The sequence below is a fragment of the Camelina sativa genome, chromosome 4 (genome assembly GCF_030686135.1).
Source record: "Camelina sativa cultivar CO46 ecotype springtype chromosome 4, ASM3068613v1".
Classification (NCBI taxonomy): domain Eukaryota; kingdom Viridiplantae; phylum Streptophyta; class Magnoliopsida; order Brassicales; family Brassicaceae; genus Camelina; species Camelina sativa.
The window spans coordinates 18,001,711-18,066,576 of NC_141883.1; the positions used below are offsets into that span (position 1 = coordinate 18,001,711).

A 64,866-nucleotide genomic window follows, 5' to 3' on the forward strand; every position below is an offset into this window, starting at 1 on the left:
AAGTTTGTGGGACTATACATTCATGGGTGAACACACAATCGAGAGAAATTTACTATGGACTCTGATACAATATAGAAATGCATACGGAAGAGTAAAACAGAATAGAGAGAATAGAGAGAAACTGTGTATTATTTAACAGCTAGTTTTTATCTTTTTCATAGAAGCCATATTTGTATGTCTCTTGTATTTTCAGATCTAAGAGAAATAATATACAATTTCTCTCTATTCTCTTTTACTCTTCCGCATATATTTCTACAGTACATATGTTGAATAGATGAAAGATTTCAAATTCAACATTTAAATTGAAAACGATAAAAACAAAATGTAAATAGCTATATATTTGACTACACTTTTTTTTTTTGGGGGATTGAGAGATATTCACGTGACAATTTAGCATCGACAAATTTAAAATTTTAAGTATCATTCCAGGTCGTCATCGACGAAGCTGGTCCATGTTGATGATGATCATCTTGATGAACGACATATGAATCGTTTACGCCAATTAGCTCATCGATATCATACATACCCGGGTCATCATGTCCTGGGTGGCTTGCATCGCTCGCCAATTGCTGTCCAACTAAAGGTGATATCCCTGTCACTTTCCCAGGCCCTTAAGAAATAAGACAACCCCAAAAATATACTTCAGTGATCAAATATAAAAGACGGTATAACATTGTTTGCCCCACCTAAAACGTCGTCATGGAAAGGAGTCAAAATGGTTTTAATTAACAACATTTATATTCAAACTCACTGCAAACGAAGTAAAAGGGATAATATTTAGATTTATGTCTGATTAATAGTGACAGTCTCAATAAATCATCTAGGTAGCGAGATATTGAACCAAATCACCAATCAATTAAAAATAACCATAGAATAAAATTGGAGTATAGTTTGCAAGTACAAACCTCCCACTGCCTTGTTTGTTCGTGTTTCCGTTCCTCCAGAACCTATAACTGTAACCAAATAATAACAAAGTTGTAGTATTTAATAATAAAATTACAGTAAATTTATCATGACTCATTCCATTCCATATATACTATTGTCCGAACCTATACAGTGATCTTCATGTTCAAAGTTTAGTTATTTATTTCAAAAGTAGTCAGAAAGTATACTTACCTTCCGAATTATCATTGCTATCGCCGCTTTGTCCTCCACCACCACTGCCGCTTTCTCCTCCTCCATTATCGCCACCGTCTTGGCCATAACTTATCGATTATAGCTCCAAAGAATTGATAATAGGAGGCAAAGTAGAGTCATCCGTAGACTGAAGGACCACTTGGGAAACTGACGTGGCCACCACATCTCTTACGACAACTTGAGTCACTTTCCCGAACACCGGTACGATGGGGCCTGAACCCACTTCGTTGGTATCTAAGAAAATGTTGAACGACCGTGTTTGAGTCCGACCTAGACTCTGAGGCTCCGAGAAGTATAGAGCCAAGTAAACCGGTAAGCCCGCTAAGGGTAGTGTGTCGTCTGATAGAATTAAGCTGGCTGCTGACAAAGCCTTTGACATTACAATCTCGGGCGGCTTGTTTGACGCGCCAGAATTGTCGATGGATGGGGCTGAGGTCGTTAATTCGCTGATTGTTGGGTCGTTGGAACTTGACTGGAACCATAGCCTACCGTACGGGTCTAAAAGGTAGCTACAATATTTTTGCAAGAAAACTCAATAGTCAAATGAGAATGTAAATGATTTTTTTTTTAATTCATATACTATATTAAATAAACGTAAACTAAATTCAGAAAAACCTCCAAAGTATCACACAAAAAATGTTAGTCCACTTTAAATAAAACAAACAAAATTTTATTTCGGTTTTTTAAAATGTCAATAAACAGATTAACTTAATTTGAATTAGTTAGAGTTAACTGGATTACCCTATAAGCTCTTTGGCACCATACGCATATCTTTGTCGGAGAACGAGACCTTCGTCAGGACCAAGATCGTCATACATCCCAGCGTCCAAACTATAAACTTCAATAGATGATATAAAAGTATCATCCGAAGGCGACGTACGGATTAGGCAAACGCTGATATTCTCACTCGCCGGAGCATATATCACCTCCGAGACAAACAGTGAATCAGTAACAACATTGTCAAGGTGTTTCCCATCGTAAACAACGTTAAACGACGGTGGCGACGACTTCTTGTCGTAGTTCCCGTAGTAAAACAGCGTTCTCACGAGGGTTTTCCCGCCTTTCGTCGCCGGAATGTTTGTGTAGCAGTTGGTTTGACCGGAAGAGAAGTATCTGAGGTTGTTGATCGGCTCTGTAAGGTTACCCGGAATTTGGAACGACTCACCCGTAGTGACGAAGCCTTTGTCTCCGAGCCATGTTACATTGTCAGCGTCCACGTAGGATCTCGAAGCTCCACAGTCGATGCTTATATCTAATGATAATGCAGAGATAAGAAAGAAAAAAACGATTAAAGACCAAAAAATACAATCGAATGAGCTCTTTAGTTTAAGATAACAACGAAGATTAATGCATGGAGAGACTAGTGTTGGTACGTACTCTCTGCGAGAGAAAATGTTATGGTGGTCAGAGAGAGGAGTGTGAGAAGAAGAAGCGTAGCCATGCTATGAAATGAGCTACTTAGCGTAATACACGAATGCATCTATATATATATATATATATCATTTATAATTGCATATTTATATATATGGTTGACTTAACGTATTGACGTATTTTGATATTATTATACACGTTTATTCGCACAATGTGTTTATAGTTGACTACGAGTAAATGGACTATATGATTTCTGAAATTTTGGTTTTATCATGCTATGATTATGAGGTCAGGAAACGAAGAAGGTCATTGACCTTAATAATTACTATCGATTTACGGGTGCTCTAATTAAAATTCACTTTAGTCACTTTCAATTGAAAAACATTTTGATTTATAGGGTATTTCTCTTTAATTATACTGTTTAGCTATTTAAATACATACATTTTCGGAAAGGTGCAAGTGATCACTAATTTGTCGGAGATTTGATTTTGTTTTTTTTAAACAGCAATAAATGGTAAAGAGAAAAAAAAAAAAAAAAAAAAAAAAAAAAAAAAAAAAAAAAAAAGAGAGAGAATATCAAATGAATTCAAACTTGAGTTTGTGAAGAAATAATTCACACTTTATCAGTTTGGTCCAGCTTATCTGATTGAGTGAATTTGGTCTAATATTTTGGGGTTGACTCCGTGTGGAGTGGATATTTTGTGAGTTTGTATATTGTTATGGGCCCATTAATAGAAACTTTGAAAGTAAATATTCATCCAATATTTTGTTCTTGTTGTTGTTTTTTTATATCAGGTTCATCCGATTTATAATTGATATATACGTAAATACGTCTGTACAATATCAATGTAGTTATGATTCATGAATATTCAAATCTGTATGGTTGGAATTTCATGTGTTCAGCCGACTTGCTCGCATATTAGTCGTAATCATAGGTTGAAATTGGTGTAGGGTTTCGAACGTCGACTAAGAAATAAATAGTTATATTAGGAGAATGTCTCAGTTTTGTCTTTTCTTAAGTTGTCCACGGATTTTTTAATTCCTAGAGAGACTGAACATAGAACTCGATAGAGACTCTTAATTTGCCCTGCCTATCCTAATCTATCGGTATAATGGTTCAGTTACTTAAAATTCAAAATTTCATTAATGAGTAACATGCATAATAGTAATCGATAAGGCGATAACTAGTTTAGTGGTCATAAAGGTCTAGAAATTAAACAAACCTCAAAGATCTTTTAATAAGCATAAAATATATGGGAATGTATACATGATAGTTATGGATAACTAGTATTTATAGTGGTCATAAGGGTCTACAAATTAACTAAATGGCGCTACGTAATGTTCCAAATGTGGTCCATGAAAAAAACTTTCAAATGATCCCACACGACATGGTTGACTCTGTAAGTGTGTGTATTTGGGCAAACTCAAGTTGAAGATGAAGTTTAGGAAGCGGTACAAAATATGTCTGCACAAGCTTCTGTCTTGGCACATGCATCTGATGCATGCACAAGCCTCTGTTCGACAAAAGAGCATCAAATGCCTGTTGATTTTGTCTGTATGTCTTGGTTGTGAAGATATATTTAAGGCATGTTTTAGGATATTACTTGGAGGTAAAGTACGAAGAAAAAGGAAGCTTGAATATATTTAGAAGATTTAATGAGATTAGGAAATATTCGTTTAACAAAGAATAAAGTTAAATGGAATATTTCTTCTTGATTTTAGGAAAGTTGTTAGCCTTATGAGAGTCACGAAATCTCTTAAATATAGAGGGTATATGACTTAGAAACTTAACTCTCCAGAACGTAAAAAGAGAGGAAAAACCTTGTAAGTCTTTTGGCATCTTTGGGGAGAAAAGGGTGAGGGTTTTTGTATTTAATTGAGAGTCATGGGTGTAAATCATTGTTGTTGATCTTAGGGATCTCTTAGTGGATTGGAAATAAATTGGGAACAAGCTAAGAGAAGATCTTAGGTTTGTATAAGTCCAATATTGAGCACTAACTGTAATTGTGCTCAAGAAGTATTTGCAACAAAGTTTGAGGACGTAGGCATTTGTTGAACCTCGTTAAAAATTGTGTGTCTCTTGTCTCTTCTACACTACCAGTCTCTTCAACAAAATATCTGGTGGTCGATAGGCTTTGATTCAAGAGAAATACCCTAAAATAGCACTAAAACAAGTTTTATTGACAATTATAGCACACACATTCCATAAATTTCTAAAATAACACTATTTAACACATTAAAATATTTAAAATTAATTTTTAGAATTTTTTTTTTAGGTTTGGGTTCTCAATTTCACATCTTGGATATAGTTTTGAGGGGTAGGGTTTAATATTTTGAATATAGGATTTAATTTTGAAAGATTAATTGGTGTTATTTTTGGAATTTTAAAGATGTTGTGATAAGTTTGGAAAAAAACTTATTTTGGTGCTATTTTTGAGAATATCTGTTGATTTAATGGTATACTATTCATGATTCATGCCACAGTAATGGATACGACCTAGCTAGCTCCCACTGTTCAATCTCAACGACAAGGCATTCCGCACATACGAATTCGTCTAGTTTTCATAATTTTCGCCTTTTAGTTGCACACCATCGTCATTATGATGCTTCATATTCCAGAAATGCATGCGCGTAACCGAGAAACGATGAAAGTGACAGATTTTATCAACATTACTATCGGTTATGTCATGTTCGTAAAAGTGCCAGATTTTTATCCCTGAACTCATTTTTAGTCTTTGCGTCTGTAACGTAGTTCTAATGCCAATATGCCAACATGCCAACAAGGTTATGAGTATACAACAGCTTTACCCGTTACATTCCACTCAACCAAGTCACCAAGATAAGTATGATATAGACTTAGCCCTAATTGTATCGCGCTATACAACCATAAGATAGAAACAGATACACTATATGACATTTATAACGTTATTTGAATTTTTTTAATACATCAATATATATATATATATATAAAGTGTTAGTGTTTCTTGAACAGAACGGCTCTCCACGAGCTTGTAACAGGGTGGCGGATCAAATAGGCCGCCCAACTTGTGGTTTGGAGTCTTTTGACCCTTAGATGAATACTACTCTATAATTTGTATACCAAATTGGCCAGTCTGTTGAAACCGATAAATGGAAAATATAATTAATTTTACTCTATCTTAAGATAAAAAGGAGAAAACAGTCAAAGCTGCCGACAAACCCAACCTATAAAAAAGCTATATAAAGTAGAAACCTTTCATTTTTAACATTCATGCTTTAGTTAGATGTGAGGAAGACTAAGATAAAACCATGTACATAGTAGACGTGGTCTAAGAAGTACTATGCTATGGGCTTCCACCAATCTTGGTTTACTTATTTAATCCAAAAAAAATGAAATCATTTCTCAAACTTCACTATTGCATCTATCAATTTTTGCCAGCCACTAAAAACAATATTAATATATTTGGTTGCGGTGTCTTGTTGGGTAATAATTCTATTTAAGAATAATGTCACAAGGTGCATTAGTGGGATCTTGTTATTTTCCTATTAATTAATTGATAACATGTGTCATGTCCCATATGGTTTATATATAATGGAGTGGTTAAACTAAAATGTTGTCATTCCCTCAAAATCTTACAAACCCAAAAAGATATGCATAAATACAAAAAGAACAAGATTTCTAAAGATTAAAGACGTAATTAGTAATATTGTTATATTCTAGTAATAAGTAAGGTAAGCAAATACTATAGAGTATAGATCGACAAGAATTTAATTCACTATGCAAAAGTTAATACAACCCAAAAAGGTTTAAAATATCTTCAAAATTCACAAAAAAAAAAATCCCAAACAAAGACTTTGTTGTAAACCACCACCATAGCCAAAGCACCTGAAATAAGATAAAAAACAAATATCTAACCATTTTCAATTAATTTTTTTTTTGTATTTTACTATTTTCGACCACAAATAAAAAACAGCTTTATGCATTTGACATATTAAATGCGACGAATAATTTTACGTTTCTAATCATTTTCTCAAAATTCCTTATTTTCTCTTCCTTCCTTAGCCATTAAAAAGAACAAAAAAAAGTCAAAAAAAAGGGGAAAAAAATACAAACCAGAAAAATTCGATTTTTTTTTTCTTTCATCTTCTTTGTTCTCCTTCTCTGTTCTTCTCATAGTCCTAAGTTCATATTTTGCAGAGTAGACAAAGATTCAAAAACATCCTGTAACCAGTCTGGTCTTTGCTGTAAACTATTCTCTTTTTATGAGTACAGCTTTGGCTATATTTTATTCAAACCAAACCCAAACCCCAACACTCAAAATCTGAAAAAAAAAAATTCAGTTTCTTGATCTATTCATTACCTTGATCAGTCTTTCATGGGACCGTTACTTCTACTAGATTTCTTGTCTTAAAAGGTAAATAAATTTTATTGTTTCTCTCTCACTTTTTCTGTAGTTTGGTCTTTTCTTGATCTTGGAAAGTTTCCATCTTTACTTTGTTTCCAACTTCATATAACAAATACAAAACCCTAATTTCTTGATTTCTTTCTTCCGGATCTGTCCCATTCTCAGGTTTTGTTTTTTCTCTGTTGAATCAAAATGGGTATTGAAAAGTTCGGAGCTTTCATCTTGATTCCAACGATTTCGATCTTGATTTGCATCTGCCATGGATTCAAACCTCAAGACAATTACCTAATCAACTGTGGCTCACCAAGCAATGGAACCTTAATGAGTCGAGTCTTCATGTCTGATAAGCTCTCTTCGAACTTGCTTACTTCTCCCAAAGAGATCCTCGCTGGCGAAGGCTCAGACGTTTACCAGACGGCAAGAGTCTTCACCGGAGTCTCTACCTACAAATTCTCTGTTTCTCCTGGTCGTCATTGGGTTCGTCTCCATTTCAATCCTTTTGACTACCAAAGCTTCAAAATGAGTTCAGCTAAATTCGCAGTTTCGTCTCAGTCTCATGTGCTTTTGAGTGATTTCAGTGTTAGTAGTACTAGACTTGTGAAAGAGTACTCTTTGAATGTTGATAAGGATGATTTAGTCCTCACGTTTACTCCCTCCGGTGGTTCGTTTGCGTTTGTGAATGCTATCGAAGTTATCTCAGTTCCTGATACATTGATCACTGGTACACCAAAGTTTATAGGCAACCCTGCGCAGAGTCAGGACATATCTTTACAAGCTCTTGAAACGATTCATAGAGTGAACATGGGAGGTCCGCTTGTATCGGCTAACAACGATACACTTACGAGAACTTGGGTGCCTGACTCAAGTTTTCTCCTTGAGAAGAACTTAGCTAAGACTGTCTCTAAAGTTGCAACTGTTAACTATGTTAACGGTTATGCTACAGAGGACTCTGCTCCAAGAGTTGTTTACGGTAGTTGCACTGAGATGAACTCCGCGGATAACCCCAATAGCAACTTCAATGTCACATGGGAGTTCGATGTTGAGCCAGGCTTTCAGTACTACTTCCGCTTCCACTTCTGCGATATCGTTAGTTTGGCTCTAAACCAGCTTTACTTCAATCTTTATGTTGACTCAATGACTGCTGCTACTGATATTGATCTTAGCACTCTTGTGGATAACACATTGGCTGGTGCGTACTCGATGGATTTTGTCACGCAGTCGCCTAAGAGTACTAATAAAATCCGTGTGAGCATCGGTCCATCGACTGTTCACACGGATTATCCAAACGCGATTGTGAATGGTTTGGAGATCATGAAGATGAATAACTCTAAAGGTCAGCTAAGTACAGGGGATTTTGTGCCCGGTAGTAGTAGTTCAAGCACTAAGCAGAATCATGTTGGGATGATTATAGGTTCAACCATTGGTTCGTTGATTGCGTTAGTCTTCTTGGGAGGTTGCTTTGTGTTGTATAAGAAGCGGAAACGTGGCCAAGATGGTCATTCGAAGACTTGGATGCCGTTTTCAATAAATGGAACTTCAGCTACAATGGGAAGCAAATACTCTAATGGTACTACGCTTACAAGTATAACTACCAATGCCAACTACCGTATTCCCTTTGCTGCTGTGAAAGACGCTACGAATAACTTCGACGAGAGTCGTAACATTGGGGTGGGAGGTTTTGGTAAAGTTTACAAAGGAGAGCTTAATGATGGCACAAAGGTAGCTGTGAAAAGAGGGAATCCAAAATCTCAGCAAGGGCTTGCGGAGTTCAGGACAGAGATCGAGATGTTATCGCAGTTTCGTCATCGTCATTTGGTTTCTCTGATTGGTTATTGTGATGAGAACAATGAGATGATACTGATATATGAGTATATGGAGAATGGAACAGTAAAGGGTCATCTTTACGGGTCAGGTAACCCTAGCTTAACGTGGAAGCAACGGCTTGAGATCTGCATTGGCGCGGCTAGAGGGTTGCATTACCTTCACACTGGTGACTCGAAACCTGTCATTCACAGAGATGTGAAGTCTGCAAACATATTGCTAGACGAGAACTTCATGGCTAAAGTTGCAGACTTTGGACTGTCCAAGACTGGACCTGAGCTTGATCAGACTCATGTAAGTACTGCTGTGAAAGGAAGTTTCGGGTATCTTGATCCTGAGTACTTCAGAAGGCAACAGCTCACTGAGAAATCCGATGTTTACTCCTTCGGGGTTGTTCTCTTTGAGGTTCTCTGTGCTAGACCTGTTATAGACCCAACACTTCCAAGAGAGATGGTGAATCTTGCTGAATGGGCAATGAAATGGCAGAAGAAAGGGCAGCTGGATCAGATCATTGATCAGTCGCTTCGCGGTAACATCAGACCGGATTCGTTAAGGAAATTTGCGGAAACAGGTGAGAAATGTTTGGCGGATTACGGAGTAGATAGACCATCTATGGGAGATGTGTTGTGGAATCTTGAATACGCTTTGCAGCTTCAAGAAGCAGTCATAGATGGTGAACCAGAAGATAACAGCACGAATATGATTGGTGAATTGCCTCCACAGATCAACAACTTCAGTCGTGGAGACACGAGTGTTAACGTTCCAGGGACAACGGGACAGTTCGAGGAATCGAGCATTGATGATCTCTCTGGTGTTTCCATGAGTAAAGTGTTCTCTCAACTGGTGAAATCTGAGGGAAGATAGTGAGGGGATTTTGGCAAATGTAGTGTGTGATTCTTACATACAGAAGCAGAAGTAAGCAAATTATGTAAACCAGGAAAAGCATCAGGTTTTTTCTCAGATAGGATCTTTGTTCTCTGCTCGACCTGTTCTGTTCTGTTCTTCATCAGTGAAAAAAAGTTTCCTCTGTTTCATTTTTATTCCTCTCTCTCCCTTTATCCTGAGTTTGTATTTTATTGATGTTCATTTGAAATTGTCTGAGATTTGTTTGTTCTTTTTATTATATGGATGTTTTTAACACTCTTTGTTGTTTCAATTGTATTGTAATTTTAGAGAAGTCAGAATATAGTTCTTTCTTGTTCTTGTTTGGTTTGAGAAAACTGGTTCTTTCATCTTTAATCGATATTGGGTTTTGTCTTGGAACAGCATAGGTCCGGTTCCGTTGGTTTGTTTGTTTCATTCACCACGACCACGTCTTGAACTACGGTTTCTTCTCCAGTTTAAGAGTTCAGCTAGTAACAAACTCTGTTCATCCGGGAAATCAATGGGTTACCAAACCGACTTGGGTCAACGGCGGGTCAATGAATTCTAATTTTAACAAGTTTAGCAAAAGCAAAGATAGTTTCCGATTACGTTAAACACAATTCACTACAAAAAAATTATGAATTAATTCAAAATTCTAGATGTTTTGAAGCAAATTTTCATGAATTATAACATTTGTGAAACATAATAATGATTATTTGGTTTTCTTGGGTTTACTTGGTTTAAGCGGGTAGTAAAATATAACCAGACCGGATTAATTGACAATGTTATTCTCATCTCTAATGGATAGTTTTGCATCAATCGTCGATATTGGCAACCTTAGTAGTGGACGCACAAGACAAACATTTCCATACTAGTCTGAAAACAAACCCCCTACACGACGACCTTTGGTTCTTCTTCATAGCTTTCTTCGCCGCCTTCTTTCTCCCTCCTCCTAAACAACTCCGATTGTTTCTCCGGTCGACGGCTTCGCCACCACCTTCACCACCGGCCTCTTCGGTCTCTTTTGTGGTAAAAGTGTAGCTTCTAAGGTACATTTGTCTACAAGATATGCTGTCAGCCACCGTGGAGCGACGCTTGCTACCGCCGTGGGTGATTGACCGTAGGAACTCCGCCTCCGCCATTGGCCACTTGTAAACATTGCCGTAAGTCATAAGTGGCCGGACACCAATGGTGTCGCTTGTGATAGTTACATAATCATCTATGCATTTGGAGGCCATGGTTGCTTTTTTGGAGGGTACTTCTAACTTATAGTGTGCACTCCTTATTTTTGTTGTGTTCGTTGGGTTTATGTAGCTTTTATATATATTCATAAATCCTTATCCGTATCAAAATATATTCCTTTTATTTTCTTTGGTAGAAAATACCAAGTCAGAGAAAAAACTTGAGAAGTTTTCTCAACTTGATTCTTGTATACTTGTCAACTATATAAGAAGAAGCATTACCCAAAAAAGAGAAGGTCTCTAACATCCCTAAAATATCTCCCCATATCCCTCTTGCATTCTCAAATCCGTTCACTCTTCCGACTTAAAATCTCTATCTCTCTCTCTCTCTTAATCTTTCTATATCAAGTATTGTATTTATGAGTCAGTTCACAAGCATCAATAGTAGACTACAAATTGTATTTTTAAATCACTTCAGAAGCATCTTTCTATATCAAGTATATATAGTAGTTTAGAATTGGCAAAAAATTAAAACCAAAGATAAAAAGGACTATTATTGGTGAAAAAATTGAGATATGTTGGGATGACCAAAATTTGGTGAAATCAGATGTTCAGCTTATTCCATGAGATCCACAACAAATAACACCTTACTGTGTGTACCATCAAAAGTTTGGCGTTTTCCTTGATACTTGGGTTCAGAAGAGTAACTATGCTAAACTCTTCATTCGTTGGATTCCCACTAGAAAGGCTAGCTAGTTCCATGATTCCATCTCTCTTTCTCATAATTTATTCACGTATTGAAAAGTTCTTTAAAATAAAGAAGCCAAGTTGAATATTTTTCTGACCAAAAAAAAAAGACTAACAAATAAAAAGTGTTACCCACTATAGGACTAGGAGACGTATAACGTATTGACTCATTCGTCACCTGAACAAAGACATGTTTTCACGTTTTCCGAAGCGTTACATGGTAAGCTCTCTTGAGATGTCCTCCCATTGTTTATAATCTTTTCTGTTATCGTTTCTCTTCGGAGAGAATATGGAGAGTTCCCATAGGTTTTTGTTGATGGCACTAATAGTAGCCTCCTCTTTTGTTCACCATGTTCAAGCACAAACAGGTAAACCCACATTTTAATTCAAACGTTTAGGATAATTTTCGTATACCTTTTGAAATAAAGAAATATGTTATTAGACCCGTAAAATTATTTGCATGAGCATGGTCTGTCGTATTAATTGCTATTTGGTAATGCTTGTAAACTATCTAAACAAAGAATCTGATACGTAAACTAATGCAGAGTTCATCAGTTTGGATTGCGGATTATCCCCAAGTGAACAGTCTCCTTATATTGAGGTGGAAACTGGATTAAATTTCTCATCAGATTCAAGCTTCATCCAAAGTGGGAAAATTGGTAGAATTGATGCAAGCTTAGAGTGGAAGTACCCAAAATCACAGACAACGTTGAGATACTTTCCAGACGGTCTACGAAACTGCTACAATCTGAGTGTGCACAAGGGAAGAAATTATTTGATCAGAGCTACAAGTAACTATGGAAATTACGATGGTCAAAACGTTTCTCCTAGATTTGATTTGTACATAGGCCCTAATTTTTGGGTAACAATAGATTTGGAGAAGCATGTAAATGGTGACACATGGGAGGAGATCATTCACATACCAAAGTCAAACTCGTTGGATGTGTGTCTCATTAAGACAGGCACATCAACGCCAATCATGTCGGCCTTGGAACTAAGGGCTCTACCAAATGATACTTACAACACAGGATCAAGTTCTTTGAAGTCGATACTGAGGTCCTACCTAAGTGAATCAACAAAAGTTACAAGGTAAATCAGCTTTAAATATTGATACTAAGATTTTTTCTCATTCGGTTGTTGATGGTTACTAATGCAAGATTATATGAACCGCAGGTTCCCAGATGATATACACGATCGAATATGGGTTCCACATTTTGAGTCAGAATGGAAGCAGATTTCCACAGCTCTCAACGTCGATAACTCCCTTAATAGCTATTTTGTGCCGAAAGAATTGCTCATGACCGCCGCAATACCTGCTAATGCCAGTGCACCGTTGAGTTTTTCTAAGGATCTTGAGTTCCCTAATGATAAATTAATCATATATTTCCACTTCACTGAGGTACAAGCTTTACAGGCCAACCAGACTAGAGAGTTCAGCATTGTGTGGAATGGAGAAGAAATTTATCCCACTATGAGGCCTCAATATCTAGGGGTCACCACTGTTTACACCCGGGTACCATCTCTTTGTGAAGTAGGAAAATGCTTGTTACAGCTTAAAAGAACTCATAATTCAACTCTCCCTCCTCTGCTTAATGCCATTGAAGTTTTGACAGTTATGAAGTTACCACAGTCTGAAACAAACGCAGATGATGGTACATTTTTTAAAATTTAATTACTCAAAACATAGTGTATGCTAAAATTTAACATGTGCGTAAAACTTTATGACAGTGATTGCTATAAAAAACATCAAAAACGCCAACAGATTGAGTAGAATCTCATGGCAAGGAGACCCATGCGTACCACGGCAGTTTCTATGGGAGGGTCTAAGTTGCCACGACACGAATGTGACTACGCCACCAAGAATCATTTCCTTGTGAGACCTTTATTACACAATCCATTTTAGACTGGTTAGAAAACATTATCTAACTTCCTCACACTTGTTCTTTTTACTTGGACTTTTAAACAGAAACTTGTCTTCAAGTGGTTTAACGGGAAATATAGCAACTGGAATTCAAAATCTTACCCATCTGCAAAAGCTGTAAGTATGTTTATTAGTTACCGAAAGGAAAACTAATTAGACATGCCAGTGACATTTTTACCGATTTATTACAAACTTCAGGGACTTGTCAAATAACAATTTGACCGGACTGGTGCCGGAGTTTCTAGCTGACATGAAATCGTTGCTGCTCATGTAAGTTTCCAGTATGCTATAGGGTATTCTCATGGATCATGTTCACCTGAGTACTAAGATTTTTCTTGTTTTAACAGAGACTTAAGGAAGAACAAACTGAATGGTTCAATACCAAAGACCCTACGTGATAGAGAAAAGAAAGGACTACAGCTATTGTAAAAGCATATCAGTCCATACATTTTCATTGAAGATCCCTTGACTTGTGGCACAAGGCTTGTGCATATAGAATACTTAAAGATCAGTATATTATTTTGCAGTGTTGATGGAGATGACAAGAAGGGCGATGGCAATAAATGTTTATCCAATTCATGTGTCCCAAAAAAGAAATTTCCAGTGATGATGGTTGCATTGGCTATTTCCGCAGTTGTGGTCATCGGAGTGGTACTGATTCTCATTATTGTGTTCAGAAAGAAGAAGCATTCGAGTCCAGGTTTTTGCAGAGACTCATCAATCAATCAACAACTATAAACTATAAGGTGTCAATGATATGGTTGTTTTACTAAAGTTTTCTCTATACATCTTTGTTCCCATTGCTAGTTGCTATATCGGAACAGTTGATTGAGACAAAAAGGAGAAGGTTTACTTATTCAGAAGTTGTGGAAATGACAAAAAACTTCCAAATAGCTCTAGGGGAAGGAGGGTTTGGCGTCGTCTATCATGGTTATCTGAATGATTCAGATCAAGTAGCAGTTAAAGTACTCTCACAATCATCATCACAAGGCTATAAACACTTCAAGGCCGAGGTATGATATGCCATAGATCTTCTAACAATATATGAAGTATAATCTATATATACCGTAAAACCTCATAAGTTAATAATATTGAGACCACAATATTTTTCTTATTTTATACACTAATAATTATTAATTTAAGAGATTAACCTGGGTGACAAAAAAAAAAGAGATTAACCTAATTTTTGTATATATTTTAAAAAAAATTCTAATCTAAATAAGAAACTTTGATAAAATTTGTATTTTTCTAAAATTTCTTAATTTATGGATGTAATTCGAAATAAAAACACCAAAAGTTTATGATGATTAAATATGAGTTACAACAAAAATGCAAATTTAAAAATAAATAAAAACAACACTAGAGTCATGTTTACTTAATTGTCTTAGTTATATCTGAATAATTTATATAATAATTAATTCATGTTAATAATGAAACCATATACTTACATATGATTTTCAAAAAAAAAATTATCTTATTATTTTAATGAAATTTGTTAACTTTTACAGTTGCCCAATTTGGGACTAAACGAACTTAGGCAACAAATGATTGTTTAAAATTGAAGAAGTTGAAAATATTAAGCTGAATAAAATTGGGCTGAATATTATTCAACTTATTCATCTCCAAAATAGTGGATGAACAAGTTGAACAATTTTTCTGTAGAATTAGGGTGCAAATGGTTGCACAATTGAAAATGTTTAAGGAGTTGAAAAAAAATATTTAACCAACTTTCACCATTTGAATGAAAAGAGTTGAACAAGTTGAAATAAATTATTAAGGCCATTCAACTTAAAAAGTTGAAAAAATAAACTAATTTTACAGCAAAAATGTTCAACTTGTTCATCTACTATTTTGGAGATAAATGGAAAAATTGATACAGTTTATTTTTTCAACTTTTTAAGTTGAATGGATAAATAATTTTTTTTCAACTCCTTTCATTCAAATGGTGAAAGTTTGTTGAATAATTTTTTTAAACTCCTTCAACATTTTCAATTGTACAACCATTTGGACTCTTAGTACTTTATAGAGATTTTTTTGTATATGTTTAGCATCATGTTCAACCAATGTGTTTTTTCATTGTTGGTCATTAGGTCGAACTTCTTCTAAGAGTTCACCACATAAATTTGGTAAGCCTTATCGGATATTGCGATGAAAGAGATCATTTGGCCCTCATTTACGAATACATGCCCAATGGAGACTTAAGAGATCATTTGTCTGGTGAAATATGGATACACGCATATATATATATATATAATAGTCATTTGAATCAAAATAAATGATTCATACGATAGCTAATTCTGACTCAAATACAGGAAAAAAAGGTGACTCTGTTTTGAAATGGACCAGCAGACTACAAATAGGTGTTGATGCTGCACTAGGTTCGGGCTAACTCAAAACAGTTTCGCTAACTTGTTTTCATTACAAAAGCATTCATGTTATTAGTGAATATCAATGTATCACATATATGACTATACATCTTAATATTACAAAAAGGACCAGAATGTATAATGATGATTAACAATTTTCTACCAAGTCTTCATTCAACTGAATTTCTGACAATCAATTAACATGAATGAGTCATGCATAGGATTGGAATATTTGCATTATGGATGCCGACCGTCGATGGTGCATAGAGATATCAAATGTACCAATATATTGTTGGACGATCACTTCAGGGCCAAAATCGCAGATTTTGGGCTTTCAAAATCATTTCAAGTTGGAGATGAATCAGAGGTTTCAACGGTCCTTGCTGGTACTCCCGGATATCTTGATCCCGAGTAAGTACTATTAGTTCATTCCCTTGATATATATATACATGTTGTCATTTCAGTTGACATTCATCTGTACTGCTTTTATATATAAATCCTACTTCATCTTCTTGTTTCCAGATATTATAGAACATGTCGGTTGGCTGAAATGAGCGATGTATACAGTTTTGGGATTGTATTACTAGAGATGATCACAAACCAACATGTGATTGACCAAGCCCGCGAAAAGCCTCACATTACAGAATGGGTGGCATTTGTGCTTAGTGAAGGAGATATTACAAGGATTGTTGATCCTAACCTTCATGGTGAATACAACTCTCGTTCAGTTTGGAGAGCTCTTGAATTGGGTATGTCATGCGCAAACCCTTCTTCAGAAAAACGGCCAAACATGTCCCAGGTTGTTATCGACTTAAAAGAGTGTATAACTTCTGAAAATTCTATGAAAAGTAAGAACAAGGACTCAGACTCCCATGGTTCCTTGGAACTTAGCTCGAGCTTTGATACTGATGTGGCCCCTAGTGCAAGGTAGTATTTACATAGGCGTCTTGCTCACATCCGTGTATTTCTGCTGGTGGTATTTTTTCTTTGGTGAGAGGAGTGCTTGATTCTATTAGACATCACAAATTTACAAGTAAAGAACATACTGCATACCGAATGTTTTGAAAGACTTCGCTTTTCTCCGGTTATCTTCCTCACTTGGGAAGTTTTGTTAGCTTGGAAAAAATTAAAAACAGAGTCTTCTCCTTCCATCTTGAGGATTGAGGAAATATGAATACTGTGACAGCTAGAAGGAATCGAAAATCTTTTCCTAACTTGATGGCTCTTAGGATTCGATAAAAGTGACTGCTCAAACAATACACTTGTTCCCCTTGTTATTTTTGTTTAAATTTCTTTTCTTGGCAAGGGATCATATTTGGTCTATTACACTTGTATAACCTCAACATTTTCAATTTATGGTCATGAATTGATGCTGATTTTTAATTCAGTTTCTATATTTGTTTTTATAGTTTTTAGATTTTAGAACTTAGTTTTAGATTTTGCTATTAGATTTTTGTTTTAAAAGCCCCCTAAAACCAGTTTTTTATTCTAATAATTAAATAACAATGTATATATTAGATGAGAAATTATGGTGAGAGATCCCCATTGCACATGCTCTTATAATACATAAGCAAGCTGCTGTTGAAAATTGGTTAATATCTTATATGTGTTTTGTTTATGATAAAAATTAGTAAACCAGAATATTGTGAAGAGAAATGAAGGATTCCAATCTTCATGATACATGTATAAAGTGCTATAAGATTTCATTTATATTGAAACCCATCACTGATAAATTTTTCAAAAACTTAGTTATTATTCATCTGTTTATTGATAAAATTACTTCACTCATTAACATTAACCTTATTAGGGTAACTACAAAGCAAATATTTCTTTAAGAATATGATCACCAATGCCCTATGCGATGTGGTTTTACACCTCCTCGTACATTTTTTCGCAACCTCCTTCCTACATCCTCCAAAACATCTTTGATCACTGTCCTCGTTTCCCTCTTTTCTTTAGAACGTATAGCTCCTAAGGTACATTTTTCTACAAGATATGCTCTCGATCGCTGTGGTACGACCCTGGTTACCGCCGTGGCTGATTGATTGTATGAACTCTGCCTCTACAGCTGGCCACTTGTGAATTTTGGCGAAAGTTGTACCCGGCCGGACCCAAATGGCATCATTTTCGACGTTTACACAGTCACTTGTGCATTTGGAAGCCATGGCCGCCGAATCTTTTTTTCTCTTTGTTAATGTTGAGTTTGGCTTTGTATAATTAAGATGTCATGTTTTGGTTAGGGATGTCAAAATGGTTGACTCAACCCAACTCAACTCATTATCCAATGAGTTAAAAGTTAAATGAATTTATGAGTTAACTCAACTCATTTAACAATTGGGTTGGATCAACTCATGAATCCATTTAGTTATATGAGTTAGATGAATAATTGGGTTAATTATAATATAAATTAATTATATTTAATAGAAAATAATTATAATTAATCTTTATCATCATTTTCACCATCATCATCATTATCACCATCATAACTTTCTGGTGTGTTTTGGCAAGAAAATTACAGGTTTGCATTTAGCGGAAAAATTGTCGGTTTGCGTTTTTGGCGGGAAATTTACGGGTTTGCGATTTTGACAAAAATTTTACGGATTTGCATTTTGGGGGGAAAATTGTGGGTTTTCGTTTTTGGCGGAAAATTTATAAATTCAAAATTTTGGCGGGAAAATTACGGGTTTGGGATTTTGGAGAAAATTATAAGATGATGATGATGACATCATGTTGTTGACTATGATATATATGTTGATATGATGATGGTGATGTTAATATGATTATGAAGGTATGATGATAATGATAGTTACATGATGGTAGTATGATGATGTTGATAGTATGATGATCTTGATGATATTAGGTTGATAATGAAGAAATTGATGGGTTAGTGATTAACTCATAAACTCATTATAACCAAACTCATTTGACTCATGAACTCATTTAGTCATCAACTTATTTAACCTATCAACTCATTAGAGTCAAATTTTGAACTCATTAGGATTCATGAGTTGAGTTGAATTGGGTTGACTCATTAATCTTGACCCATTTTGACCCCCTAGTTTTGGTATAATGATATATATATATATATATATATATATTATAATGATGGCGAGATATTTGTGGTAATAAAATTAGAGTTGACTGAAAAAGTAAGACTCAAATAGAGTGACTTCCATAATCAATCCTCCTTAATCAAGAATTGTGTGTATTTACGTGTCATCCATAGTCAAGGATGTTTTTTCCAAAATTATTAATTATAATCAGAATTTTGGGTATAATAAAGGAAAGATTGGAAACATTTGACTGACTCCGAACAGAAATGGAAAGATGTGACAACAAATTTATGTCCTGCTAATATTTTGTTGAATACAAAGTATCCAACATGTCCTGCTAATACTTTGTTGAATACAAAGTATTCAACAACCATACTATATGTGCTTGTACACTGACTCACAATAAAAGACATTTTTATGGGAAAATTGGAAATAAATAAACAAATTTATGTCCTGCTAATATTTTTTTTTCCTTCCCAAAATTTATTTTTATTTCTCAATTGTTTATGATCCAGTAAGACCAAATTTGGCTCACTCGATTTCAACCCAATATCAAGTATAAATTGGTGTTTTTCTAATTTCAGTTAATAAAATTCTACAAATTTAATATGAATATATAACTGAGGATACAATTGGTATAACCTAACCTTATCAGTCCATCTGAAAGAAGCATCAGTGATGATATCAGACTAAAACTCATATATAAGACATCCTATGACTATTAATTATCTTAGTTCCTTAGAATTGGACTAGGGAAAAAACCTTAAAAATACCTCATTTATTTTTTATTTGGAAGTTTAATACCTCATATTATTTTATTAGAATAAAAATAGTTCATTTAATTATTGTTGGACAAAAATACTTAATCTTTGTATTATTAGTAGATTCATATCTCTGACTTAACATCCGTTAACGGGTGTGACGGAATTATTAGACGGTGTTAAAAGTTTTAATTAAATTCTTACTAGATATATATTATATTTAGTAATAATACGAGTAATGTTAGCGTGGTCCGGTGGTAATGGTTGGTTTTCACCTCACACCATTTGTGGGTTCGATTCACATCAAAAACAGATTTTTTTTTGGGTTTTATCTCTCGTGTCTTGCCTTGACTCAGATCATCACCGTCGGAGATCGTGCTACTTTATCCATTTCAATGGGAGGTAAATCAGAGCCGGCGAAATCGGAATTCATGGCGACGACGACGATGAGTCCAGTTCTGATCAACAATAGTTTATTCTCTTTTGAATCCCTAAAATTGAAGACGAAGCAACAAGAGCTCTTGCTCCGTATGTATCTCGATCCTTGGTCTCGTCTACATCTTAGCCTTCATAGCACGTCTCTTTAGTGTTCTCCGAGACGAATCCATGATCCACGAATTCGATCCGTATTTCAACTATCGTACCACTCTTTTCCTCACCGAGAAAGGCTTCTACAAGTTTTGGAATTGGTTCGATTCTGAGAGTTGGTACCCTCTTGGTCGAATCATCGGTGGTACGCTTTATCCTGGTCTCATGGTCACCGCCGCTTTAATCTACTGGGCATTGCGATTTCTCCGATTTTTCGTTCATATCTGTGAGGCTTGTGTGTTGACGGCTCCGTTCTTCGCATGGAGAGAGACGAGAGTAAAAAAAAAAAAGATACACATTGCTTTTGATGTGGATCAAACCCGCATATGGTGTGAGGTTAAACTCAACCATTACCACGAGACCACACTAACATAACACATATTATTAGTAAATATAAAATATATATCTACTAAGATTTTAACTAAAACTTTTTATACCTCTGACTTAACATCCGTTAATAATTAAATGAAGTATTTTTATTCCAATAAAATAATATAGGGTATTAAACTTCCAAATAAAAAAATAAATGAGGTATTTTTAAACTTTTTTCCCAATTGGACTAGCATCATGCACAATACTTTTATGACATATTCATTCGGCATGATTACACTGATTTGAAAACTTAGTGGATAGATAAGATTTTAAATTCTTAACCGTGTATCTAAATCTGATGTATGTTGTGTAATATGTATACTGAAAAATGAAATGAAAGCTGTTGGGACAAAATACATTTAACTTGTCACTTGTAACCGTTAGATAATAACGCTTTATCAGTTTTCTTTAACGTCTATTTATTGTTATCACTTCTAACGTGAGTATACAAAGTTACAGAGAAACCATCAGTATACAATACATACTACATCAATAAATACTCGTCTTAATCAATAACCAACGCACTACAGTTTTTGGTTTATATAGTTACCAAAAGAATTGTAGCTATTTATCTATTTTTATCGCATATTTACATTTGCTACAAATTTATTTCAAAAAATATTTGCGCCTATACGGTGGTAGCAAATAAGAGGGTGATAGCAAATCGTAAAAAATTTGCCACAAATAAAATAGTGTCAATTTGTTTCAATTTTGTTTCACTATCATTGTAACAGTTTGATACAGATTCTCACAATAATTTGTATCCCGAATAGTTACATATAACTACATTTTACCGGAAAAACAGCTTTTTCATATTTGGACTATTGACTATGCGAAAACATACGTTGATTTATAAAAATTTTGAATTCCATATCCAGACTTTTGATTTTGTGCTACAATATACAAAACGTAATTAATTATTATCGCTGTTACGTCAATCTGACATGGAATCCACGTGTGCATCAAAACGAATTCGTTTTAATTGTTCAAATAAAAATTAAAAATAATGTTACATGCTAGGGTCTAACGGGAGAAGTCAAACATCATAATAACTTTCTTGTAACCACTAGGACACACATATAATTTATAGTTTAATGAACAAAGATTCAATATCACCTCTCTTCTCTCTCTCTTTCTCTACAATCAATCAAAAGCTTCTTTGTTTCCTCCAATATTATTTTTTTAGATCTGGCTAAAATTATATCGGAATTGAATATATATCCACCCGATTTGTACAAAAATTGATTCGAGATCTGTTGTGATTTTTAGGTAGACCAAACCCCAGTAATTGAATCGATCAATTGAGTAAAAACCCTAATTTTGTGATTTGTGATTTACAGCTTTTGAAGATGGGAGATGAAACAGTTGAGATTACGCTACGGAACGTGTTGAACCTCTTCATCTTCTCACTAACAATAACGAAATCCAAAACAAGTGCAGAGAAGATCTTCCGAGCGCTCGACATTTACCAAACCATCTTACACCTAATTCCCAAAATCGATCAGATCTTCAGGTACAATTCTACTGTGTCTTCTTGCTTTGACTAAAGAAGAAGCAGATATATTAAATCTTGGTTCATTAAACCACAATAGATCTATTTGTCCGAGTGGTAAATGAGAAGTTAAGTGGGACTACACATTTTACCTGTAACTCATATAGCTACAAAAAATAACGAACAAAAATATACAACCTGCTACTAGCTCTCTATGTAAAAAATTTATGACTATGGTTGAATTGTATTTATACAAATTATTTATATTATTATTATTATTTTTAAATTATGAATGATGTTTTACTTTTGGAATAAAATGATATTAAAATAAAAATACTATAATTATTATTATGAAACCATCATTTAAAAAAAACTGTATGACAAAATAAAATAAAAAACATAATTAAAAATAAGAATACTCCAAAAAAAACTGTAGTGATACTCCTAAAAAATAAAAAAGTAGATGAACACACTATCCTTTCCTGCAGCAATCTTGAATCTCAGCTAGATTTGTGTTTCCATTGAAATCCATAAACGGGTCCAAGGTCACCTTTCTCTCTCTCAGTCAGTCCAATACTGATATAAAAAAATGTTCAATAAATCAGTGTGGTTGCCAAAGAAAGAAAATGTTTTAAGTCATTGTAATAAATATCATAAGTGGAAAATTCCTTCATAAGTTGAATTTCATATGTGGATCCAAAGATATGGAGATTAATTACCCTTACAAGCAAACCAGGAAAAGACATTTAGATACATATTAAGAGGTAGTAGTAACTCACCTGAAAGCCGAATTTAGATAATGTGTCAGTCCTTGTCCTATCGTTCTTTCAGTTTCAATTTGAGATTATCTCCTTGACCAGATTCAAGTAGAGGAGTTCCTCATGCCAGTCAAAAATCATCCTAGGGAGAAAACATGAAAACTTCTTCCAGTCAACTTGAAAGGATTGTGATTCAGCACGTTCATCAGAAGATTCACCAGTTCCGGCTTAACTATGAGGACAGGCAGTATAAGAAAAGGGGCAAAAAAAAAATTTGTAAGTTAAAGAGGCACAAAAAAAAAACTTTGTAAGTTAAAAGGGCACAAAAAAACACAGAAAGTTTTTCTATAAGTTAAGGAGCATTTTTTTCAAGTTTGCCCAAGGGCATGTAATATGTTTAAGTTGGCACTATCTCCAGTGAAATCCCAATCTCAAATCACAACAAAATTTCCCAAAACAATCGATTCTCCTTCAGCAACCATCACCGGAGAACATAACCTCAAAATCAATCTTTTGTCCGTTCGATTCTGCCATAGACGACGGCGCTTGGCCATCACCAGCGAAGGGATGAAGATGAGTTACACCTTCAAAGCAAGAAACGAAAGTATTTGTGACACCCTAGTTTCAGAGACTTGCGAAGAGGTTTAAAAGAACTGATTTTGCCACCTATGTCACAAAAGTGCACTTATCTTTTCGGTCAAGAGTCCTGAGAGAACTCCAGAGTTAAGCGTGCTTGAGCTGGACTAGTCTCAGGATGAATGACCTTTCGGGAAGTGACTGTCGGAATTTTGCTAGTGAAAACAAAACACAGGGAAAGATCATGTGGTGATTTGTAGGGACGGTAACAAATCTTTAGAAACAAATTATTTCCTACATTTGTAACGATATTTTCCGTAAGAAATCGATCATTTTCTTATTTACTGTAGACCAATGTTGATAATATTTCAGTATTTGTCAATTTAACATGCTTAGACGGATGTATTTGTAACTATAGCGTTGATACAAAGTAACAGTCTAATAGGAGATAAAATTTCCTAATGTCGGCAAGCCCCAAAAGATCAGATATATATGACATACAAAGTTATCTAAAACATTGAATATCTAAAGAAGTTGTGTCCCTATTCTAAGGCAACTAGGGTTTGGACTTTGGATTTTGGAAGCAATTATGTTGGATATGGGTTTTATCCAATCTTAACAGGCCTCCGCTTGGCCCATATAAAAAACAGTCAATGAAGCTTCGAGAAAAGTTGACTAGCCGAATAAAGTTACACAGGCTGAGAAATATGCTCTAGTGGCCCATTAAGCGACAGCTCAAGTACAAATGACTGCCGCCAAGGCGGTTAGGATGGAAAACGGTACCACATCGATCCCAAGGCAAGAAACTGATATGTCCCATCAACTATAAATAGAGATGGTCCGAACGAGCAATGACATGAAGTTAACTGGAATAGGAGTCAAGATATAGTCCGATTCTAATTCTAATTGCTTAAGTTGGATTAGCGAAAGTACGATTTTGCAATTAGCTGATCGACTTTAATTGACATTGCTGTAATCTTGCTGATAATTGATAGTTTTAATAAAAAGTCATTTGTTTCAACTTTTAGTCCTTATTTTCAGTCCCGACTCATAGGAACGGTGAGAGGGGCGAAGGCCGAGGAACCACTCCAAAATTTGGGAATACCCCTTGAACAAAGGAGACAAAAAAATAATATATATATATATATATATATATATATTTTCTCGTGAAAAGGGTCCAAAAAAGTTCAGTTTATCTACGGTCTAAAATAAATTTTAGACGGATTGCTTATTCCTACATATTTCCTTATTAGACAATCTCTCAATCAACCGATTATACATTAAAAAAAGTCTTTAGACAAAGAAAAAGGAGAAGACAACAACCTAAGAATACGCTAAGAGCGATAACCCTCCACACTTTCGAAGAATATCAACGAGATCATCATTATTTGTTACTTAAAAAGATAATCATCGTTACCTAAGAGTTTATTGTCATCGGTGACCAATAAACCGGCAGCGAAAAAAATCCCCAAACAATTTGGCGCTAAAACGAGGGGGCTGAACCTTCGCCCTTCTATTTAGGAAATAGCTGTTATGTGCATCAATTGTTGTGCTAAAACGAGGGGGCTGAACCTTTGCCCTTCTATTTAGGAAATAGCTATTATGTGCATCGAAAAATCGTTAGCTTTACTAATATTAACAATGCACTGACTGAAAGAAACCCCTCTTTTGGGCTTAGTACCCTCTTTTTCTGATAGAGTATTCCAATCTATAAAAAATAGAGTTCTGGCTGGAAAAACACTTTCCCTTAGTACGAAACTCACCGTTTTCATTTGTTTAGCTCATCTTTTGGCTTTTGATCGTGGCGGATAGGGTTTGTTCTTAACAGTTATTTGAAGTTCATAGATCTGCTTTCAGTTGGGTCAGTTTGTTTGGTTGGTTCTGCTTAGCTCCTTCGTTGGTGTAGTTCCAAGTTGGTGAAAGGGAAGAAAGAAAGGTATCCGTTTATTTGGAGTTGGGTTCATTATGTCACTCTTTTCTAAAGTTCAGATGTCGTCGGCTATGGACAAAGCGATGAAAACGATGTCTCTGGAAGAAGAAGATGAGCCGTTTGTCATGCCAGATCTTCCGCAGTACAGATCTGGTGAACTGAATGTTTTATGTTTAATTGGAAGGTTACTTAATCCAAAAAGTCAAAGTATGTCTAGTCTGATTTTTAATATGCAAAGAAAGTGGCTGAAGATAGGAAGAGTTAGGGGTGTAGCTCTTTCAAAGGAGCGGTTTCAATTTATCTTCAGGTACGAACATGATCTGCTAGAGGTTTTGGATAAGGGCTTCCAGTCCTATGATCAGTGGTGGTTAGTGACGGATAGGTGGTCAGAACCTCCTCCACCAGATTCGTTGCAATTTGTCACCTTCTGGGTTCAGATAAGGAACATCCCGATAAATTACTACACAAAAGAAACGATCACTTTGCTGGGTAAATTAATTGGTCAGGTGTTAGAGGTTGTCGTCGATCCCACACGGTCTCAGAACAAGGATTTTGTGAGAGTCAAGGTTAGATTTGATGTCTCCAAGCCGTTGAGGAAATCCAAAATCATCAACCTGCCGAAAGAGCTGTCTACAACGGTTTATTTCTTCTATGAGAGGGTCCAGAAAAGATGTTACAATTGTCAAAGGCTTACGCATGTGGATGAAGACTGCCCTTTGATTCTCAAAATCAGGGAAGATTAGTTAGTAGACAGAAAAATGGGGCGTAAAGTTGTGAAGGCAAAGCCAGAGTTGATTCTTAAGGAAGACGATCCTCTTTTTGGAGTGTTAAGAGAAGATCAGGTCGGCTTACATCCTTTACTAGGTAGACCAAGAATTGCTCCAGATGTTTTAGAAGGTATGCGTCAGTATTTGAGGTTAGCTAATGCTGAAGACAAAGCTCTAAAGATAGAGAAAGTGAAAAAGTCAGTGGCTGATGCTGAGAAAGATCCTATTGCTCAAAAAACAGTCCTCCGGTTGGAACCAGCTCCGATCATCTCGACGGACTACAGCAGAGGAAAAGGGCTGGTTTTCGGTTATGATACGTCAGTAGTGGAATCCTCGCAACCTGCAAATACATATGGTATTGGAAAATTGTTATCAGGGGCGATTCAGGCTGAAAGGAACAGGCTAAAGTCTCAAGCTTCTTCAGAAGTGTTGCTAGGGACTCAGGCGGTGGTTGACTATCCTCTCTCTTCCTCCTCTTTTCAATCTTGTCCAACGGCTTATGTGGTTGGCTTCAATGAAGCTAGCCCTTCCGGGACAAAATCCAAAAAAAGATAAGGGAAGAAAAAGACCATATGTTAGTAAGAGAAAGCCTAAGCCTAAAAATCCCCTTGAGTCTTTTGGTGACAAAGGTAGTCTCAAAGGTGTGCAAGTTGGATTTCTGGAGAAAAGAAAAGGAGAAGATTTAATCAGTGAAGCTCAAAAAGTCGCAAGGCGCAATCAAAATGAGGTGGTCCCAAATGAGGGACCGTCCCATATCTAATGAGCATTCTGAGTTAGAACTGTCAAGGTTTGGGGCGGCCTCAAGACTTGACAGTTCAGCGTCTCATGGAAATGCGTAAGAAACATTTTCCTAAGATTTTGTTCGTGATGGAGACAATGAATATAAGAAATTGTACTGGTAGATATTCAAGTGTGGTTGGGTTACGAACGGGTATATACAGTGGATCCGGTTGGTAGATGTGGGGGTTTAGCTTTGTTTTGGAAGAAAAGCATCTCGGTGGACTTTCTCAGTGTAGATAAGAATGTGTTGGATCTGGAAGTTGTGTTTGGAAACAAAAAGTTCTTCCTTTCTTGTATATATGGTAATCCGCGAGCTGAGTTAAGACATTTGGTTTGGGAGAAAATCACCAGATTGGGCATTCAGCGAAAGGAAGTTTGGTGTATGCTTGTGGACTTCAATGAAATCTTACACAATGGAGAAAAATTAGGTGGCCTAGAAGGAATGAAAGCTCTTTTGTTGATTTCTCCAACATGCTGCAAGCTTGTGGGATGATCGAGCACCCTGGTTCTGGTAATAGTTTCTCCTGGGGAGGAAGACGAGGTGAGTTATGGACCCAGAGTTGGATAGGTGTTTTGGGAATAAAGCCTGGTTCGATGTTTTTCCGGTGGCAAACCAACTGTTTTTGGAAAAGAAAGGGTCGGACCACCGACCAGTCCTTCTCAATATCTTTTCCTCGCAAGAATCGTATAGAGGATCCATCAGGTTTGATAAAAGAATGCTACATCAACCTTTGGTGTTAGAAACGATCAAGCAAGCCTGGTTTGCCTCAAACTCTTCTTTTGGCCAATCTTTGTCTGAACGTTTGAGAAGATGCAGAAAGGCTCTTAGTAAATGGAAGAGAGTCAACGATACCAATGCGAAGGAGAAAATCAATTGTATCCAAAATGCCATTGAAGTCGAGCATGCCTCCCTAGCCCCCTCCTTTCCCAGAATGGCTATGTTGAAAAGACAAATGGTAATGGCTCATAGATGAGAAGAGAGTTTTTGGAAACAGAAGAGTAGAAGATTATGGCATAACTCTGGAGATAAGAACACTAAGTTTTTTCATGCCTCTGTGAAAGCGGATAGATCGAATAATGGATTGGAAGCTCTTTTGGATGAAGACGGGATTCTCCATCGTGCGGAAGCTTCTAAAGGAGAGGTGGCAATCTCCTATTTCGAGAACCTCTTCTCTTCTTCGTTTCCGGTTGACCCTTCAGCTCTTTTTGAAGGCTTTCTTCCTAGAGTCACTATCCCGATGAATGATAAGCTGATGTCAAAAGTTTTGAAAGAAGAGGTCAGGGAAGCGGTCTTCTCCATTAAAGCTGCTAGTGCTCCTGGGGCAGATGGAATGACAGGTTTGTTTTTCCAACAATATTGGGACATTGTTGGAAAACAACTCACTCTAGAAGTGCAAAGGTTCTTCGATGAAGGTTTTTTTCAATCTGAATGGAACTTTACACAGATATGTTTGATTCCAAAGAAGGTTAACTCAGTTCTAATGTCAGATTTGAGACCCATCAGCATGTGCTCAGTTATGTACAAAGTGATCTCCACAATCATGGTGTCAAGATTGCAGCCGTTTCTCCCGGATTTAGTCTCTCCTAATCAGTTGGCTTTTGTGGAGGATAGACTGATCTCAGACAACATTATCAAAGCTCATGAAGTAGTACATGGGTTGAGAACACATGATGCAATATCGAAGAAGTTCATGGAAATTAAAACTGATATGTCAAAAGCCTCTGACAGGATTGAGTGGAGCTACCTGCATCACCTTCTACTAGCTTTAGGGTTTCACTCCTCTTGGGTAGACTTGATAATAAAGTGCGTGACATCAGTGACCTACACGGTTTTGATTAATGGTCAACCCCATGGGATGGTGTTTCCTGAGAGAGGGCTAAGACAAGGTGATCCCCTTTCGCCCTTTCTCTTTGTTTTATGTGCAGAAGGGCTTACCCATCTCCTCAATAAGGCTGAACAGCAAAAGCTTATAAGCGGGATGAGTTTCTCTGTTGATGGACCGTCAATCCATCATCTGCTTTTTGCTGATGATACCTTATTCGTTTGTAAGGCGGAAGAAGCACAATGTGTGGCTATTAACAATATTTTGAAGATTTATGGTGAGGCGACTGGTCAGATGATTAATCTGGATAAGTCTTCAATTACTTTTGCTGCAAAGGTGGAAGAAGGTATAAAGGCCCAAGTAAAAGCTATTATGGGTATTGATAAAGAGGGTGGAGCAGGAACTTATCTAGGATTGCCAGAATGCTTCAGCGGTTCCAAAACAGATATGCTAGAGTATATCAATGATAGAATGAAGAATAGATTGTCTGGTTGGTTTGCAAGGTCTCTTTCTTCAGGTGGGAAGGAGATTCTATTGAAAACGGTGGCAATGGCAATGCCGGTTTTTGCCATGTCCTGTTTTAAACTTCCAAAGTCTACTTGTGATTCTCTCTCTAGCGCTATGTCTTCTTTTTGGTGGAGTTCAATAGAAAATCAGAGAAAGATTCATTGGATAGCGTGGGACAGGCTGTGTTTGAGAAAGGATCAAGGAGGTTTGGACTTTAAAGACATCGAGCTTTTTAATCAGGCATTATTGGCAAAGCAAGCTTGGAGACTTTTACAGGACTCTGATAGTCTATTCTCTCGTTTTCTGAAGAGTCGGTACTATGAAAACTCTTCCTTTCAGCAGAGTGTGGGAGGAGGCCGTCTTTTGCCTGGAGAAGCATCCTACATGGAAGGGATCTTCTGGAGTTGGGTTTAAAGCAAAGAGTAGGAGATGGAGCCTTCATAAAAGTTTGGTCTACTCCCTGGTTGGAGGATGCAGGAATGAGAGTTAATGAAAAACATACTGGTAGATTTGGAACTATCAGTCAAGGATTTAATAGATCCAACCACGAGAGATTGGAATCCTTTGGCTTTGGAGGAGAATTTTTTCCAACGTGACGTGGATATAATCAAAAAGACTAAACTGGTCCTATCTTCACCTGATTTCTTGTGTTGGAAATTCAATAAAAGTGGAGATTATACGGTCAGATCAGGGTATTGGTTGGCCTGCCAGACTTTTAGAGAAGAGGAAATAATACTGGCAACAATGCTTCCTTCCTTAAATGAGATTAAAGACCAGATCTGGAAGTTGTTGGCTCCCTCCAAGTTAAAGATTTTCATTTGGAAGGCAGCTAGTGGAGCATTACCGGTGTTGGAAAGACTAAACTCCAGAGGGATGAAGTTGGATCCGCTGTGTGAAACATGTGGGATGGAAGGTGAATCTATCAACCACCTGCTGTTTGAATGCTCGTTTGCTAGGCAGGTTTGGGCAGTTGCAGGGTTTCCCTTACCAGAGAATGGTTTTGACAAAAGTTCGATCTATCAAAACTTGCACTTGGTGTTTTCCATTTGTAAGAATGTCCAGCTTTCACTGCAGATAAAAAGATATCTTCCCTGGATTCTATGGCTCATGTGGAAAAATCGTAACAACTTGGTCTTTGAAGGTAATGTTTACCTGATTACTGATTTAGTCAAAAAGATCAGAGAGGATGCGGAAGAATGGTTTCAAGCCCAGAAGTTAGATGAGAAGGAAGAAAGTAATAGTCAAAAGGTAATGCCAACGACCTAGCATTGGAAACCACCAGAGAAACCTTGGGTTAAGTGTAATGTAGCTTCGTCTTGGGACAAAGATAAAGCTATAAGTGGTGCAGCGTGGGTTCTGAGAAACTCGGAAGGGACAGTCCTGCTTCACAGTAGACATTCCTTTGCGTTGATAAGGTCAAAAGAGAAAGCTGCATTGCAAAGCAGTCTATGGGCAATGGAGAGCATGAAAAGCTTACATATCCCGAGAGTGATCTTTGCTTTAGAAAATGCGGAGTTGGAAGGAGTGAAGAACAGACCGTCTGCTTGGCCAAACTATAAGTTACAGGCGGAAAAATTTGCTTTGGCTCTGTCCTTCATCTCAGATTGGAAAACAATCTGTGAAACAAGAAAGGCTAACTTAGGTGCATTCTTGATAGCAAAGAGTGTCACAAGTGGTGAATGATCACAATCATATGTAGCTCAGAGCTACCTCTGTTGGTTACAGGGAGTTTTTGTATCTGACCAAAGCTTTATCTAGCTGCTTTGGCTCCTTGTTGTTGATTGTTTTTGTTCCTTTTTGTAAAAAGGTAAAACTCGAAGTATTAAAATATGGCTATCATTCAGTCGGAAAAAAAAAAAAGTTGAATAATAATGGAGCATCCTAAGTTTGCAACCGAACAATATTGATGCAATTATGCTAAAAGTTATGTCAAAGCCTAAAATGTATCTTCATATATTTCGTATTTAAATTTTCTGGTGTAACTTTTAGCCATTGATATCCTTTTGCGTGTTCTTTTATCAATGGACATAAAATGTTCAACCTCTAAACGAATCAGGCTCTATGTCATTATTGGGCCTTATACTGGCCCATTAATCGAGCTCGCTTTCAAGAATCGAAAACATGTGTGCCGTTGTTAGTAAGTTAAGTTATCTTCACTCAGTCTCTTTGTAGAAGCTAATACATGCGTGCCGTTTGAACACAAATCAATTAACTAAAATCCTTTCATTGTTTAAGCAAACTTCATGTCGTTTTCTCTTTAAAAAAGTGGATTTCGAAGCGTTTCTTTCGAACTGGAAGAAGCTAGAGCTAATAAATCCAAAAAATTCTCAAGTCCACTAAAAGAGAGGTAACAAACGCAAACGCATATATTTATCGCAAACAACATTACAAAGCAAAACGCAAACGTAAATTCCAAATGATATCAGCTAAATCGTTCCTAGAAAAAAAAAAAACACAAAACAAAACGCTAAAATCCTTAACCGCCGAATCCGTAAAGAGTCCTTCCTTGTCTCTTAAGAGCATAAACCACATCCATTGCAGTCACCGTCTTCCTTCTCGCGTGCTCGGTGTAAGTAACCGCATCACGGATAACGTTCTCCAAAAAGATCTTGAGGACGCCACGTGTCTCCTCGTAGATCAGACCGCTGATACGCTTGACGCCGCCTCGACGAGCCAACCTCCGGATCGCAGGCTTAGTGATTCCTTGGATGTTGTCTCTCAGAACCTTCCTGTGACGCTTCGCTCCTCCTTTGCCCAAACCTTTACCTCCCTTTCCACGACCTGACATTTTTTTCGAGAAGAATTGGGTTTGATTTAACAGTGTTTGAGATTGTGAGATGAGATTGAGAAATTGGTGAGAGGAGAGGTGGTTTTATATACAAGACTTAATCTGAGCCGTCAAATGTTTCTTTAGATCTAACGGTTATAAATATCGATCCGGATGAAATGTGATATTACATATAAGCCGTTGATTTATTTTTATCGACGGGTAATATTATCGATCCGCGTGATGCTTGTAAGTGAAAATTTTATGAATTTTCAATTAAGCGCCACGGATTGAGAAAAATAGCGCCTATATTTTTTCACGGCCTTTTCTCAAAACTCTACTATCGAACAAATCATAATATCAAAATTTGTTCCTTATATAAACATTTCACATATATATTTTACAAACGGGTAATATTCATTTTTATTTTATTTTTTTCACACTGGAAGTGACAAATAAAAATAAAACTATAACTGAGTTATACATTGATAGGTAATTTGGACCGTTTGGTTTATGTCCCATTAGAGAAGAACTCGTATATGCTATCTTGCTATAGGCTTCACGTTGTCGGTATCAAACGTTACAGTCACATTCAGCTCAACCGAGCTGTGACTAGACTCCATGTTTTGGTTCCTACTTATCCTCGCGTTTTCAGAAGCAAGACACTCTTTGAGATTGATGATAACTTGAGACATGGTTGGTCGTTTGGCTGAAGAAGGATTTGCGCATGACATTGCTACTTCAAGAGCTTTCCAGACAGAGCGGGTGTCGTAGTTCCCGTTAAGTTTTGGATCCACGATCTGGCTAGTATCTCCTTTAGTGATCACAAACGAAACCCATTCTGCTATGTTAGGGTTTTCACGGGTTTGATCAATCACTCTTTGGTTTGTGACAATCTCTAGTAGTAAGATCCCGAAGCTATAGACGTCACTCTTCTCAGACAACTCACTTGTTAAGTAATATCTGTAAAAGCAAGAAGATAGATCATGTGATTTATATGTAATCTAAAATTCTTTAACCATTTGAAACTATATTTGAACCATGCATGGTGTAGGATGATGGATATACTTACTCGGGGTCAAGGTATCCTAAAGTACCAGCAACAACTGTTGATACTTGAGATTGATCACCTCCAACTTGAAACGATCTAGAAAGTCCAAAATCCGCAATTTTGGCCTTGAACTCTTCATCCAATAGTATATTTGTACTTTTGACATCTCTATGCACCATTGCTGGTTTGCATCCAGTATGCAAGTATTCTAATCCTAATGCAGCTTCGATAGCTATTTGCAATCTAGTACCCCAATTTAAAACAGAGCCACCATGTTTTCCTACATCAAATGATTTTTATTTTTATCGTAAAGCTACACTAAGCATTATGCGAAATCACATATATAAATCTTGAAAAAATGGAATACTAATTCAACCATTGTTTATTTGATTTAATCTTCATTTTGGTGATCTATAAAAGATTCTTATGAGTTATATATGTGTTCACCTGATAAATGCTGATGTAAGTCTCCATTAGACATGTATTCATAGATGAGAGCAAAATGATCTTGTTCATCGCAGTATCCAACAAGGCTTACCAAATTTATGTGGTGAACCCTTAGAAGAAGTTCAACCTGGCGGCAATGTAAAGCAAACATACACACATACAAATTAACATTGGTTTAACATATAATATAAAAAGATACATTACATTTTTTTTTATTTTTTTTTTTGCATACCACTTAAATGCGGAAATTTAAACATTTCATACCTCTGCCTTAAATTCTTTGTACCCTTGTGCTGATGTTTGGGAAAGTAGTTTGACAGCTACTTGCTCTGAGCCATTTAGATCACCATGATAGACAATGCCAAACCCGCCTTCACCAAGAGGTCTTTGTAAGTTTTTAGTCATTTCCATAACCTCGGAATAAGTGAACCTCTTCTTTTTTGTTTGGATCCACGGTTCAGACTTATTTCCTGCAGGCAAATCAAATTCGTGTATATATATATATATATAAGCTAATATATATGATTGTTTCTTGATTCAACGAGGTTGTACAAACATTCCATACTTGATGACATTTTCTTTTTGAACACAAGAAGGAGGATCATCACAACAACGATGGTAGCAATGGAAGCAACCGGTGCAACAATTGTCACTGGAAAATTTTTCTTTGGCTTATTGCATGTATTGGATAGACAAAGATATTTGTTTCCAAGGACACTACAAACGAGAAGTTAGAATTCATATGATATATTGAACCAATGTTTTAAAGGTCAGATATTAGACAGAGAGTATAAAATCACGTGAGAATCTTTCTTACTATAACTTTAGTCCTTTCCTTTCTCTATCGCGAAGAGCTTGTGGAATTGAACCACTAAGATTGTTCCTGCTCAAGTTTCTGTCGAAGTAGAGGAAGAAAATTTCATATACACAAAAATAATTCGTGTGAATGTAATTAGTAGATAAATTGAGAAACTTTAGTACATGACCAACAATGATTTCATAGAGGCTAGAAACTCGGGTACCATTCCACTCAAAGTGTTATTTGACAAATCCCTGAGATGTGAAAAAATGAACCATTATTTGCTTTGTATGAAGAACTACGATGGTATCCGTATATATATTAAACATCTGTGAGAAAAAAAAACTTACGGACGTCTTTAATTAATCAATAATGATCATACTTACAAACTTTCTAGATGAGTCAGATTCTGAAAGGCAGATACTATGGTGCCACTCAAGCCACTCGAAGATAAATTTCTGGTTATTGTAAAGCATATTAAAAGTTTAGATTATATAGAAACAAGATATTTGAGTAAGTGTAAAAGCAAGATTATAACTTACAAAGAAATTATTCTTGGTGGTGAAGATATATCATCTGTGATGCTACAATTTAATCCATCCCACAAGAATTGCTTCGGGGCGCATGGATCTCCTTGCCAAGTGATTCGACTCAGTCGATAAGTAGATTTGATGTTCTTGATAGCAACCACTAGCATAACATTTCATGGACAGCGAGAAAAATATTTAATGAATTAGATTTCATGGATATACTTAGTTAAATGATCATTTCCTTAAAACAAGCTAGCAAAGAAAAAAATAACTAAACTATTTTTGGTACCTTCACTTTCAGTTGTTTGAGATTGTGGAAGCTGGAGAACTGAGTAAACTTCAAAAGCATTAAGTAGAGGTGGAAGTGTCGATCTTTGGGTTTTTATCAACTGCATGCGGCAAATACCTCCTTTGCATTGCCTAGGATTTGTTGTAAGCCTGGTCGTTATTTCAAGATACTTAGGACTAATAACTCCGGTGTTAATTGTCTCTCCATTCAATACAAAGTCGAATTCTCTAGTTTCATTGGCCTTTAGGACTTGGATCTCGGAGAAGTGCAAGTAAAAGTAAATTTGATCATCAGGATTCTCCAAACTCCAAACCATCGTTAGTGGCGCATCAAGATTTGTAGGTATTGCGGCCTGCTTAAGCGAAGCTTGCGGTGGATCATAGTGATTTTTATTGGATACATTTGCAGTTGTTGATATTTGTGTCCATTCGGGTTGCAAATATGGAATCCATGAACGATCATAAACATCTTTCGGGTACCTATCAAAACTCACAATCTTTCTCTTAGCATGGTTGTCAAAGAGTAAAATGAGTAAGAATATTAATTTGTCAAGCTTCTTTTATATCTAAACTTTTGAATGTATCGTGATCATGTACATATTATAATTTGAGATAATAGACTAGTTATGATTTAAAGTTGAATACGTACCGAAGAAGAACCGAGGCATTGCTAAGATACATGCGAAAGTAATATTTCAGGGAACCAGATCTAGCGATGTAAGTATCACTCGCCAAAGGTCGTAGTTCCAAAGCTGATATCATTGGTGTAGTTGCCCCTGTCTTAACAAGACAAATTTGCAAAGAGTTTGATTTTGGGATGTGAATGATCTCCTTCACTGTACCAGCTGGCACTATTGCCATATCTATTGTTGTCCACTTATTAGGCCCGATATGCATATCGAATTCCGGGCTAACATTAAGCCCGTCAAAGTTCCCATAGAAAAACGTAGCTCTAATGAGATAGTTCCTCCCTTCTTCCACCCTTAGATCATAGCAGTTTCGTATTCCATCGGGAAAGTATCGTAGGGTTGCGTATTGTTTTAAATTTTCCAGTTCAAGATTTTTTGGGATTCTACCGGTCTTTCCACTTTGAATGAAATTATCGTCCGATGAGAACTGTATTCCGGTTTCGGATTCTATATAAGGGGGCTCATTTATAGGTAAGCCACAATCTAAACTGATAAAACCTGTTAAGAAATGAAACATATGAATGATAAAAAAGAAAAAGAAAAAAGTGTTGAGTATATGCATGGGTATATAGCCGTATAGGGAAACGGGTACTAGCTATGTTAGTGGTGCTCAGTACTCACACCTCTATTGCCATATCATAAATCCATGTTGGAATATGGTCTCTCTCCTTTCAGGGGCTTATATGACAAAAATAAAATAAAATGTCCCACTTCATGGGTTGTGTTAGTAGAAAAACAAATACTAACTAACAAAAATAGGGAAAACTAAATATGATAATTGGTTAAAAATACCACACTTAAATCAGATTATATTTGTGGCCTCAAAATTTGTTATTAATAGGTGACGGAAAAGTGTTTATTATGCCTTATGGTCGGACGGGGCAGGAGGCTTGCATACCTTCTTGACTTTGTGCTTCAGCAAGACGAAGGATGAGAAAAACACCAAACCAATACGCCACTAGAAGCCAACGAAGCCTCTTCATGATTCCGATCACAATACAGGCAAAAAATTAAGATCAACGCACACTTATGTACTCACGTTTCACTTGTATACTATATGTAAGGACACACGAATTAAGCTTCTCTTATATGGACACTAAGTTAAACCAAGCTAAAGTCAACCATATGAGAAATTGAGTGACGATGGAATGAATTCTCTTGATTCAAGAAAAACCAAGTGAAGGAGTGAGCAATGATGTCTTCTAGTTATAAAATCACTTTCGCAAGATTAATATATTTTAAATCAAAGCACGCGGAAAGTCTTCATACATGTCGTACGTGCGTATACGACCAGGTCCTGTCATAACCTTGAGTAGAGAATTTTCATTGGTGCAATTAAATTTATTTCTTAATTCTTGACTATACAAAATGCAACTTGCTCATATAGACTTTTTACCAAAGACCTTGTCAATCTGCGAAATCTTTTTGGGCTTTAATATTCACCACCATTACGCATGAAGAAACGTTAAGAGCGAGTTGATTTTAATATAATCATAATGCTCTTGATATTTTTTATTAACAAGTGAAGTGAGATATTCTTTATGTATTCTTTTTTTTTTGTTTTCTCTTCCATGAATACCATTTGCAGTATAATATACTTTGAAGTATCTAAGAGAAGGAGAGTACGTAAATGAACGAAATACATGAATTTAACAATCTAAGCTCAAAAATCAAGAGGGTTGGAAATAAGTAGACGTGACCAAACCATAGAGATATAAACGATACTCGATCAACTTTTAAATGTATCGTATACATATTATTACCATATACAGTCCAGTCTGAAAACAGACATTAATAGATAGACTAGTTATGGTTATACTTATAAGTTGAATATATGTACCGAAGAAGAAGGTGGAATCAAAGTGGTCGTTGACATGCAAAAGCTGGTTTCCTTTAGACTTATATAAACCAGGCTGAACAATCAAAGTCAATTATACCACTTGAAAGCCTTCCCTCTCCCTCGCTTCTATTAAAACATACTATAATTCCATTATTTAAGTATGGGTTCATATAATTAATTATGACAAGTCGAATCTTTTCTGACCAAGAAACTAGTAACAACTAACAAAAACAATTTCCACTACAAAACGTATTATACTAATAATGTGTATATTTAGATTGAGATATTGTCCATTTTGCTAAATTTCATTTCGCCAGTTAATTTTTTTTTTTGGGTTTGAACTATGACATGTATTCACGTTTTCAGAGGATTGACTTGGTACTTGGTATAGGGTCATTTGCTTGAAATGTCTACAGTAGTTTTGTTCCCCTCGTCGCTTATAAACTTGATTTATAGTTCATAAGTTGGAGGCCGTGACTTTCAGAATTTTCTTTGGAAATTAAGAGAATATGGAGAGTTCATATAGGCTTTTGTTGGTTGCCCTTGTAACTTTCGCTACAGTTCACTTTGTTCAAGCTCAGGACGAAGGTATGTATCAACATTTTTATGTTATAGGAAGTATTCTTTTCTAGTAGATTAAACTTGTCTCTTTTCGCATTCCTATATATATATGATCATCTTAATATATATAAAAAAAAAAGAGAAGGAATTTTGAGTTCAATGGATTTATAATAGTTTGAACTCGTTTCTTGGATCATATAGACGATGGATAAACCCTTTCAAGTAACCAATATATCTTGACCCAAGATTATTCTGTTTTTTTTTTTTGCGCAAGTAAAGAAATTGCATTTCTAAATTACCAACAACTAGGTGTTGTCCCACGAAAAATATTTTAGAAAAATGTGATTGAAGTATATAATTTTAATATACAAATTATTATGTTCTAAAATTAGTAATTAACATATTCACAAGTATATATCAATCAATCGCAACAAGTAACATAACTACACATGTAAACCCTTGAAAAAATGTTTTCTTGATAAAGTTTTAAATGTAAGTAAGTGTATAAGATGTGACATGTATAAGACCAAATATATTCAAACATATAAGTAACAATGCAATTTTGTTAAGTTTTTTTATTTGTGGATGATTTGGTATTGTATTCAATATTATTTATATATTTGCATGAATTATTTAAGTATATTTTAATTTTTTAGTCTTTTCAAGAGTTTTAAAATATTACAAGTTAACCCTGTGTATACGGAGACCTTATTTAGTAATATATAGTGAAAATATACCAGTTTGACAAAAATTTGGCAATTAATTGCTAAATTAACACTTCATCCTATCCAATAACTATAATGACACAATTTTTATGTAAAAAAACTAAAAACCCAGAATTTTTTTTAATTTTTTTTTGAAAAAAACGAAAAACCTAAAAATTATAGTGTTTAATATTTTGATTTAAAAATATGATTAATTAAAAATAGAAAATGATTAAAAATATGATGTTTATTTTTAATATAATATATAAAAATAAAATATGTATAAAAATAATATTCAAAAATTGTTTATAAAAATATTATGTATAAAGATATGATTTAAAAATATGAAGTTTAAGATTATATATTTTAAATAAGTTTTATAAAAAATATAATGTATGAAATTATAACTAAAACAAAATGTATATAAAAAATGTTAAAATTAGATTTATGAAAATATAATATAATATATATAAATATGATTTTGAATATGATGTTAAATTTTTAATATGTTTTAGGAAATTAAAACGTTAAAATATGCTTTAAATATATGAGTTAAAAAATATGATTCATAATAGGATTTATAAAAAAAAATTATAATTAATAAAAATATGATTGAAAAAATATAATTTAAAATAAACCTGTTGTCACTATATTTACATTTTACATCTAAGAAATCTATTATCAAACACCATATTTTTGGAAACAAGCAAAAAAACTGTCATAACATAAACAAATCTGCCATAACATATGATATTCACATACGTCATTTTAGCAATTTTTTAAAAACGTTATAAATTTGTTATCAAACGACAGATTTTTGATTAAATTAAAAAATCTGTTGTAAGTTAAAACAAATCTGTTATCAATAGAGGTCAACCTAGTAAATATATTTCTGTAAAAAAATCTGTCATAACAAAAAAATAAATCTGAAATAATTGTAGAAAATAAATCTGCCAGACATTATATCAATTTTGTCATATATTGTAAAAGTCTGTGGTGTTTTTATAAATAATCTTGTCATGAAAAATAAATCTGTCATCAATTATAAATCTGTCATAACTGTAGTTAAAAAATCTGTCATCCAAAATAAGTCTGTCATAACTGTAGTTAAAAAATCTGTCGTCTAAAATAAGTTTGTCATAGCAAATCTGTCATACAAAAATAAATCTGTCATCAATTATAAATCTGTCATAACTGTAGTTAAAAAATATGTCGTCAAAAATAAGTCTATCATAACAAATCTGTCATACAAAAATAAATGGGTTGTGCAAAAATAAATCTGTCATAACTAGTCCGGCAGACTTTTGAAAATATTTTAATTTTCTTAAAAAAAAAATCTGGGAGGGTAAATTTGACTTTATTTTTTTCCTAACAAAGCAACAAAATGTATTTTAGGCAAAAATTAAACTCATATAACCCTCATATTTTATGAATTATATTAGTAATTAACATCTAAATTTGGGTCAATCTAGTTTTTCTCCCTAATATATAAGTAAATTATAAATTAGAGAATTTTGAGATTGCACGTTTTATAGTTTTACGGTATGATTTTAATATATAGTTTTATCTCATTAAAACTCTTGTTTGAAATTGATAACGTTAATGAGATAAAAATTCTTGATATATAAATAAGTTTTTTAATGAGATAAAACTCTTGTTGATTTTATCTAATTATAACTACCACTCAGCTTTTTTTTAATTAGTTTCTTTGATATGTTTGGGATTGTGTATATTTTCCATAATTCTTTCTTTTGATGAATGTGGTTTTATATTGAAACAGGGTTTATCAGTTTGGATTGCGGGTTATCCCCGACTGAACAGTCTCCTTATACTGAGTCTGCAACTGGATTACAGTACTCATCAGATTCAAGTTATATCCAAACTGGAAAAATTGCTAGGATTCAGAGAGATCTTGAGGGACCTCACTTAAAGCCTCAAACAACGGTTAGATACTTTCCAGACGGAATACGCAACTGTTACAATATTACGGTGAAGCAAGGAACCAAGTATATGATCAGAGTTAGAGCAATATATGGGAATTACGACGGTCTTAATACTTATCCTAGATTTGACTTGTACATAGGCCCTAATTTCTGGATAACACTAGACACTAAAGAGTATGTCCGGAAGGAGATCGTTCACATCCCAAGATCAAACATGTTGGACCTGTGCCTTGTCAAGACGGACACGTTCACGCCATTTATATCGGCCATCGAAATGAGGCCGCTACCAAATAACAGTTATATCACCACATCGGGTTCGTTGAAATTGTTTTCGCGGTATTATTTTAGCAATTCAGAGGACGTACTAAGGTGAGTTTACTTTGACTAAGATTATATAAGTCTTTGATATCTTTTTATCATTGTTCATTCAATGGTGGCTTAAAGATTTAAAATTTTGGCAAAGAATAGGTACTCCGAGGATGTCTATGATAGAATGTGGAATTCATACAATCAAACAGACTGGAAAGAGATATCCACAAGTCTTACGGTGAACACTTCCGATAGTTTCCGTCTTCCTCAAAATGCTATCAAAACCGCTGCAACATCTGCGAATGCCAGCGAGCCATTGATAGATATCGAGTTTCCAGAATCTGCTAATGATAAAGTTTACATTTACCTCCACTTTTCTGAGGTCCACGCCTTAAAAGCCAATGAGACTAGAGAGTTCGACATTTCTTTAAACGGAGAATCGATAAAAGATTCGTACAAGCCTTTATATCTTCAGTCCGAAACGTTAAGCAACCCGTCGCCAGTTATCTGTACAGGCCAAAAATGCATCGTAAAGCTGACGAGATCGGGGAAGTCTACACACCCACCTCTGCTTAACGCCATTGAAGGTTTTGCGGTTGCCGATTTTCTACAGTCTGAAACTGATGAAAATGATGGTACGTACGTAAAAACGCTATAGTGAATGTTTTTGTATATTACAAATTACAATATGCTAAACCTAATGTATCATTAAAATTGTTGGCAGTGATTGCTATCAAAAACATCAAAGCTGTTTATGGAGTGAGTAGAATCTCATGGCAAGGTGATCCATGTGTTCCTAGGCAGTTTATGTGGGACGGTCTTAACTGTAGTAACATGGATGCGTCTACACCACCAAGAATCACTTCCTTGTGAGTTTTTTTTTTTTTTTTTTTTTTTTTATTATTATTATTATTAATATATATTATAAGACACCAGCTTTTCATTTTTTACAAAATACTTTTTTCAAAATGCATATGTACTTCACTTGTTTTAATTTTGTATCTCTGACATTTAAAACAGAAACTTGTCTTCAAATGGATTGGCGGGAACTATAGACGCTGGAATTCAAAATCTTACCCATCTAGAAAAGTTGTAAGTATACGTATGATCATTTTTGCCTCCAAGGCTAAAATCTCTTACTTAACAATTTCAATGAATTTTGTTATTTTCCAAATTTCAGGGACTTGTCAAATAATAGTTTGACTGGTGTAATCCCCGAATTTCTAGCTAACATGAAATCCTTGATGATCATGTAAGTTTCTTCACTTTTTTTTTTGCCGTGGTAATCCTTCGAATATTTTTTTTTTTTAAGGAATTTTCTGGCCGCGGTAATTCATGTATGAGCATTTCTACGTTTTTTTTTCTATAGAAATTTGAGCAAGAACCATCTGAATGATTCAATTCCACAAGCTCTCCGCGATAGAGAAAAGGAAGGACTGAAGTTATCGTAAGAAAAGAACTCTACCCACCTACACAATTCATTCAAAATTCCCTTGCCTTGTGCATTCAGAAAACCTATACAATCTTATCCGTTTTTGTAGTGTTGATGGACATGCTATAGCATGTCTACCTGGTTCATGTGTCTCAAAGAAGAAATTTCCGGTGTTGATTGTTGCACTAGTTGCTTCAGTGGTGGTTGTGGTCATAGTAATGGTACTGGTTTTCATTTTTGTGTTCAGAAAGAAAAAGACATCAGATCATGTGGAAGGTACCGAAAGATATAAACTCATGTCTGAATCAACTAACTTTAACAGGTATCATTATTTTGTTAACCTTTGCTCTCTACAGCAATACCCCGGTCAGTAGTTACTCCAGGGGCGAATTTTACGTCCACAAATACGTCTGAGACATCGATCGAGACGAAAAAGAGAAGGTTCAGTTATGCAGAGGTAATGCAAATGACAAACAACTTGGAAAGAGCTCTAGGTGAAGGAGGGTTTGGTGTCGTTTATCATGGTTATCTGAACGGTTCTCAGCAAGTAGCTGTTAAAGTACTTTCTGAATCATCATCACAAGGCTATAAACACTTCAAAGCAGAGGTATGAAATGATTAAATCTTCTGAAAAAATCATAAAACAAAGAAATGTGATATATTTTTAGAAACTAACATGTTACATTCTAATTACTATGCAGGTTGAACTTCTTCTGAGGGTTCACCACATAAATTTGGTAAACCTTGTTGGGTATTGTGATGAACGAGATCACTTGGCTCTCATCTATGAATACATGCCCAGTGGAGACTTAAAAGAACATTTGTCAGGTGGAACATATCATAACATCAACATTTCAATTAATTATAAACATATATATATATATATTAAAAAAATCATATGATGACTAATTTAAAGGATTTAAAATATAGGAAAACGAGGTGGCTCTGTTTTGAATTGGAGTACTCGATTACGAATAGCTGCCGACGCTGCACTAGGTTCGTAAAATCTTTGAGTCATGCCAGTCACTTGTTTTTCTCATTACGAAACACATTTCCTGATACGTAACGAATGTATTTTAAAAATATTTACAGGATTGGAATACTTACATATTGGATGCCAACCATCAATGGTGCACAGAGATGTCAAAAGTACGAACATATTGCTGGGCGAGCAGTTCTCAGCCAAAATTGCAGATTTTGGCCTTTCAAGATCTTTTCAACTTGGAGATGAATCCCATGTTTCGACGGTTGTTGCTGGTACTCCTGGATATCTTGACCCTGAGTAAGTATTATTAGTCCAACTTCGGATCATGAGATTTGTTGTCACATACATCTTCAATGTATCTAATTCATGTTTTTTGCCATGCTAGATATTACAGAACAGGTCGGTTGGCAGAAATGAGTGATGTCTATAGTTTTGGGATTGTATTATTGGAGATAATCACAAATCAACGTGTCATTGATCAAAGCCGTGAAAAGCCCCACATAACAGAATGGACGGCGTTTATGCTTAATAGAGGAGATATAACTAGAATCATGGATCCTAAACTTCACGGTGATTACAACTCTCGTTCTGTTTGGAGAGCTGTTGAATTGGCTATGTTGTGTACAAACCCTTCTTCAGAGAAACGACCCACCATGTCCCAAGTTGTTATCGAACTAAAAGAGTGTCTTTCTTCTGAAAACTCGATGAAAGGTAAGAATCAAGACACAGAATCTCATGGTTCATTCGAAGTGAGCATGAGCTTTGACACAAAAGCTGTGCCTAGTGCAAGGTAGTATTTGCAAAGAAGCCTTGTTTGTGTCAGTGATGTACTTGTGCTTTTGGTATGGTTTTTTTTTTTTGTCCAAGAAGTGCTTCATTTTGTGATTAAAAAAATGAGAGGACGACAAATATATAATTCTTTCGATCTCATAAATCTGAATTTATTGTTCGCAATTTGCATAATACCTTCCACATGTGTAGCCGTGTAGGCTACTTCTTTATAACAAAAAGCAAAGCTTTGGCTTAAACAAAAACCAAAACCAAAACAATTAAACCAATAAAACCAAAACATCCAACCATAACTACACGTATCAGTTTATACCAATGAACCAGTAGCTTTGAATCTCTAGTTTGATTCTAAACATGTCCTGATCATAAGTGTTTCTGTGCTAAAAAGTTATTTGAAGTAAACAAAAAAAGTTGGATAAAAAAAATTAGCAAACGTAATTATTCATATGTTAATTGAATTTCCTTTGTAGAACAATTAAGCCATTAGTTCACAATCTCAGAGGTGTGACCTGTTTTACACGTTACCATGAGGCTTGACTTTTTTCTTTTGGGAGATTTACTTCAAATTAGATAATATTATCAGAACAGATATATATATATATATATATATATATATATATATATATATTTTTATTATTAGGATATTTCGGGTATTTTCAAAATACTCAGCGTGTCCTTGTTTTATGTTACAGGAAAAAACATAATTACAAAAATATCATTGCCACGTCAGACGCCATGTCAGAAATCGCTGACGTGTATTAAATAACTCAGCCGTATCGCGTTATAGAGTTAATGACGACTGAGTTACAGTATGTCACAGCTGATTTATGGAAAAAACATTTGAGTAAGAGCGGACGGCTGACTTAGAGCATAACTCAGCCAAGCGTTACGACTGACTTAAAGCATAACTCAGCCGTCCTTATGGCTAAATTTTCACCCGATAGTTGAGTTGTCAAAATTTTGGCTGAGTTATCACTATGACACGGCTGAAATAACATTTTTCGGCTGGCTGAGTTATGAACAACGACTGACTTATGAAATATAGTTATGGCTGAGTTATGGTTAAGCACTATAACTCAGCCGTAATAAGCTGACTTATCGGACAACTCGGCCATTTTACGGCTGACCTAGTAGCAAAAGATTAATTACTAGAATATCATTCAGTTACAGCTGACTTATTAAACGATACGATTGAGTTATGACATTAAGCGGCTGAATTTGGCAGCCATTTCTTTGCTTTTTAATTACTGTAATAGTATTTTTTTTGCTTTCTAATTACTGTAATAGTATTTATGTTGCGGCTGAGTTATAATTTGTTTGATGGCTGATTTAATTAGGCTGATTTACATGTTCGTTTGGTGGCTGACTTGTCACATCAGACGCATCATCCATGTTAGCATTCCATGTCATCATCAGCCACAAAGCATTATAACTCAGCCGTCATATGAATCGATAAGACCTTTCGTTTTCCCGTAAATACTATAACTCAGCCGTCACATACCGGAACTCGAAAACGAGGGTGGCTTAGACGAAAACGAACAAGACATCGATGACGAAGAGAGAGAGAGAGAGAGCGAGAGAGGATATCGAGCGAGGACAGCGAGAGATGACGGCCAGAGAGTAGAGAAAGATAGAGTATCTCCGGCGGAATTAGGGTTCGACGACGAGAGAAAGAGAGAGTTTTTTTCCGGGTTGTGAACAGTAACCCTTTCAGTTTCCCACTCTTTTGATATAAACACTCTGGATTATGGAAAAAAAACTGTCTACTGACATGGATTATGGAAGATGATGTGTATTTTAATTTGTTTATGTGTATTTTTTTTATTTTTTTAATCAAAATCAAAAAAATTAACCCAAGGGGTAAACTGTAATTACACTAAAGCACTAAACATATGAGCAATTTTTAGAAAATTTTTAGATATCAAGAATAAACCAAATTTTGGAGTTTATCTGAGTATTTTTTTCCCCTTTTTTCTAATTAAAAGTTGAGACCTGGCTTGGTACGCTCTGCCACTTAAAATGTCCAAATGAGTATTATAAGGTCTTATGTTAGCTAGTTTTCAGATTTTGTTTGGGAATTCAAGAGAATATGGAGAATTCCCATGGGTTTTTGTTGGTGGCACTAATAGTAGCTTCTTCTATTATTGATCTTGTTCAAGCTCAAGCAGGTAACCACATTTCAACTCAAACGTTTAGTATTTTTGTATACATTTGGAAACGAGTGAAATGTCTATCTTATTAATTGGCAATGCTTGTAAAACATGGTTTATCAGTTTGGATTGCGGATTATCCCCTAATGAGCAATCTCCTTATATTGAGCTGGAAACTAGATTACAGTTCTCATCAGATTCAAGCTTCATCCAAGTTAGAAAAATCGGTAAAATTGATGCAAGTCTTGAGTCGAAGTACCCAAGATCACAAATAATGTTGAGGTACTTCTCTGATGGAGTACGAAACTGTTACAATCTTAGCATTCATCAGGGAACCAATTATTTGATCAGGGCTACAAGTAACTACGGAAATTATGATGGTCTTAACATTTCGCCTAGATTTGATTTGTACATAGGCCCTAACTTTTGGGTAACAATAGATTTGGAGAAGCATGTAAATGATGATACATGGGAGGAGATCATTCACATCCCAAAGTGAAACTATTTGGATGTTTGTCTTATAAAGACAGGCGCATCAACGCCTGTCATATCGGTATTGGAACTAAGGTCTCTACCAAATAATACTTACATCACAGAATCAGGTTCTTTGAAGTCGATACTAAGATCATACCTAAGTCAACAAAAGTTATTAGGTAATCAACTTTAAATTTATATTAAAGTTATGTTACACTAAATTTAAAGTTATGGCTAGAGCTCAAGTCCATAACCTTATTTTCTTGAATTCAGGGACATGATGCCCTTCTTAACATTAATTTCTTAGGTTACAGATGTTATATGGATGGCTCTTGGAAAGAAAGTGATAAGTTTTCAGGTTCATGATGGGTATGCTCGTTATCTATTGATATGGTGCCAACCATGGAAGCTGCTAATCTCTGCCGAAGTCTTTTTGCTCTTCATTTTGAAGTGAAAGCTTTAGTATGGCCTATGTAGTGTATGAATGGTGCTAATAACTAGGCCTGCGACTTCGGTTTCTTCGGGGTTTTCGGTTTCGGTTTTTCAGTTTTTCGGTTATTTTGGAAATTGAAAAATGTTCCGAATTGAACCGAGTAAGATTTCGGTTTGGTTCAGTTCGGAATCGGTTATTTCGATTCGAGGTTCGGTTCACAATTGAGTTGTTAAAAAAAAACTTTTTTTTCGACTGAAAAGTGATGGATCGACATCCCAACGGCCAGTTCTGAATGGTGGAGGTCGTAGCATTGATCTAAAAGGCGAAAATGATGATTATAAAGATGATAAATGGAAAAGAAGAAGAAGATGATTATGGTGATAAATCGAAGAAAGAGAAGATAACGGTGATGGATTGAAGAAGATTAGAAGAAGATGATGATGAATCGAAGAGAGGAGAAGATAATGGTGATGAATTGAAATAGAAGGAGAAGGAAAGAACAAGAAAAATAAGAATTATTTGTTTGCCCAGAAGAAAAAGAAGAATCGATAAAGTTAGGAAGAAGAAGGGAAGAACGACGGCTGGAGACAATATTAGGTTACAATTTTTATTAATTTGGTTAACCGTTCGGTTCCAGCGAACCGAACCGAAAATTTCGGTTAACTGACCAAAATTAAAATCATTCCGGTCGGTTATGTCAATTAATTTAAACTGAACCGATTTGCCCAAATCTCAGTTCGATTTGGTTCGGACAAATCGATTCGGTTCTAATTCCCAGGCCTACTAATAACTGTGATATAGGTTTTCTTACTGATTGTTCAAATTTGGTAAAGATGATATATTCTCCTACCAAGTGACCAATTTTTTCTGCTTACCTAGAAGAAATCTAGATAAATAGGAAAGAATTTTTAACTTCTTTTTCTTTTATTTCCTGTAGTGTTAATATAAAAACAGATAATTGGCAAGATAAATTTGTAAGAACCGCATTATGTCATATATGTAAACAATATTTCCCTAATTAGTTCATTTGAGCTAATCAATTAATTTTGTTGATAAAAAAAAAATATTGCAAATCTACATGCAATGTTGAAAAACACAATATAAATGCCACTTTCATTTAAAAAAAAAATTCTCCTGTCATAGTTGATAAGTTCTTTTAAAAAATAAACAGGACAAGTTGAATATAAAATGCTGCCCACTAAGCACTAGCAAACATACTTGTTCCTCTGTTAATTAAGTTTTTAGATGCCGAGTCGTGGCTTGGTAAGCCCTTGCCTCTTTCGCTTGACTTTTTTTTTCCTATGTAAATGCCGAATCGTGGCTTGGTAAGCTCTTTCGCTTGAAAGGTGCACATGAGCTTTGTGAGGACATTGCTTATAAGCTAGGGTTCATAGTTTGCTTGGAAATTTAAGAGAATATGGAGAGTCCATATATGTTTTTGTTGGTGGCACTGATATTAGTTTCCTCTAATATTCACCGTGTTCAAGCTCAAAAAGGTACCCACACTAGCTTTATTAATGTTTAGAGTAATAGAGTATATAATTTTCATATACCGTCTAAAAAAATATGTTTATGGAGCTGGAAAATAATTGAGATGCAGAAGGGTCTATCTAAAATAATTGGTAATGGTTGTCTAAGCAGAGAATCTCTTCTATATGTTTTTTACAGGGTTCATCAGCTTAGACTGCGGGTTGTCCCCTAATGAACACTCTCCTTATACCGAGCCTGTGACTGGATTAAAGTTCTCATCAGACTCGAGCTTCATCCAGAGTGGAAAAATTGATAGAATTGATCCAAAGCTTGAATCGGGGTACCCAAAGTCAAAGACAACGTTAAGATACTTTCCAGACGGAATACGAAACTGTTACAGTGTTAGCGTGCATCAGGGAACAAATTATTTGATCAGAGTTACAAGTAACTATGGGAACTACGATGGTCTTAACATTCCTCCTAGATTTGATTTGTACATAGGCCCTAATTACTGGGTAACAATAGATTTGGCCAAGCGTGTAAACAGTGATAAATGGGAGGAGATCATTCACTTCCCAAAGTCAAACTCTTTGGATGTGTGTCTTCTTAAAACAGGTACTTCAACGCCAATCATATCTTCCTTGGAACTAAGGCCTCTACCAGATAACACTTACACCACTGAATCAAGTTCCTTGAAGTCGATACTGAGGTTCGACCTAACCGAATCAACAAAAGTCATACGGTAAGTCAAGCTTTACATTGGTATTAAGTTATTTTTTAGTGATCAAGTTTTTTCAAGGTTATTAACAAAACATAGTGCATAGCGTAGGTACCCAAATGATATCTTCGATCGAATATGGGATACACATTTTGAGCCCCAATGGACGCAGATTTCCACTGTTCTTGAAGTCAACATCTCCAATAGATATTCTGTTCCCAAAGATGTTCTCATGACCGCGGCAATACCTGCAAATGCTAATGCCCCTTTTAGTTTCACCAAGAATCTTGAGTTCCCGAACGATAAACTTTACATGTACTTCCACTTCGCTGAGGTCCAAGCCTTACAGGCCAACCAGATTAGAGCGTTCACGATTTTTTGGAACAGAAAGACTATTTTTCGACCTTTGAGCCCTATGTATCTTAACGACTACACTGTTTTCACATATACGCCATCTTCTTGTGAAGTAGGGAAATGCTTATTAGAGATTAAAAGAACTCAGACCTCAACTCTCCCACCTCTACTTAGCGCCATCGAATTTTTCGCAGCAATCAATTTTACAGAGTCTGAAACAAACGAAGATGACGGTACGTATTTGAGTGATACTTTTAAGTAATTTATGGGATGTGGTGGTTATTAATGAAATATCTAGAACATCTTACAGTATATGCTTAATCCAACTCGTCGGAAAACTTTTATGACAGTGATTGCTATGAAAAACATCAAAGCCACCTACGGATTGAGTAGAATCTCGTGGCAAGGAGATCCATGCGTCCCTCGACAATTTTTGTGGGACGGTCTAGGTTGCACCGACACGAACGTGTCTACCCCACCTAGAATCACTTCCTTGTGAGACCTCTATAACATAACTCGCCCCTTTAGACTTATTAATTAGAAAACATTGTCTAATTAACTGCATTATACTTGTTTATTTTTCTTCTTCTTTTGTTAAAACAGAAACTTGTCTTCAAGTGGGTTAACAGGAAGCATAGCACCTGGAATTCAAAATCTTACCAATCTCCAAAATCTGTAAGTATGATCATTATTAATCGAAAGAAGAAAAAAATAATTAATTATACATGTTGGTGGCTTTTTAAATTGATTTCTTACAAACTTCAGGGACTTGTCAAATAACAATTTGACAGGAAAGGTGCCTGAATTTTTAGCTAACATGAAATCGTTGTTGGTCATGTAAGTTCCAGATACCCCGACATATTTTTGTGGGTTTTCACATAGATCATGTTCACCTAATTACAAAGATTTCCCCTGTTTCAAACAGAGACTTGAGAAACAACAAACTGGATGGTTCAATTCCAAATCCTCTACGTGATAGAAGCAATACAGGACTACAGTTATTGTAAGAAGTAAATCCATACAAACAAAATTTCATTTAAGATCTACCTTGTGGCACAAGGCTTGTGCATTTAGAATACTAAAATTTCGTTATGTTCTGTTGTTTTGTAGTGTTGATGGTAATGGTATGTGTTTATCCAGTTCATGTGTCCCAGACAAGAAATTCCCAGTGATGATTGTTGCATTAGCTTCTTCTGCGCTTGTGGTCGTTGCAGTGGTACTGATTCTCTTTTTTATGTACATAAAGAAAAAGCGGTCAAGTCTAGGTATTTGAAGACACTCATCAATTAATCAACAACCTATAAAATATAAGGTGCCATTAATATTGTTGTTCTACTAAATTTGTATCGACATATCTCTATCCCATTCGACAGGTTTGCCACCAATGCGTGTTAAATCAACTAGTATATCCGGACAATCGATTGAGACACAAAGGAGAAGGTTTACTTATTCAGAAGTTGTGGAAATGACGAAAAACTTCCAAAAAACTTTAGGTGAAGGAGGGTTTGGAATCGTGTATCATGGTTATTTGAATGGTTCAGAGCAAGTAGCTGTTAAATTACTCTCACAATCATCATCACAGGGTTATAAACACTTCAAGGCAGAGGTACAATATGCCATTGATCTTCTTTTAAAATCGCAAAAGAAAGAAGTACAATGAGTGTCTAATTCAAATCTTCCAAGCCTAAAGTCTTCTCATCTTTTAACATATATAGTTATTTAGCATCTTTTTAAACAATGTATTTAGTCATTGTTGGTCTGTAGGTCGAACTTCTTCTAAGAGTTCACCACGTAAATCTGGTGAGCCTTGTTGGGTATTGCGATGAAGGAGATCATTTGGCGCTCATCTACGAATGCATGTCCAATGGAGACCTAAAAGATCATTTGTCAGGTGAAAGATATATATATAACTATATATATATATATATATATATAATGTATAACTCATTTGATGGCTAATTTTGATAACCTTATACAGGAAAGCATGGTCAGTCTGTTTTGAAATGGAGCACTAGACTACGAATAGCTGTTGATGCTGCGCTAGGTTTGTACTAACTGAAAACAGATCGAGTGACTTGTCATTTACTCATTCATATCCACTGGGTTACTCTGGCCAGTAGTGGATATTAAGCATTCAATCTTATCGACATGTACATATATATATATATATATATGTATATACCATCATAATATAACTAAATCGTTCATCCATATAAACTTTTTCGATAAAGTAATCATATCCATAACTTCATAATAAACTTATAACGATGATGAATTATTTCCCACCAATTTTAACTCACTGGAATATCTGTCATCATCAACTTACATGAATGAGTCTGTTGCATATATAGGATTGGAATACTTGCATTATGGATGCCGACCATTGATAGTGCATAGAGATGTCAAAAGTACCAATATACTATTAGACGATCAGTTCATGGCCAAAATTGTGGATTTTGGGCTTTCAAGATCGTTCCTACTCGGAGAAGAATCACAGGCTTCAACTGTTGTTGCTGGTACTCTTGGATATCTTGACCCCGAGTAAGTACTATTAGTTCACTCCTATGATATTTATAGCATGTTGTAATGTAGATGCCTGCATTCATCTTCATCGTTTGTATTATTATATATGGATACATATAAATATTATCATCTCCTTGTTTTTCCAGATACTATAGCACATGTCGGTTGTCTGAGACAAGCGATGTATATAGTTTTGGGATTTTATTACTAGAGATAATCACAAACCAACCTGTGATTGACCATGCCCGCGAAAAGGCTCACATTACAGAATGGGTGGCATTTGTGCTTAAGGAAGGAGATATCTCTAGGATTGTTGATCCTAACCTTCATGGTGAATACAACTCCCGTTCTGTTTCGAGAGCCCTTCAATTGGCTATGATATGCGCAAACCATTCATCAGAGAAACGACCAAACATGTCACAGGTTATAACTGAATTAAAAGAGTCTATAACTGAAAACTCGATGAAATGTATTGACAAAATGGATTCTAATAGTTCTCTGGAACTGAGCTCAAGCTTTGATACCAAGGTGGTCCCTAGTGCAAGGTAGTATTTGCATAGACACCTTGCTTCATTTGCTTGTATTGATATATTTGTGCTTGTGGTATTGTTCTTTGGTCTGGAGTGATTAGTTTTTTTTTTCAGACATCATAAGTTCATTACTAACCAAGAATGTACCACTCCTTTGATCTTGTATTTGATTTTTTTTTTTTTTTTTTTGTATAGTATACCTTCCACTTTCATTGACTATATCATAATGAAAACAGAGCCAATAATTAAGGCTACAAAAACAAATTGTATGGATGTTTTTGTGTATGATGAAGCAAGAGGGAAAATAAATGATTCCCTTACACACCATAAAAGAAAAGTATTGCCACATATCATAATGACTACAACTCGTTGAGCTCAGAAACCCTCACAATGATTTCAAGTTTTAATGCACAAACATATCCAAGTAAGAGTTTTATGCTTTGGTACTAGTAGCTTTGAATCTCTTGTACACATGAACGGATCATAAGCGTTTCTGTGTTAAGAAGTTATTTGAAATACACAAGACAAGTTGGAAAAAAAATATGGTGGCCACTAAAATTCAAAAAGAAAAAATGGTGCCCACTAGCAATTAGCAAACTTTATTATTCATCTGTTAATTGAATTTCTTCTGTAGAACAAACTAAGCCATTATTTCACAATCTCAGAGGTGTGACCTGTTTTACACGTTACCATGAGGCTTGACTTTTTTTTTCCTTTTTTTCTAATAAAAGCTGAGGCATGACTTTGTAATTAGCTAGCTCGTCCACTTAAAAATGTCCAAATGAGTCTTGTCCGCACAGTGCTTAGATAGTGTTCAGATTTTGCTTGGGAATTCACGAGAATATGGAGAGTTCCCATAGGTTTTTGTTGGTGGCACTAATAGTAGCTTCTTCTATTATTCACCTTGTTCAAGCTCAAGCAGGTAACCACATTGTAACTCAAACGTTTAGTATTTTTGTATACCTTTTTAAACAAGTGAAATATGTATGGGCCCGTATGCTTGTAAAATTGCTAAGCATAGAATCTGATAGCTCGACTATGTTCAATTAGTTTGAACTACTTACATTAACCTCTTCTATGTTTTTCAACAGGGTTCATCAGTTTGGATTGCGGCTTATCCCCTAATGAGCAATCTCCTTATACTGAGCTGGAAACTGGATTACAGTTCTCATCAGATTCAAGCTTCATCCAAACTGGAAAGATTGGTAAAATTGATGCAAGTCTTGAGTCGAAGTATCCAAGATCACAAATAACGTTGAGGCACTTTCCAGATGGAGTAAGAAACTGTTACAATCTTAGCGTTCTTAAGGGAACAAATTATTTGATCAGGGCTACAAGTAACTACGGAAATTATGATGGTCTTAACATTTCGCCTAGATTTTATTTGTACATAGGCCCTAACTTTTGGGTAACAATAGATTTGAAGAAGCATGTAAATGGTGATACATGGGAGGAGATCATTCACATCCCAAAGTCAAACTTTGTGGATGTTTGTCTTATAAAGGCAGGCACATCAACACCTGTCATATCGGTATTGGAACTAAGGTCTCTACCAAATAATACTTACATCACATAATCAGGTTCTTTGAAGTCGATACTAAGATCATACCTAAGTGAATCAACAAAAGTTATAAGGTAAATCAACTTTGAAGATGTATTGGTTTGTCTGAAATAGTGTTTGTGTGATACAAGAAGTGATACAAGATTGCTGTTGTTTTATGTGAGTGAGAAGTTTCTAGAAGATCTGAGAAGACAATATTGAAGGACGGTTTGAGGATGAATTGAAGAGAAAAACTACTATTTCTTTGGTTGATTAAATTGGAGTTTTACAAGGAAAAAAAATAGCAAAAAGGAAAAAATATTTTCTTATGGAATTTGGAAATCTTCTCCTATTGTGATTAGAAAATCCTGATGGGTATATAAGGAGGTGTTGGGCACGTCCTAGAGAGGCAAGAGAGCTAAGGCATAAATGTTAGAACCCTAGAGAGCTTTCTGTTTGTGTGCGGCTTAGTTTCGCGGTTTTGTGCTTGTATTGTTCAAGCTTGTTCGTCGGTGTGACATGTGTGTGAAGGTTGCTCAAGAGAGTTGAAGATCTGAAGTCTAGGCTCAGGGAGATTTTAGCCCAAGTTTAGGTTATCTTGGTTTGAATCTAGGCTCGGTGTGAGTTTAGTTAAGGGTAGAGATTTATCATTAAAATTTCATGTTATAGAACAAAGCGGTGAATTAAGAGGGTTGTGCTTGATTTACGCGTTTGCGAATAGGTTGTATTTGCTTTCTTATTCTAGTGGAATCGAAATCTGGACGTAGTCCCGGGGAGTAGGAAAAACCGAACCTCGTTAACAAAGATCTTGTTATTTACTTTCTGCACTTTATTTTTGCACCTCATCTGCATTTACAAACTTTAAATTTATTTTTACACTTTTTACTTATTCCCTTGTCTATGGCTAATGATACAAGATTGTGGTTAGCGCAGGTACCCAGATGATTTCTATGATCGAAAATGGGTTCCATACTTTGAGTCGGAATGGAAGCAAATCTCCACCACTCCAAAGTGAACAACACCATTAATGGTTTTCTTGCTCCGCAAGATGTGCTCATGACGACCGCAGTACCTGCCAATGCTAGTGCATCGTTGACTTTTACCAAGGATCTTGAGTTCCCTAAGGATGAACTTTACTTCTACTTCCACTTATCCTTGATGGGTATAGTGGATTTTTCCAAATACCTATTCACCCTGCCGACCAAGAGAAAACGACTTTCACTTGCCCTTATGGTACTTTTGCCTATAAAAGGATGCCTTTCGGTTTGTTCAACGCTCCCGCGACTTTCCAAAGATGTATGACGTCCATTTTCTCAGATTTAATAGAAGAGATGGTGGAGGTTTTCATGGATGACTTTTCAGTATACGGAGCCTCCTTCTCCTCCTGTCTTTCAAACCTCTGCAAGGTGCTCAGAAGGTGTGAAGAAACCAACCTGGTGTTAAACTGGGAAAAGTGCCACTTTATGGTCCAGGAGGGGATAGTCTTAGGACACAAGATCTCAGAAAAGGGGATAGAAGTTGACAAGGGCAAGATAGAAGTGATGGTTCAACTATAACCACCTAAATCGGTGAAAGACGTCAGAAGTTTCCTAGGTCATGCAGGTTTCTACAGGAGATTTATTAAAGATTTCTCTAAGATCGCCAGGCCGTTAACGCGACTCCTCTGTAAGGAAGCAAAATTTATCGTCGATAAGGATAGTTTAGATGCCTTCAACAAGATAAAGGAAGCTTTGGTGAGTGCACCAATAGTTCAAGCTCCTAATTGGGATTATCCTTTTGAGATAATGTGTGACGCATCAGATTACGCAGTAGGGGCGGTACTTGGCCAAAGGATAGATAAAAACCTCCATGTGATCTACTACGCCAGCAGAACCATGGACGATGCCCAGACAAAGTATGCAACAACTGAAAAGGAGCTCCTCGCTGTAGTTTTTGCGTTTGAGAAATTCTGGAGTTACTTGGTTGGATCGAAAGTGGTTGTTTACACAGATCACTCTGCCTTAAGGTACATTTACTCGAAAAAGGACACCAAACCTAGGCTCCTCAGATGGATACTTCTTCTGCAGGAATTCGACATAGAAATTCTGGATAAGAAAGGAATTGAGAACGGAATGGCAGACCATTTGTCTAGAATGAGAATTTAGGACTCACTTCCAATAGATGACTCGATTCCCGAGGAGACGCTAATGCACATCGACTATTTGGAAGAAATGAGCCACACGATAGCTTACTCGATCCCCGAGTCAACAGGGTTGGTCGAATTCATGGCAATCGAGTCAGCTAGGCTACCTTAGTACTCTGACTTCGTGAACTACATGGTTTGCGGAGAAATTCCTAAGGATTACGATGCTCACAAAAAGAAGAAATTCTTTAGGGACATCAAAAACTATTACTGGGATGAGCCTTACTTGTACAAAAAAGGGACAGATGGCCTGTTCAGACGATGTATAGCAGAGGAAGAAGTCCGATAGGTACTAGAGAACTGTCATGGGTCCGACTATGGAGGTCATTTCGCTACTTTCAAAACCGTCCAAAAGATACTTCAAGCTGGTCTCTGGTGGCCAACCATGTTCAGGGACACACAGCTCTTCATAACCAAGTGTGATCCATGCCAGAAAATGGGTAACATCGGTAGGAGGAATGAGATGCCTCAACAGCCGATTTTGGAAGTCGAAGTTTTCGATGTTTGGGGAATAGATTTCATGGGACCTTTCAACCCCCTCCCCCCCTCAAATGGAAGTATGTACATCCTGGTAGCAGTCGACTATGTCTGAAAATGGATCGAAGCAATCACCAGTCCTACAAATGAACACAAGGTCATTTTGAAGATGTTCAAAAAACATCATTTTCCCAAGATTTGGAATCCCAAGAGTAGTAATCAGCGATGGAGGAACCCACTTCATTAATAGAGGTTTCGATGGCTTGTTGAGAAAGCATGGAGTCAAGCATATGGTCGCAACAGCTTACCACCCGCAGACCAGCGGACAAGTGGAAGTAAGTAATAAACAGATCAAAGCAATATTAGCCAGAATCGTGGGAATCACAAAAAAGGATTGGGCATTTAAGCTAGATGATGCCTTATGGGCTTACAGGACAGCTTACAAAACACCGATTGGGCGGACACCTTTCCAGTTTCTTTATGGAAAAAACTGTCACCTTCCGGTCGAGGTAGAATATAAAGCAATGTGGGCGACCAAGCTACTGAATTTGGACATAAAGAATGCTCAAGAAAAGAGAGCAATGGATCTCCACGAACTTGATGAGATACGGTTGGAGGCCTATGATAATTCAAGGATCTACAAGGAAAGAACCAAAGCCTTTCATGACAAGAAGATCCAACACAAGGATTTGAAAGCTGGAGACAAAGTCCTTTTATTCAACTCGAAGCTCCGGCTATTCCCATGGAAGCTCAAGTCAAGATGGTCAGGACCCTCCGAAGTTAAAGAGGTCATGCCCTATGGAGCAGTGACTTTTCTCGGGAAGGATGAGACTAAGTTTACTGTGAACGGCCAGATAGTGACGAAATATATGGCAAACGAGAGCACAGAGGCGGTGTCGTCTTTGCATCTCGTCGATCCTGCGCCAGTCTGAGATGAATTGAAAGTCAAGCTTAGCGACTATAAACAAGCTCACTTGGGAGGAAATCCCAACGGCAGAATTGTAAACATAACTTACGTTTTTAAGTCCTTTCTCTCCTCAGTGTTTTTGCCTACCCGATGACCTACGCGATACCCCCCACGATCAACCCCTCGGATGCTGGTCCGAGCAAGTCGTCCGTGCATATCATCGAGATCTCTGACGAGAAAATACCGGCACTTGCTGAAGTCGGCGACGACCCTGGCTACACGTTGGCGAGTATGGAGGCTGCTACAACCTCCTTCTTCACCAACCCATGAGGTACCAAATTCATCCATCCTTTGTAAATAACATTGCATTTAGTTTTATTTCATTTTGTGTGATTCTTGGATTCTTTTTCAGACTTTTATTTACACAGAGACTGTGTAATTTAAGTTTGGGGGAGGGTCCTATAATGTATATAACATTGTGTTTTATTTTCTTATTTCAAAATTTTTGCATGCTAGTTTTATTCATTTGAGTCTGCATCTATGTGCATTGAAAAAACCCAAAATTTTTTGAAAAATTAAAATATTAAAAAAAAAGAGTGTTTATGTAGTTGCATTTACATAGTAGGATTGAGTCTAGTTTGCTTCATATAGGATTGTTGCATATGCATTTTAGGGGACAATGATTAAAACCACCTTGTTTAATGCCAAACCTTAGGATTGAAGCTATAGCCCTTAATCACAGTTCATTGTTGCTAGATCAATCTTTGGAAAAAAAATGAAAAATCTTTGTTTAGAACCTTGTGTCTTTTGAATGCTTCCTCCACTTGCTTGAACATTGAATCATCTCTATATTATTGGACTTTATTTGAACTTAAAATTGTCTTGCTTATGGAATTTGAATACTTGCTCACGGTAACTCTAAACTCGGGTTATCACTCCATTCTTACTAATCTTTTCGTTTAACCCGACTTGTTTTTCCCTACCCTTGAACCCAAACCATTCTTTCAAACCTTGTTATGAATTGTTGAGTGAGGCCTTTTCATTGTGCTATAGGTTGTGAAACCTTGAGAGTATTGAGAACGAAAAAGAACTGGCTCTTGATTTAGCTGAGTTAGAATCATTTGGACTAGCTAATAGAATCGGTTTTGAAAGATAGGTGGTTAGCATGTTTTTTGGGTTGGGTTGAGAAATAAAAAAAAAAAAGGGAAAGAAGAAGAAAAGAAGTCCCTAAGATTAGAATAAAGTAGCTCTAAGTCTCTAAGTAAAAAAACAAAAAAAAGAGAGAAAAAGATCTTGCTATAGTCTCCTAGAAAGAAAGAAAGAAAAAATATATATATACATATTAGGAGTTTAGCAAAGAAAGAAAAAAAAAAAAAAAAAAAAAAGAGCTAGATGTTTAAAGTTTAGACCTTAGGGATTAGAAAAAAAAAAAAGAGTTAAAAATCAAGGTTCTGGGTAGTTTAATTTTAGGGGGTTTAAATAAAAAAAAGGAGAGAAAATGAATGAAAAAAGGGTAGATTATCAAGAGTTAAACTTTGTATACCCAAATTATTCTCAATCTTAGATAGTTTTCACAACTGTCTAGCATTCCTTCTTTTGAGAGAAAACCACCCAAAGAATTTGTTTGAAACCACCTTACCAAAAAAGCCTTACCCTTGAAACCGATTAAGCTTGATTCACATCCCATTTGCAAGAATTCGCCAAACACTTAATTGAATGTGAAAGAGATATTCTTTGGACTTTCAAGTCTTTACTTTTAGTTGGAGTTTGAACTAGATCGATGCATGGTAATAAGCATAGAAAAATATTTGCAAATATGTTGATTGATCTTAGCACCATTAAACTATCTTTAAGGACTATAGCTTGAATCCTTCGCTTAGATCCAAAGGTTATGAGTCACATTTTAAAACGGCACCCTCTTACTTCTTTGCTAGAGGACTAGCAAGATTTAAGTTTGGGGGTCTGATAACTCTTTACTTTACGTGTTTTAAGTCTCTTTTTTTGTCTATATTCTGCATTGTTATACCCTTAACTTAGCATTCTTAGGTCATTAACTGTAGGAATTCACTTTTAGGCCATTTAGGGTGTTGCATTCCTGCATTTGCATACTTTGGATGAAAACAGGTGCTTTAAAGCCTAAAATGGGGAAAAACAAGGACAAATCCGAACGTGTACCCGAAGGAGCCATTGAGCTGGAAGAACAGTCCGAACCCTAACACGATCGAGGAGGATCCGAGAGCAGGAAGATCTACCCGAGGATTAACCCGACCTCATCTTCGTGCACCCCATCGAGTAGACCCTCGGGCAGGACTGGGAAGCTAGGTCAAAGGGGTTTCCATATATAAACCCCTCCTCTTATTCCTTGCAAACGAGCACGCCGCAGACCCTCAAACCAGAGAGCGAGAGCTTCTGTGAGAGAACTGAGCGACTCAAAACACTTTTCACTTTTTTGTTAGGATTTTTTATATATCTTTTTGTCATTTCCTTAGATCTCTACTTTGTACTCTTTATCCTCTACTCTATCTTTTAATACAATGCAATTTTCGTTCATATATGCTTTTATGTTTCTTGCAATGATTTCCGAGTAGTGTAGTAAAGTTTCTAGGGATGGGATAGATGATTTTGTGTTCTTAATCGGTTAAGATGTCTTAGTTTGATTGAATATGTTTTATAGATTCCCTTCTAGGTTGGTGTTCTTAATGCTGTCAACAAACCGAGAGGGTGAGATTAGATCTAAGGTGTTTTACCACCGAGAGGTGTAGATGAAATGCTTGAATCAACCAATGCTAGAGATTTACTCACTTAGCCTAAGAGATTAGATGAGTAAGGGGTTTGTTGACAATAATGAATTGGTTCTTATTGCCTGATTGGTCATGTTTCTCCAACGAGAGTTGGGTAGGGGAGTGATCAAGGTTGATTGTTTCTATCACGAGAGTGTTTTAACAAGATATTAGAGATTCATTGTCTAGGGAATATTTGCTTGAGGCATGTAAGACATCCGTATTGGTCAGGAACACTTAGGATTCGATTACCCCATCCTTAGAAGCTTTCGTATTTTTATTGCTTGCATTTTTATTCATCACTCAATCCCTTATCCGAACAGGTACACGATCACCTTCTTCGAGTAATCCCTCGAGTTGTTCATACCTTCTTTGCTTACTCGATCACCCCACCCGATCCTGTACTTGAATGTTTGCATCGAGTGCTTAGGTCGTGTGGTTCTTTGTTTACATTCTTTTCTTTTATTATTTTAGGATTGTTAGACAAAACCCCATTATTGCCTTGCTTGACTTGCATTGTTCTGATTGCATCCTTCCTGCTAGCATAAACAACCATTTGGATTGATAACACTTTGTACTACAACTGCATAGGGAATTGATACCCTGGGTGGAAAAACCTGTTATCATCCGGCCTTTTGTAGTTCATGTGTGAAGAAGAACTTAGGTAATATGTGCTTCGTCCGATCTCCCTTAATGTACTCTTCCTTGAGCTGTGCGATGCAAGCGGTATTGTCTTCAAATATGATAGTCGCTTCCTTGTCATCGGCCATGCCACAATTCGACCTGATATGTTGAGTCATTGATCTCAACCACACACACTCACGGTTGGCTTCATGCATAGCCAAAATTTCTGCATGATTAGATGATGTGGCCGTTATGGTTCGCTTCATCGAACACCACGAAATTGATGTACCACCGTGCATAAACACATAGCCGGTTTGAGACCTTGCATTATGTGGATCGGATAGATAACCTGCATCAGCAAAACCAACTAAACCTTCTTTGTTATAGTTAGTATAAAATAAACCCAAATCCAGCGTTCCTTGTAGGTAACGCAATATATGTTTGATACCGTTCCAGTTCCTTTGGGTCGGACAAGAACTAAATCTTGCTAGGAGGTTCTTGGCAAAACAAATGTCTGGTCTAGTGTGGCTAGCCAAGAACATTAACGCTCTTATAGCACTGAGGTATGACACTTCCGGACCGAGAACTTCTTCATCGTCTTTCTTTGGACCGAATGGATCATTGTCCAAATTAAGGCTTCTCACAACCATTGGGCTAGGCAATGGGTGAGCCTGGTCCATATTAAATCTCTTGAGTACCTTTTCAGTATATGCCATTTGATGCACAAGGATTCCATTATCTATGTACTCAAGTTGTAATCCCAAACAGAATTTAGTTTTACCTAGGTCTTTCATTTCAAACTCTTTCTTGAGATATTCAACTGTTTGGGTGATTTCCCCAGTGGTTCCAAGGATATTCAAATCATCCACATAAACTGCTATGATTACAAACCATTTGTTTGCAAACTTCTTTATAAAAATACATGGACTGATGGGATCATTCTTATAGCCTTCTTTGGCTAGGTACTCACTTAGTCTATTGTACCACATACGCTCACTTTGTTTCAGTCCATAAAGGGATTTGTTTAGCCTTATGCAGTATTGTTCTCGAGAACCATTCTTATCTTTGAGCTCAATACCCTCTGGTAATCTCATATAAATTTCATTATCCAGTGGACCATATAAATATGCGGTCACTACATCCATTAGCCGCAAATCAAGTTTTTCTCTTATAGCTAGACTTATTAAAAATCTAAAAGTCGTTGCATCCATCACAAGGGAATATGTCTCCTCATAATCTATTTCTGGTCTTTGAGAGAATCCTTGTGCTAAAAGTCGTGCCTTATATCTCACGATTTCATTATTCTCAATTCTCTTCCTTACAAAGACCCATTTGTGTCCAACTGGCTTTATATCGAATGGTATCCTTAAGATCGGACCGAACACATTCCTTTTATTTAATGAATTGAATTCCACGTCAATGGCTTCTTTCCATTTTAACCATTCTGATCTTTGAGTGCACTCTAATATAGACGTGGGTTCATGATCCTCACTTATTTCAAGTGCTACCTTATAAGCAAATATTTCATCAATGTCGATATCTTTTTTGTTCCATTGAATTCCAGACATGATATAGTTTATTGAGATCTCATTATTATCAATACCTTCAGGACCTTGAGATTCAGCGTCGCAAACCTCATTCGGTACCTTAGGATTTGCCGCGGCCATGTCTATATTTTCCTTAACTTCGGTTTGATTTGCACCTTTCTTAGATTTTCGAGGGTTCTTATCTTTGGAACCTATTGGTCTACCACGTTTCAAACGTGCCTTAGACTATGTAGCAACTTGATTGTGTTCCTTTTGAACATCAATATGTACTGGTGCATTACAAGCTGGTATGTACGATTTTATAACTCTCTTTGGGTCAACAAAGGAATCTGGCAATTGATTAGCTAGCTTTTGTAAATGTATAATCTTTTGGACCTCTGCCTCACATGCTAGAGTCCGAGGATCTTTCCAATTTAAGGATGTTTGATTCCATGATATTTCTTTGACCAGCTTGTTTGTCTCTCCACCCAACATAGGAAAATCGGATTCAGCCAACTGACAATCCGCGTATCTGGCCTTAAATAAATCACCGTAGTTGGCTCTAGATACTTAATAATGGTTGGAGAATCATATCCAACATATATTCCCATCCTCCTTTGAGGTCCCATCTTTGTTTTCTATGATGGTGCAATCGGTACATAAACGGCACACCCGAATGTTTTTAGATGGGATATGTCTGGCTCATGACCCGTTAGTAATTGGGATGGCGAATATTTATGCTCACTAGATGGCCTGATGCGTATAAGCTCTGATACATGTAATACTGCGTGTCCCCAAGCCGACACAGGGAGCTTTGACCTCATGAGTAATGATCGAGCAATTAATTGAATTTGTTTAATGAAGGATTCAGTTAATCCATTTTGTGTATGTACATGTGCCACGGGATGTTCCACATGCTTACCCTCATGGACATACAATATTCATTAAACGCTTGGGATGTAAATTCACCAGCATTTTCTAGACGTATAGTCTTAAGTGGAAAATCTGGAAAGTGGGCTCGCAGACATATGATCTGGGCCAGCAATCTAGCAAACGCAAGGTTTCTAGTTGATAATAAGCAAACATGCGACCATCTGGTCGATGCATCAATAAGGACCATAAAATATCTAAACGTCCCACAAGGTGGGTGTATTGGTCCACATATATCTCCTCGTATCCTTTCCAGAAAATTTAAAGTCTCTTTAGTGACTTTCACTGGTGATGTATAATGAGTTTCCCTTGTGCACATTCTACACACGTGAGATTTTTAGGGATAACTAGTCTCTCTTTAAGAGTGTGCCCATTTGAATTCATAATTAGCTTACGCATCATGTTAGAACCCGGATGGCCAAGCCGGTCATGCCATAAAGTGAATTGTTCATTGAATTTCTTATTCATTGCCATATTAGCATCTATCATATTAATTTTAGCATGGTAAAGACCAGTGGATAATGCGGGTATAGTCTCTAGGACTTTCTTATGGCCTTGGGTGATTTCAGTAATATATAGGAACTCTTGGTTTTGTTTCACCCTTAGTTTCAACATGGAAACCATTCAAACGAATATCTTTGAAACTCAATAAGCTTCTCTTTGAGATGGGTGAATATAAAGCATCACTTATTTCAAGATGTGTGCGATTAGACTTGCTATACCCGCTATTGTGCTAATATTGACATTTTTCAAAATGAGATTTTGCAAAATATCTCTTATCATTTAAAATTGTGTGGCTTAATCCACTATCCCCCACAATTATATTCTTGTCCTCAGCTATTTCTCATGGTCGAAATCTCCTCTCCTAGACAATCCAAAGTCTCATAATCCAATTGGTCATCATTCTCATGGTC

The 64,866-nt window shown here is 36.0% G+C and overlaps 9 protein-coding genes, 1 long non-coding RNA gene and 2 pseudogenes across 13 annotated transcripts; 7 read left to right on the plus strand and 5 right to left on the minus strand.

Annotated features, from left to right (window-relative positions):
• Positions 1-323: 323 nt before the first annotated feature.
• Positions 324-2,596, minus strand: LOC104783829 (uncharacterized protein At1g24485-like). The gene is made up of 5 exons (XM_019244299.2): positions 2,515-2,596; positions 1,879-2,389; positions 1,117-1,646; positions 906-953; positions 324-610 (listed from the first exon to the last, which is right to left on the minus strand). The coding sequence occupies exons 1-3, from the start codon at positions 2,576-2,578 to the stop codon at positions 1,214-1,216; spliced, it is 1,008 nt and encodes a 335-aa protein (XP_019099844.2). The 5' UTR covers positions 2,579-2,596; the 3' UTR covers positions 324-610; positions 906-953; positions 1,117-1,213.
• Positions 2,597-6,380: 3,784 nt separating this feature from the next.
• Positions 6,381-9,915, plus strand: LOC104780443 (receptor-like protein kinase HERK 1). Its single transcript, XM_010504942.3, has 2 exons — positions 6,381-6,902; positions 7,059-9,915. The coding sequence occupies exon 2, from the start codon at positions 7,086-7,088 to the stop codon at positions 9,576-9,578; it is 2,493 nt and encodes an 830-aa protein (XP_010503244.2). The 5' UTR covers positions 6,381-6,902; positions 7,059-7,085; the 3' UTR covers positions 9,579-9,915.
• Positions 9,916-10,317: 402 nt separating this feature from the next.
• On the minus strand, positions 10,318-10,841 carry LOC104780444 (uncharacterized). The gene has a single exon (XM_010504943.2). The coding sequence runs from the start codon at positions 10,814-10,816 to the stop codon at positions 10,394-10,396; it is 423 nt and encodes a 140-aa protein (XP_010503245.1). The 5' UTR covers positions 10,817-10,841; the 3' UTR covers positions 10,318-10,393.
• Positions 10,842-11,782: 941 nt separating this feature from the next.
• LOC104780445 (putative receptor-like protein kinase At3g46340) lies at positions 11,783-17,180 on the plus strand. Its single transcript, XM_087509076.1, has 13 exons — positions 11,783-11,874; positions 12,052-12,595; positions 12,680-13,158; positions 13,235-13,379; positions 13,473-13,544; positions 13,626-13,697; positions 13,775-13,852; positions 13,955-14,127; positions 14,235-14,440; positions 15,518-15,644; positions 15,740-15,805; positions 16,015-16,204; positions 16,316-17,180. The coding sequence occupies exons 1-13, from the start codon at positions 11,796-11,798 to the stop codon at positions 16,722-16,724; spliced, it is 2,640 nt and encodes an 879-aa protein (XP_087365202.1). The 5' UTR covers positions 11,783-11,795; the 3' UTR covers positions 16,725-17,180.
• Positions 17,181-17,574: 394 nt separating this feature from the next.
• Positions 17,575-17,958, minus strand: LOC147945920 (uncharacterized; annotated as a pseudogene).
• A 3,686-nt stretch (positions 17,959-21,644) lies between these two features.
• LOC104780446 (uncharacterized) lies at positions 21,645-23,274 on the plus strand. 2 transcript variants are annotated; one of them, XR_766745.2, is made up of 3 exons: positions 21,647-21,836; positions 21,908-22,080; positions 22,920-23,274. It is a non-coding gene; the product is annotated as an uncharacterized LOC104780446 (long non-coding RNA). The 2 variants fall into 2 exon arrangements; XR_766744.2 differs by lacking the exon at positions 22,920-23,274 and having other exon boundaries at positions 21,645-21,836; positions 21,908-22,348.
• Positions 23,275-25,358: 2,084 nt separating this feature from the next.
• On the plus strand, positions 25,359-26,763 carry LOC147945921 (uncharacterized; annotated as a pseudogene).
• Positions 26,764-29,689: 2,926 nt separating this feature from the next.
• Positions 29,690-30,883, plus strand: LOC104783832 (uncharacterized). Its single transcript, XM_087509410.1, has 2 exons — positions 29,690-30,434; positions 30,510-30,883. Exons 1-2 carry the CDS (start codon positions 29,690-29,692, stop codon positions 30,881-30,883), a joined length of 1,119 nt encoding a protein of 372 aa, XP_087365536.1.
• Positions 30,884-31,546: 663 nt separating this feature from the next.
• Positions 31,547-32,051, minus strand: LOC104780447 (histone H4). The gene has a single exon (XM_010504947.3). It carries the CDS (start codon positions 31,986-31,988, stop codon positions 31,677-31,679), a length of 312 nt encoding a protein of 103 aa, XP_010503249.1. The 5' UTR covers positions 31,989-32,051; the 3' UTR covers positions 31,547-31,676.
• Positions 32,052-32,325: 274 nt separating this feature from the next.
• Positions 32,326-36,981, minus strand: LOC104780448 (putative LRR receptor-like serine/threonine-protein kinase MEE39). Of its 2 annotated transcripts, none has more exons than XM_010504949.2 (12): positions 36,670-36,981; positions 35,732-36,269; positions 35,084-35,562; positions 34,807-34,954; positions 34,651-34,722; positions 34,447-34,518; positions 34,283-34,360; positions 34,031-34,182; positions 33,730-33,935; positions 33,466-33,592; positions 33,040-33,298; positions 32,326-32,930 (listed from the first exon to the last, which is right to left on the minus strand). In XM_010504949.2, exons 1-12 carry the CDS (start codon positions 36,752-36,754, stop codon positions 32,510-32,512), a joined length of 2,637 nt encoding a protein of 878 aa, XP_010503251.2. In that variant the 5' UTR covers positions 36,755-36,981; the 3' UTR covers positions 32,326-32,509. The 2 variants fall into 2 exon arrangements, with proteins under 2 accessions (XP_010503251.2, XP_087366409.1); XM_087510283.1 differs by having other exon boundaries at positions 36,395-36,828.
• Positions 36,982-38,040: 1,059 nt separating this feature from the next.
• LOC104783833 (putative receptor-like protein kinase At3g46340) lies at positions 38,041-44,499 on the plus strand. 2 transcript variants are annotated; one of them, XM_087509077.1, is made up of 13 exons: positions 38,041-38,199; positions 40,657-41,188; positions 41,288-41,763; positions 41,853-41,997; positions 42,149-42,220; positions 42,309-42,380; positions 42,498-42,575; positions 42,670-42,836; positions 42,917-43,167; positions 43,262-43,388; positions 43,491-43,556; positions 43,653-43,842; positions 43,931-44,499. In XM_087509077.1, the coding sequence occupies exons 1-13, from the start codon at positions 38,121-38,123 to the stop codon at positions 44,337-44,339; spliced, it is 2,664 nt and encodes an 887-aa protein (XP_087365203.1). In that variant the 5' UTR covers positions 38,041-38,120; the 3' UTR covers positions 44,340-44,499. The 2 variants fall into 2 exon arrangements, with proteins under 2 accessions (XP_087365203.1, XP_087365204.1); XM_087509078.1 differs by having other exon boundaries at positions 38,062-38,199; positions 43,940-44,499.
• A 4,139-nt stretch (positions 44,500-48,638) lies between these two features.
• Positions 48,639-53,258, plus strand: LOC104780449 (putative receptor-like protein kinase At3g46340). The gene is made up of 13 exons (XM_087510284.1): positions 48,639-48,887; positions 49,060-49,603; positions 49,691-50,166; positions 50,284-50,428; positions 50,537-50,608; positions 50,699-50,770; positions 50,859-50,936; positions 51,044-51,198; positions 51,307-51,539; positions 51,698-51,824; positions 51,912-51,977; positions 52,285-52,474; positions 52,603-53,258. Exons 1-13 carry the CDS (start codon positions 48,809-48,811, stop codon positions 53,003-53,005), a joined length of 2,640 nt encoding a protein of 879 aa, XP_087366410.1. The 5' UTR covers positions 48,639-48,808; the 3' UTR covers positions 53,006-53,258.
• The last annotated feature ends 11,608 nt before the right edge of the window (positions 53,259-64,866 follow it).

Excerpts from the sequence above, each read along its gene's own strand:
- LOC104783829 (XM_019244299.2), bottom strand. The coding sequence starts at position 2,578 with ATGGCTACGCTTCTTCTTCTCACACTCCTCTCTCTGACCACCATAACA. Across the intron at positions 2,390-2,514 it reads AACATTTTCTCTCGCAGAGA|ATATAAGCATCGACTGTGGA; the intron begins GTACGTACCAAC and ends CATTATCATTAG. Across the intron at positions 1,647-1,878 it reads GGTGCCAAAGAGCTTATAGG|CTACCTTTTAGACCCGTACG; the intron begins GTAATCCAGTTA and ends AAAATATTGTAG.
- LOC104780443 (XM_010504942.3), top strand. The coding sequence starts at position 7,086 with ATGGGTATTGAAAAGTTCGGAGCTTTCATCTTGATTCCAACGATTTCG.
- LOC104780444 (XM_010504943.2), bottom strand. The coding sequence starts at position 10,816 with ATGGCCTCCAAATGCATAGATGATTATGTAACTATCACAAGCGACACC.
- LOC104780445 (XM_087509076.1), top strand. The coding sequence starts at position 11,796 with ATGGAGAGTTCCCATAGGTTTTTGTTGATGGCACTAATAGTAGCCTCC. Across the intron at positions 13,698-13,774 it reads ATGAAATCGTTGCTGCTCAT|AGACTTAAGGAAGAACAAAC; the intron begins GTAAGTTTCCAG and ends TTGTTTTAACAG. Across the intron at positions 16,205-16,315 it reads CCCGGATATCTTGATCCCGA|ATATTATAGAACATGTCGGT; the intron begins GTAAGTACTATT and ends TCTTGTTTCCAG.
- LOC104783832 (XM_087509410.1), top strand. The coding sequence starts at position 29,690 with ATGAAAAACATACTGGTAGATTTGGAACTATCAGTCAAGGATTTAATA. Across the intron at positions 30,435-30,509 it reads GTTAGATGAGAAGGAAGAAA|CTTCGTCTTGGGACAAAGAT; the intron begins GTAATAGTCAAA and ends AGTGTAATGTAG.
- LOC104780447 (XM_010504947.3), bottom strand. The coding sequence starts at position 31,988 with ATGTCAGGTCGTGGAAAGGGAGGTAAAGGTTTGGGCAAAGGAGGAGCG.
- LOC104780448 (XM_010504949.2), bottom strand. The coding sequence starts at position 36,754 with ATGAAGAGGCTTCGTTGGCTTCTAGTGGCGTATTGGTTTGGTGTTTTT. Across the intron at positions 34,519-34,650 it reads CTGACTCATCTAGAAAGTTT|GGATTTGTCAAATAACACTT; the intron begins GTAAGTATGATC and ends TTCACATCTCAG. Across the intron at positions 32,931-33,039 it reads TTAGGATACCTTGACCCCGA|ATATTACTTAACAAGTGAGT; the intron begins GTAAGTATATCC and ends TTGCTTTTACAG.
- LOC104783833 (XM_087509077.1), top strand. The coding sequence starts at position 38,121 with ATGGAGAGTTCATATAGGCTTTTGTTGGTTGCCCTTGTAACTTTCGCT. Across the intron at positions 41,998-42,148 it reads CCACCAAGAATCACTTCCTT|AAACTTGTCTTCAAATGGAT; the intron begins GTGAGTTTTTTT and ends CATTTAAAACAG. Across the intron at positions 43,168-43,261 it reads ATAAACACTTCAAAGCAGAG|GTTGAACTTCTTCTGAGGGT; the intron begins GTATGAAATGAT and ends ATTACTATGCAG.
- LOC104780449 (XM_087510284.1), top strand. The coding sequence starts at position 48,809 with ATGGAGAGTCCATATATGTTTTTGTTGGTGGCACTGATATTAGTTTCC. Across the intron at positions 48,888-49,059 it reads CCGTGTTCAAGCTCAAAAAG|GGTTCATCAGCTTAGACTGC; the intron begins GTACCCACACTA and ends TGTTTTTTACAG. Across the intron at positions 50,167-50,283 it reads TGAAACAAACGAAGATGACG|TGATTGCTATGAAAAACATC; the intron begins GTACGTATTTGA and ends CTTTTATGACAG.